This window comes from Ascaphus truei, chromosome 3 (genome assembly GCF_040206685.1).
Source record: "Ascaphus truei isolate aAscTru1 chromosome 3, aAscTru1.hap1, whole genome shotgun sequence".
In the NCBI taxonomy this organism is placed as follows: Eukaryota; Metazoa; Chordata; class Amphibia; order Anura; family Ascaphidae; genus Ascaphus; species Ascaphus truei.
In genome coordinates, this window is record NC_134485.1 from 235896515 (window position 1) to 235968603 (window position 72089).

The following is a 72089-nucleotide window of genomic DNA, read 5'->3' on the forward strand; positions in this document are numbered from 1 at the left end:
TTTGTTTAGCTAGTACCCCGACCGGGGTTAGGATTTTGTTTCATTTCAATTTTAAAGGGACAGTGTACCCATTGTTTAGTTACCGTTTTTGGACAAATAAACCCATCAGCATTATTTCACCGGAAAAGATGTGTTGTCTCCTCACTTACCACGACCATCCTGCCACACGTGGTGTCAGAAGTGGGATGTCGTACACCCTGTAAAAGGGGCGGAGCTACAGATTGCGTCTGATCGAAACTGTCCACGCGGTAGCTGCCACTATGAAGGACGTTGTGAAGGCCTTAGTACACAGCACCGCTGCCCAGCAAGAAGCTAACAAACAGGGACAGGACAGCACGGCTGCACAACGCGAGACGAACCGGTTATTTGCAGCCCAGCTTGATGTTGTTGCAGACACACAGAAGCAGCTGATTGAGCAGCTGGCCCAGATTAAAATGGGCTTGTCAAGTAAGGCCCCGCCGCGGCCCATCCAGGCGAACGAGTACCTACAGAAAATGACGCCGCACGATGACGTCGAGGGATACCTCAGGTCCTTTGAGCGAATCGCTTCCCGGGAAAGGTGGGCCCGCTCCAAATGGGCTGGGATTATCGCACCCTTTCTACTGGGGGAAGCCCAAAAAGCATATCGTGACCTTGACGAAGAAGCCGCAGCAGACTATGACTGTCTGAAAAGCGAAATCCTTGCAAGGATTGGTGTGACTCCCGCAGTTTGTGCACAGAGGTTTCATAAGTGCAAATACCAGGAACAGAAGCCGCCCAGATCCCAGTTATGGGATTTGATTCACCTAGCGTCCAAGTGGCTAAAGCCAGAGGAACATAGCCCGGCATGGATCCTTGAGATGGTGGTGTTGGACCGCTTCATTCGAGCGTTACCCCAGGATCTTCAACAGTGGGTGGGACAGGGAGACCACCTCTCTTGTGATGCCATGGTAGGCGAGGTGGAGCAGTTTATGGCTACCCGTGAACTGTCACGCACCACTCGCACCAACTACAACCCACGTCCCAACACGACCAGTAGAGGCCAGCGCTGGCGCCAGGACCCATGACCGTTCGCACGATTTGAACGGGTGGAAGAAAACCCGGATAGGGACAGAAACTCTAAATTTTGGAAAGGGTTTCAAGAACGAACTGGGCCAATTGTTTGTTTTGAGTGTGGGGAGACGGGGCATATTAAGGCTCACTGCCCACAGTTGTCTGAGCCAATGGAGTGTGCATATGGATCTGTGAAATCTGAATTTTGTGGAGTGGTGGGTATGACCCGCGAGGGAAAACGTACCCACAACTTCCTCACCACGGTGATGTTAAATGGAAAACCGGTCTCCGCACTGGTAGACTCAGTGAGCAATATTAACTTGGTATCCGGGAAGTTGGTTAAGCCTCTCCGGTTACCCCAGGGTGAGTAGTTGCGGGTATTATGTGTACATGGGTGTACGCTTCCGTACACCACGACTCTGATAAAAGTAAAGGTCGAGGGGCAAGTCATTGAAACTATGGCAGCAATTGTACCAAAGTTACCACATTCCCTAGTGTTAGGCTGTAATTTCCCTGGTTTTGACACCCTGATCAGAGGACAGCTCACCTTGAACAATCCTACTCCAGATGAGCTTTTTCCGTTTACAGACCCCGAATTAGTCGCCGAGGTGTCTAAAACCCCTAAGTCAAAACGAGAACGTAGGACCGAAAAAAAAAGAGGTACACCCCCACCCCAGTTAGCACTGGTCACTACTCCTAACGGAGAGAGACCAGAGGGAGAAGAGTTGTCTGAGACAGGGCCTGTTGATGCTCAGGTATATGAGTTACCCGTGGAGGTAACCGACCAAACTCCCGATGAGTAAGGTTTTGGAAATCTAGAACTGTCCCTAACTAACTTTGGTAGAGAACAGGCTAATGATCCCCAGTTGAAAAATGGGTTTAGCCAGGCGGTAGAAGTTAATGGGGTCCCGGTAGAAGGAACCACAAAGGAATCCTATCCATATTTCTATATTAAGAATGATTTGTTATACCATGTGAGCCAAGAGGAGGGCCAAGAAATAGAAAAATTGTTAGTACCCAGTTCATTAGTGAGGAAGGTCCTAGAGCTAGCACACTCTCATTTGTTGGGCGGTCATCAGGGCGTAGAGAAGACACAGCAAAGAATCCTAAAAAGGTTTTACTGGCCAGGGATATATAATGCAGTAAAGAGATTCTGTGCCTCTTGTCCCGAGTGTCAGTTGACAGCCCCCCGACCAAGTTTGAGGGCCCCATTGATCCCTATGCCTATTATTGAGGTCCCATTTGAGAGGATTGCCATGGATATAGTGGGTCCCTTGGAGAAATCTGCCAAGGGTCATCAGTACATTCTGGTGATCCTAGACTATGCCACTCGATATTCAGAGGCACTACCTTTACGTAACACTTCCTCCAAAGCTATAGCTAAAGAATTGTTACAGATATTTTCCCAACTCGGGATACCGAAAGAAATTTTGACAGATCAGGGTACCCGTTTACATCTAAGCTTATGCGAGACTTATGTGTAGAGCTAAAAATACAGTCCCTAGGAACCTCTGTGTACCATCCGCAAACGGACGGACTGGTAGAATGATTTAATAAGACGTTGAAGATGATGTTGAGAAAGGTGGTCGCTAGTGATGGGAAGAACTGGGACACCTTGTTGCCTTATCTCTTGTTTGCTATCCGAGAGGTACCACAGGCCTCTACGGGGTTTTCCCCATTTGAACTCCTGTATGGGAGACGCCCAAGAGGGATTCTGGATAGCCTCAAAAAAGAGTGGGAGCAACAAGCTGTGCCAGGGAAAAATGTCGTCCAATTTGTGGAAGATTTGAAAGACCGTATTGCGCATGTTACCCCCATAGTCAGACAGCATCTAGAAGAGGCACAGAGGGCCCAACGGAACCTTTACAACAGACAGGCTACGGTTCGTAACTTCCGACCAGGGGACCGAGTAATGGTCCTTGTTCCCACGGCCGAAAGCAAGCTGTTATCACATTGGCAGGGGCCATATGAGGTTCTAGAACAGGTCGGCCCGGTGAATTATCAAATTCGACAGCCAGACTGGAGGAAGGTAGAGCAGATCTATCACATAAATCTATTAAAAGCCTGGAAGGATAGAGAGGTATGTCTGTCCATAGTAGCTAACGAATCCAGGAAAGGGGAGGAACCACTTGTTCAAATATCGGCAGAACTTACGCCTGAACAACACAGAGAAGCTGTAGATTTGGTAAAGAGGAACAGAGATGTCTTTTCCAGCGTACCACGGAAAACTAGGATGGTTTCTCATGATATCGTCACCAAGCCTGGGGTAGTCATTAAGATAAGACCTTATAGAATCCCAGAAGCTAGAAGAGGGGCTATTCAGTCAGAGGTAAAAAAAATGCTAGATCTAGGCATAATTGAGGAGTCCCATAGTCAATGGTCCAGCCCTATTGTCTTGGTACCTAAGCCAGATGGGACAATACGGTTCTGTAACGACTTTAGAAAAGTAAACGAAGTCTCGAAGTTTGATGCCTATCCTATGCCACGGGTAGACGAGTTAATTGAGAAGTTGGCGAGGGCACGTTTTCTAACCACTTTAGATCTTACAAAGGGTTATTGGCAAATCCCCTTAACAAGGTCAGCAAAAGAGAAAACGGCCTTCTCCACACCTGATGGTCTATTTCAGTATACTGTTTTACCCTTTGGTCTTCATGGGGCGCCTGCAACCTTCCAAAGGTTGATGAATAAGTTGCTACACCCACACTCGAACTACGCCTCAGCGTACTTAGACGATGTAATAATTCATAGTCCAGATTGGGACTCACATCTAGGAAAGGTTGAAGCAGTGTTAAGAACCTTTCGGGAGGCGGGTCTTACAGCCAATCCAGCTAAATGTTCAGTCGGCCTAGCAGAGGCAAAATATCTTGGCTATGTTGTGGGAAGGGGGACAGTAAAACCCCAGTTCAATAAAGTTGAGGTCATTGAGAGTTGGCCCCGTCCCCTTAAAAAGAAACAGGTTAGGACGTTTCTGGGCATTGTAGGTTACTACAGGCGATTTATACCCCATTTTGCAACCCGGGCTGCACAGCTTTCAGATCTAGTAAAGGCAAAGGCACCTGATGTTGTAAAATGGAACGGTAATGCGGAGACCGCATTTGTAGACCTACGCACAACGCTCTGTAGTCACCCAGTCTTGGTAGCCCCGGATTTTAAAAAGGAGTTTTTTTTGCAAACGGACGCCTCCGAAGTAGGTCTCGGAGCTGTACTGTCCCAGTTTGTAGGAGAAGAGGAACACCCGGTCCTCTATTTAAGTCGCAAATTGTGTCCCCACGAACAAAGATATGCCACAGTGGAAAAAGAGTGTCTGGCCGTAAAGTGTGCAACAGACACAATGAAATATTACCTTTTAGGCAGGTCTTTTACACTCGTAACAGATCACGCACCACTACAGTGGATGCACAGAAATAAAGAAAAGAACTCGAGAGTTACCCGTTGGTTCCTGTCGTTACAACCTTTTAACTTTACGATCCAACATCGGCCAGGCATACTGCACGGTAATGCTGATGCACTCTCTAGGGTGCACAGTCTCGGTGCACGGGCCGCTCCACTCAGTAACGTTACGCTGGGAAGGGGGATATGTGACAGGGTCATTGACTCCGTGTATGTGAATAGGAGATGACAGTATGCATGCTATCCAGTAAACGAGGGGTTAACTCAGCTTGTCAAGCAGACCACAGGTGATTTGAATTAAGCTCCTTCACCTGCTTTAAAAATAGGAAGAGGAAATACCTCTGGGGCGGCAGTCTCTCTCTCTGAGGCATAGAGGGAAGACAGAGGAGTGTTAAGACAGACACAAGCTGCCCAAAGCGATCCTGTCCCAAGAGGGAAGAATAAAGCTCCCAGGTAAGGAGCCAACTGCGTTTGCTGTACTTTATTGGGCTGGAGTAGGTTAGCTAGCCAGCCAGATAGTTAGCCTGCACTTTTGTTTAGCTAGTACCCCGACCGGGGTTAGGATTTTGTTTCGTTTCAATTTTAAAGGGACAGTGTACCCATTGTTTAGTTACCGTTTTTGGACAAATAAACCCATCAGCATTATTTCACCGGAAAAGACGTGTTGTCTCCTCACTTACCATGACCATCCTGCCACTATATATATATATATATATATATATATATATATATATATATATTGTGACAAACGCCCCTCTTTTGTAGTGCTGACGTCTGTCTGGGTTCTTCCCGACACAGTCTTCTAGGGTTAATTATACAACAAACAGGATCATGCAAAGTATTATGCTGCTTAACTCAGGCTTCTGCCTGCTTTATTTTCATCCAAGTAAGGTACTGCAGCTTTAACATGTGTAGGTTAGAGGTACTCAGATACTTTCATTCAGCAGTTCACACATTTCAGTGTTACAATATTTCCCACACTGTTATTTCAAGAAATAAAACCAAAATCATATAAGCAAATCCTATCCCTTTCAGGGATCTAACTACACATCAGAATCAGTCTCTCTAACAGCTGCTGGCCAACTAAACTGGTTCCCCAGCTTAAAACAATGCTCTCTCATTTAGGGTCACTTAGATACAGCACAGTCTTTTAGCAACAGCAGTAATCATTTGTTTTGTCTTATCTGTTCGTGGTGTCCAGGCAAATCCTCTGGTACTGTCATACGTGGAGAGGCCGTCAACCTCGATACTGGATGCAGGAGAGTAGCGACACCCCCAGCCCCCAGGCTCCAAGGAGAGAGAGTGAAATGCAAAACCTCTCTGCTCTAAATACCTGTGCATGTGATTAGAAGAGCAGGTGAGGGAGAACTAGAGCCATTGTAATCTGTGGTCTGGATTTTCCATCCAGCTGCCTGAGGTAATGGGAAGCTGTGGAACGGATCATTTGTAACTATTCCTGCACTTTCTGCTCTAAAATGGGGCAGAAAGCTGCCTAACATCTTTGGACTATGTCACATATCCCCCTCCCCAGCTCACACCTACTGGGGTGAGCGGCCATGGACCTCACTGGGGTGAGCGTCCTACCTGAAATACTTGAGCTAACTCCTCAGTACAACATTAAGTATTCACATGACACGAATATGAACTTCATTATATAATTTACCAACTGAAAGGGCCATCAACCCTGTATATTAATTTGTAGTTTAGCTACATTTTCAACACAGAGAACCAATATAACACTGTACCCTTGACAAAATGCTTATTCTAGAGGCCTAATATACCTTAACTACAATAGCTTATTTGCATAGTTAAGTGTCCGTGACATAGTCCACACGTGTAATAACAAAAAAAATATCGGTCAATTCCCCAAACACATTTTTTTTTTTTTCTTTGACTTCCAGTCCATTACATTTCCTGACTTTATTTCATAGGCCGCTGCAAACTGCAAATGACTGGACTGTTTCTTTAGCTTCTGACGGAACTCTGGGCCCGGATAGTCTTTGTCTTTATATTGTGGCCCAGAGTGGCGAGATCTGGAAAAATTCAAGGCCAGCGTTGACCTTCGTCGCTTTTGATTTGCGACCTTTGAACCTTTATGGTACTTCTTACTGCCATGTATTTTCTCATGACCATCACTCACAGAGATTTGGGATTTTTCCTTTGGGGCAATTATATGGTATTTAGAAGATGAAGCACTGATTACCTGGAGCACCTTCACCTTGATGGGGCTCTCACTAACTCTGGCTGTACCCTGTGGCATTTTACCTTTGCAGCCGGCAGGCATGTAGTCTTGGACCTCTCTTTCCTGAGGTCTACATTTATTCAGGCGGAAGTACCGCTGGATAACCAGTGACGCATTTCTCAGGGTTTGATAGCGAATCCTGTTCTGTGTCATCCTAGTCAGAGACTGGATTTTTATAGTTGCTCCTTTCATAATGAGGAACCTGTTTCGTACCATGCGGGCACGGTAGAATGATTGAAGAACACAGGCTGCTTTATTCCGGTGATTGAACACACAAATTTTCATCCCTCTGTAGGCAGCCTGTAGGATGATAGTTGCGGCGCGTTTACGCTGATAATTTTCTCTTTCCCTTCTTCCTTGGATAAGAGCTTTGCAGTGCTTCTGAATTATTCTAATGCTTTTCTCCTTTTTCAAAATGTTAAGTTCCTCCACGAGAGAATTCTGTTTTGTGCATACATCTCGCAATTCTGTTCTCAGAGCGTCCATTTCTTCCTGGTGCTGGCTCTGAGTGTGCATCAGTGCTTCCTGCACTTCTAATTTTTCCTGAGTCAACTGTTTCTTTATTTTTTCTGCTTGGTCAGTCAAATCTGAATTTTCCAATTTCAGAGTCTCATTTTCTTGCTTTACAGTCTCTAACTCACTTAGGGCAATCTCATGGGTTTGCTTCAACATTCCCAGCTCTGTGTTCAGACCGTGGCCCTCCCGGCGCAAGTGTTGCACCTCTGTGCTGAGCGCATGAACCTCTTGTAGAGCCTTCCCGTATTTCTGTTTTAGGATAGCAATCAATTTGTCAGACTTAATCTGTTTTTTATCCATGGTGACAATTATGGTGTTGGCCTTTTCCAGACTAGTCGTCACCTCTTCCAGCTCACTCCGTAAGAGAGACTCTGTTTTCTTCAAAGCCTCGTGCTCTTGTAAAGCTGGAAGTATACACCTCTGTAACTCGGCGTTCGCTTCTCGCACCTTATTGTTAGATTCTTGCTCCTTCTTCCAACATTCTCGCTCCTTCACCAAATCCTGCCACAGGACTTCATAATTATGGCGGGCAGCTTGGAGTGCAGAAACCAAAGCCTCTTTATCCTGGTTCAAGGATTCAGCTTCCCTTTGCTCCTCCTTTTCCTTTGCCACTGTTCCCGTGACAATTCTGCCGATCACTCCGGTCTGCAGCACATCTCGGCGCCTTTCTGACGCATGTCCTGACAGCGCAGGTTCAAGTGGCTCGGTCACTTCCCCTGTGACTTGAGGGACAGTTTTCTTTTTCTTCTTCTTTCTTTTTGCTTTATTAGCTCCAGAGATATCAGTGGTACTGGGCACACGCTCACTGGTATCAGCTTCCACATCTTGCTTGCACACATAGGGCGTTGCTTGCTTTTGCAGCTGTTTGTCTTTGAAAATTTTGGGGCACACATCTTCCATGTGACCTACTTTATGACAGGCCCAGCATACTAAATTCATCTGTGGGTACGGCTCTCCTCCAGGGGCCACATACGAGTCGTCATCATCATCATCATCATCATCATCGTATGGCCTGAAGGGACACTGTTTTTCATGATTATGTACATTACAAAACAAACATTTCACGTCGGCCATTTTAGAAACCCGGCAGGAACAATTTGCTAGCTGCAATTTCACTCACTTCAGCAACTTGCATACAGCACTTGCTAGCTGCAAATTCACTCACTTCAGCAAAATGCATTAGCTTTACAAACAGCACTTGCTAGATGCAATTTTTTTTTTTTTTTCTTCAGCAAAACATTTTGGTTTTTTGTTTGGGTTCAGGGTGCTATTGCATCCACACTTCGCACATTCTCTGTGTATGCTAGAAGCACAACTGATATACACAGTGGGACAGACTTCACTCATAGCATCTGTACTTTAGTTCAGCTCGGCGGCCATTTTAAACCCCCGCATTTATTTGCAAACCCACAGACTTTTTAGTGTCGACCCGCATTCTCCACCATATGTGACAAACGCCCCTCTTTTGTAGTGCTGACGTCTGTCTGGGTTCTTCCCGACACAGTCTTCTAGGGTTAATTATACAACAAACAGGATCATGCAAAGTATTATGCTGCTTAACTCAGGCTTCTGCCTGCTTTATTTTCATCCAAGTAAGGTACTGCAGCTTTAACATGTGTAGGTTAGAGGTACTCAGATACTTTCATTCAGCAGTTCACACATTTCAGTGTTACAATATTTCCCACACTGTTATTTCAAGAAATAAAACCAAAATCATATAAGCAAATCCTATCCCTTTCAGGGATCTAACTACACATCAGAATCAGTCTCTCTAACAGCTGCTGGCCAACTAAACTGGTTCCCCAGCTTAAAACAATGCTCTCTCATTTAGGGTCACAAGATACAGCACAGTCTTTTAGCAACAGCAGTAATTATTTGTTTTGTCTTATCTGTTCATGGTGTCCAGGCAAATCCTCTGGTACTGTCATACGTGGAGAGGCCGTCAACCTCGATACTGGATGCAGGAGAGTAGCGACACCCCCAGCCCCCAGGCTCCAAGGAGAGAGAGTGAAATGCAAAACCTCTCTGCTCTAAATACCTGTGCATGTGATTAGAAGAGCAGGTGAGGGAGAACTAGAGCCATTGTAATCTGTGGTCTGGATTTTCCATCCAGCTGCCTGAGGTAATGGGAAGCTGTGGAACGGATCATTTGTAACTATTCCTGCACTTTCTGCTCTAAAATGGGGCAGAAAGCTGCCTAACATCTTTGGACTATGTCACAATATATATATAAAACATAATACTGAGTTAAGTTATGGTGAGTAAAAAAAGTGACAAAAACCCTCCACAGGAAAGCTATATATGCAAATATAACTGTATGCTCATCTGCATGTCTTAGGCCGGTCTGCAACCCCGCCTTTCCCCATTATCACCCAGCATACAGCACTTCCACTGCAGCAAGGGATTCTGGGAAATGACATTCAAATGAGCACACAGTGTCACTTTTTGCCTCAATAACCATTTTTAACATGGTTCCCTAAGGGCTTAAGCTTGCTGCATGGTCACAAGTGAGGCAAAAAGTGACACTGTGTGCTCATTTTCATGTCATTTCCCAGAATCCCTTGCTGCAGTGGAAGTGCTGTATGCTGGGTGATAATGGGGAAAGGCGGGGTTGCAGACCTGCCTAAGACATGCAGATGAGCATACAGTTATATTTGCATATATATATATATATATATATATATATATATTTTTATTTTTATTTTTTTTAATTTTAAGTTTAAAAAAAGTTGCTGGCTTAGATTGCTCCTTTAAAAACGTATACTTGGGAGATTGTTGTACACAGCATCTACCTCATTTCCTCATTAATTTGTCAGTTGGCTAAATTTGAATTCATTACACCTAAAACATGATAAGGGCACAGCTACTGTTAATCGTCACCTTAATGGCGCAGTGAAGAGTGAAGTGAAGTTTAGATTAGTCCCTTTCAGTCAGATGATCAAGCATGAGGAGGGGAAGGTCACTTTTCTAATGCAAGTGTGGGATATGAACTGAAAGACCCCCAGTGTTAGCACACAGCCAGACGCCGGAGTTATAATAAGTTAAGCCCATCTCAAATGTCTGGTTACTATTTTTACATACTAACTTTAAATATAATTTAAAAAATGTTTAGAAAGAAAATAAAATGCCCTGCTTTAACTCCTGGAATTTCTTGCATTACCCCATTTAATGAAGGCCCCAAGATTCAGGTACAGTACACGAAGCTCCAGTTTCTGTAACATGTTGTGACTTGTCAGTGCTCACTCATTAGTGCTCTCAGGTGGTGAAATGTTGAACTGCAGCACATGATAATCAGGAAATATTAACAGGTTGATGATTAACTGCAAAAATTGTCCTAATAGGAATAAAAACGCTGTCTTAAATTCTTAATATCGTTATTACAAACACAGCTTTCCCTATGAAGTCATCCACAAAAATTGTTTCAGAGTGCATACACTATCATTCATTTACATATCAAGAGCAACATTTATATTTTGTTATGTCAATGTAGGTCAATTTACAAGCCATTATAATTAAGGTCAGAGACAGAGCACAATTTATGTACATATTTTGCCTTTATCTGCGGAGGGCATCTTATAAAGATTAAGCGGCGTATTCTATAAACTGGGATGAGGAACATGGAGAAAAAGTAGAGCACTGCTAGTAAAATAAGAAAAAGGGCCAGTAGCAAAATGATTATTTATTAGGCATATAAGCCAAAAAAGGGGACAAACACACTAATGTTTAAAAAAACCTTTTTTGGCTTATATGCCTAATAAATAATCATTTTGCTACTGGCCCTTTTTCTTATTTTACTAGCAGTGCTCTACTTTTTCTCCATGTTCCTGATTTTTTACCTTAGTATCGCAGCACGCCGGTATTCGCATTACGGAGCAGCTGCAAACATCAAGAGGATTTCCTCTCCTAGCTGCGGAGACCCTGGGTTCCTGCCAGTGTGTAGCCGATAACCATTCCCCTCACCTGTTCCGGGAAGCAACACCGCGGACGGACATCCTACGAAGGAGTGGATCGTCCTGTCTTCACTGCCAGCAGCCATCACCTACCCCACCGACAGCCACGACCCGGTACTTCGGAGAACATCCATCTGGTACCCGGGGGAGACGTCGGGAGACTCTGCTTACGGGTCTCCATTTCCAGCGGCCAGTCCCCATTCACCGGGCTACCACATTCACGGCTGAGGAGGTTTGCTTACCCCAATCAACATCATTCAGTGGGGACGGGTGTTATCCATCGGCGTGGCGAGACTTTTCCTACAGTATCATACAGGTGAGGTGGGGGTATTCAGGCACACACACACCATCGGCTTACCCACTGGACTCCATACTCCACGCATCATTTATTTGCATTGCATACCGTTTTTTATGGACATATGTTCTTTATTATCTATGGACTTCCTTGTATAGTGAGAGCATCACCGGACGGTTGTTACCCCTATTTTCTACCTATAAACTGGGATGAGGCTGATCTCACCACAATCGGCGGAAAAATTGAACAAGGGACAATTGCTCTGCGATTGACTGCTTTGGACTGTTCGGAGCTCACCGGATAAGTCCACAAAAGTTCTAATGTGGGTGTTCCCTTCTGGAGCTTTAATTGATGAGCAGGATTTTCATTTTTTGGGTGAAAATATGTAACGAAAGAACCTTCTGGAGAAAAGACAATGATACAAAATGTTTAATGATCTTAATCATTTTCAAGTTTGACATATATAGTTTGACATACATTTGACATATAATTTAGAACCAATAAATAATTAACAATGGTGACGTGGGCTTTTCGGTAGCATTGAGGGTGAAAAGACATTCTCCTTTTTCTAGTTTATATAATATCTCATTACAACAATGCTCTTGTTAATATTCTGAAAATTAAACTTTTGGATGATCTTATCAGCAAACTATGGTTCCTATGACTACGTTCTACATCTTCAGCAGGTTGAGTACTGTAGGAATTTGAGAACTTGAGACTATAACTTGTGAGCACATTCACATGTCTCAGCCAGGTCTGTAAACATTTTCACCATTATCTTTTACTATTCAGTGCTTCCACTCAGGGCCGCCGAGATGCAGAGAGAACCAGGACTACCGGCTGGCGCTGGAAGTTGGGCCTGGCCAGAAATCGACCCAAAATCCGCATCCAGCTGCCGGGCCCCAGCTCTGCCCCCTGCACTGGGACTCTCTCCCCTGCTGCAGCTCAGTCTCTAATGAAAGCGCAATAAGTTGGGCCTGCCCAGAAGTCGGGCCCAACTTCTGCGTCCACCCATGAGACCAGTGAAGCAACGGAGGCCTCCCCCCATGGTAGAGGGTGTGTGTGTTGGGGGGGAGGGGTCTTTAGGTATATTGTATATTGGGTTATTGTATTATATTGGGGGAGGGGTATTGTATTGGGGGAGAGAGGTGTGTGTGGGGGAGAGAGAGAGGGGGAGATATGGGAAAAAGGGGGGGTGGTGGAGTGGGAGAAAGAGAGATGGGGGAGCGGGAGAGAGGTGGGGGCATAGAATAGAGAGGTGGGGGCGTGGGAGAGAGAGAGGTAGGGTGTGGGAGAGAGCTTGGGGAATGGGAGAAAAAGAGGTGGGACATTGGAGAGAGTGGTAGGAGATCGAGAGTGGGGATAGGAGAGAGGTAGGGGTGTAAAAGAGAAAGGGAGGTGGCGGAGGGTAAGAGAGAGATGTGGGAGTGTGTTAGAGAGAGGGAGGTAGGGGCATTGGTGAAAGGTGGGGCATGGGAGAGAGAGAGGTGGGGGTGTGGGAGAGAGACATGGGTGTGTGGGAGAGAGACGTGGGGCATGGGAGAGGCAGAGGTGGGACATGGGAGAGAAAGGTGGCAGAGATAGAGATGGGGTTGTGGGAGAGGGGTGGGGCGTGGGAGAGGGAAAGGTTGGGGTGTGGGAGAGAGGGGGAGGTGGTGGCGTGGGAGAGAGAGGTGTGGGCATGGGAGAGAGGCGAGGGAGAGAGAGAGGTGGGCGTGAGGGAGAGGATGGGAGTGTGAGGGGGAAATGGGGGTGAGAAATGGGGGGTCTCGCATGGCCACTGACACAGGAGGGCGGGGCACTGGAAACTCTAGTTCTGGGCCCCGGGAAAGCTGTCTGTGACCTGCTTCCAATGCTGCCAGGGATTCTGGGAATTGACATGCAAATGAGCCCACAGAACTTTAGAAAACATGTGTTTGTTCTGTAGCAGCTTTAACTTTACTAGTCCATGGCACTGAACACCCTAAAAATCCTTGTGTAGCCAGGTCCTCCTTTTGCCCCTTACCTTCACTGAGGGTGCGGGACAGGGAGGAGGCTACTGCCGAGCCGCCAGCACTGCAGGCAGACTCGGCATAGGTGCAAGAAGGCTGGGGTCTGGCAAGGGAGCTGCTCGGCTGGCGATGGCCATCTTTATTTCTCGTGCATGCGCAGTGCGTACTTCATGCATGCGCATTGCTCAGTAGACCGGCGGCCATTGGAAATAGGCTCCACGAGGGACTACAAGTCCCAGCAGCCCCAGAGACTGCTTGACATGTGGGGCCCGACAGCCAATAGGGTTGCTAGAGGCAAACAGATACATTTGGCGCGCTAGGAGCACCATGTCAGTCGGAAGAGAGACCCCAACGGAGCAGGTAGTGTCCAGGGAGCAGTGCTTCCTGGACTAGGCCAGTTTGCCCCGTAGGCCCCAGCTAGACCCCAATCACAAGTAGGCTGTGGCTGCTGTAGGGAAGGCCCATAGCTAGGGACCCTGTCCAGTAGCTGCCATAGTGAGACACTGCATCCGCTCTAGATGCCATACGGTGACTGTGGCCTGCAGTCTGGGACCAGACCCAAGCGCATTGCCAGAGACTATCAAAAGGGACACACTCCAACGGGAGCCCCCTCAGAGGTGGACCGGACGCCTGAGGATCCACGCGCGGCGTGGGACACATTGCGGCCCGGCGGACCTTCAGCAACGACAGCCTGGTCTGGACTAAGACCAGGAAGGTATCTTCCCAACGTGCACCAACGCCCATACACACTGTGGGCAGCAATGTAACACACTTTAGGGTGGGGTTGCTATTGTGGACATCGGGTGATTCGGTGACAAGGGCACCTCATTACTTTGGGGGAACTTCCCAGGTGGTGGGCTTACACTGAGGGAGTATTGTGTGGGTGCGGCCTTGTTATTACCAACGTTATCAGTTATATGCCTTATAATATATAGCCTTATTGTTTGTGTGTGTTATTTTCTGTTACTGGTGGGAGAGGTTATCCTACTGCACTAGGATCTCTCTAAGGCGACGACGAAGCAACATCAGGCTACGGTCGCTGGAAAAATTACATTGAGATGACTTTCAGCGATCGCGACAAAGCTTTCGCTCTGTTGCGCCGTTGCGTTGCTCTTACTATAAGTGCACGCGATGGCGGCAATGCATTTGTTTTGATACGTCGTTGCTGTCGCCATCGCCAGCACTATAAGCGCAGCCTTAAGTGGAGGCACTCCATACCAACAAAAGTGATCACCCCAGGCTCTCAGTGGTGGAGGATCAGGCCTCCTGTATGCCTCACAGGTAATCAGCATGCGTAGTCCCTTTAACCACAGGGAAAGAGGGCTACATCTGGAGGCGCTGCTGAGATTCAGACCTGGATTGCCCAATCTAAATTTAAGACAGTTAGAATTAAAAGAGAACATGTTCCTACCATCCCATCAGTGTCCACAAGTGGGCACTACGACACCATGCGTCGTCCTGCCACGTGGTCGCCATCAGCCAGTTTCTGGTATCCCTACCATTGCCTGACATGCGCGCCTTCCTGAGACAGAGATCGGGGTTCACTAAAGCCAACATCATAGATATAAAATTTGATGCATTCAATCTGTGTAGTACAGTGCTAATTGTCTGCCATGGGGATATCCCAAAGGACAGTGCACCACAATTTCTACTGCTCCCTGAAGCACCGCCTGGGGGAAGCCCACTCATCTACCCCAAATGCAGCACACGAACAGAGGCCCTTAGTGTCTTCCCTGGCATGGCAGTGTGATGGGTGTACCCAACTGTCTCTCCCTCAGGGAGCCCTAGCCGGAGTGAAGCTGGCAGTCAATGGTCCAGACAGAGCCACTGCAGTATCAGCAGTTCGAACGGAGCTCAGCAACTCGCTGGAGTACTACAGCAGCTGACCGAGAAGATAAGTCAACTGTCTCTGGTGCAACCCTACTGCAAACTCAAAGCCTTCTCTGGGATGACTCCTATCCCCGTCGTCGAGGAAGAGTTTGGACCCTGGAAGGAACATACATTACATGTGCTCAATGAATGGTCCTGTTCCTAGGCTGTAAAGAGCCAGCGAATAGTCGAAAGTCTACAGCCCCCAGCCGCTCAACTGGTACAAATGCACTGTGAGACTGTGGGAGAAGTCACCGCCCAAGAGCTAGTTGAACTCCTAACTCAGGCCTACACTGCCGAGTAGGACGAGGATGAACTCTTGGCTCAATTCCGCGCTCTCCGCCAGAAACAAGGGGAAGAACTGTCCGCGTTTACTCGATACTTGCAAATGTCCTTCTGGGGATTGCTCTCCAAGAAAATTATCCCTGCCGCTGTAGTAAATGAGTACAAATTCAAACAGCTCATGAAAGGATCTCTACCCTCACACCTGGTAGCCTTCATGATGTGAGATGCCCCTCGGGCTGCAACACCCCCCAGCTTCATGGAACTGATGAACCATTTAAGGAAGCAGGAGGTTCAGTTACACTTCCACGCTCCTAAGAAGTTTAAGGAGCCCTGAAAGGAAGAGACAAAGGGGGCATCAATTCAGAAACCGGCAGAGACAGAAAGTGCCAAGGACACTCCTTCTTCAGTGGCGCTGATACCCACACCCAGGGTGCCTAGAAGACAGACTCTTACGCTGACCACGACGTCGACCACGGTATACGCTGCTACCATTTCAGCCGAAATGGTAATTTCTCTAAAGACTGTACCAAGCCCTGAAGACCCACCACTGGGGCCTTGTCCTTCACTGTGCAGACAATGCAATCGCTTCCAGAGAGCGTGCCGGAGCCCAGTCCCGACGAAGCATCCCAACCGGACACCTACAGTCGAGTGGGACCGGCTGTAATCATAAGAGTCCTATAGGAAGGTATCTAATCCTTGGCCTTCCTGGATACCGGGTCCCTAGTGACTATTATCTACCGGCTGTTCTATGGCCAGCACCTGAAATACCTGCCCTTGCAGTCGGCCGAGAGGATGAAGCTCTGGAATCTCAGCAACGAGGACTACCCCATCGATGTTGTGGTACAAGTACAGGTAAATATACCACAACTAAATACCAACAAGACTCATCCCATGGAGGTGAGGCCCTGATCTGTCCTGAGATGCGGGAACAACCAAGTTCCCCAATCATATTGGGGACAAACGCCGCGGGCAGTGATCCAGGCATATCTTCACGAGGCAGGTGAACTACCCCTATCCTCTCTACGGATCCATCCAGTGCTCAAAGAAGCGTGCTATAGGGTTGCGGCACAAGAGAAATATGGTGAGATCTTCAATCACGAGATGGGTTTGATCAAGATTCCACCAGGGGGAGTGAGACACATGACAGTAGTGGTCAACTACCTAGGATGTGACAAAGCTGATCGATACTTCTCTCTAGAAGCCACACCCACGGAAGACCTCAATAGAGGGTACAAGATGGTTCCAGAGATACGGGAGTAGGGATCCTCCATTCCCGAGAAAACGGAAATTACGGTAACCATCCAAAACATCTCACCTCACACTGTACCATTCGACGTCGGACAGAGACTGGGTCGGATATACCCAGTTAACACCATAGAAATTATGGCGCACGTAACCGCCTCTACCGTGCAAGAAGAGCCTGCCGGGTTGCAGTTTGATTTCGGGAAATCGACCCTGTCAGAAGCCTGGAAGAGACGGCTAAGTACTAAGCTGGAGGAACGCCGGCAAATGTTCTCCACTAGTGAGATGGACGTAGGCTGCAGCAAGAGCACCCAGCACATGATCCGTCTGAATGATATCACACCATTCCAAGCGCGTTCAAGACGTATCGCTTCCAGAGATGTGGAGGATGTGAGAGACGTCCTAAAGGAGATGGAGACAGCGGGCATCGTCACTGAATCCCGTAGCCCCTACGCCTATCCGATTGTTGTGGTATGCAAGAAAAATGGGTCAGTTTGCCTCTGCGTAGACTATCGGACCCTGAACAGGCATACTGTACCCTACCAGTACACTCTGCCGTGAATAGAAGAGATCCTCAATGCGTTGACAGGGAGCCAGTGGTTCAGCGTGCTGCACCTGAGATCTAGGTGCTACCAGGTAGCCATGAGCTCTGAGGACCAAAAGAAGATGGTGTTTGTCTGCCCCTTCAGCTTCTATCAGTTTACCCGAATGCCCCAAGGCATTTGCCCCGGCAACCTTCCAGCGATTGATGGAGAAGACCATTGGGGATATGAATCCTTGAGTGTCTAGTCTACCTCAATGACATCATTGTCTTCACAAGAACTCTCGAAGAACACGAAAAATGCCTCCTGAAGGTGTTGAATAGACTGGGCAAGGAGGGCATGAAGTTGTCCCTGGACAAGTGCCGGTTCTGTCGCACGTCAGTCACCTACGTGGGGCACAGTGTCTGCCGACGGAGTGCCTACCGAACCCGCCAAGGTCGAAGCTGTGGTGATCTAGCCGAGACCCGACAACGTGATGGAGCTGCGCCGCTTCGTAATGGGATACTCTAGTAAAGCCAAGGCCCTCAACAACTTACTGAAGATCTACCCAGAGGAACCTCGACAGAAGGCTGCTTCTCCATAAGCAACCTTCGGCAACAAGTGGACGTCTGCCTGCATAAAGGCCTTCACAGGACTCAAGAAAAGCCTGACGGAATCCCCGGCCCTGGCCTACGCCGATTCGGAGAAACCCTACGTCCTGCATGTGGATGCTAGTTTCAACTGGCTGGGAGCTGTACTACACCAGAAGTATCCTGCGGGCCTTCGCCCAGTGGCGTACGTGAGCCGAAGTCTGACTCCAAGTGAACAGAACTATCCAGTTTATAAGCTTGAGTTCCTTGCCCACCACTGGGCAGTAGTGGAGAAACTCCACGATTATCTGTACAGTGTTCCCTTCGAAGTACGCACGGACAACAATCCGTTGACGTATATCCTAACGTCTGCCAAACTGGACGCCACCGGCCACAGGTGGTTAGCGGCCCTCTCCAATTATCAATTCACCTTGAAATACAACCCAGGGCCTCTAAGCATAGGGACCGATGCTCTATCCAGGAGACCAGGACTGAGTACGACGCAGGATGATGGCCCCTGGGAAGAAATCCCTGGACCTGTGGGCGATGTGTTCCACTGCTGCCATCATAGAAGACCAAGTTACGTTCTCCAAGCTGCGTGTAGCCGATTCCTTGGGATGCCGACCCAAGGCATTCCCCACTGCCTACTGCCACCCCGACAGCATGGCCATCACCCAGGACACCATCCTAGATTGGAAGGAGATACTCCAGACCCATATACAGTACGTGATCCAGTGGCCAATGCTATACGCGAGGCTTTAGACCCTCCTTGGTGAAACGTGCACCCACCGACACTGTCGCAATCCTCATGAGAGAATGGGACAAATTCCAAATAGAGCGCAGCCTCCTCTACTGGATCGTCCCCTACCACAATCATCCTGACAGACGACAGCTGGTTCTCCCCAAAGCCTGCAGTACCATGACTTATGATCCCTGTACGACAACCATGGTCACCTGGGGGTGAATAAGATCTTCGGGTTAGTGAGAGACCGATCTGGCCCACAATGCGGGAGTCCATAGAACAGCATTGCCGGAAATGCCTAAGGTGTATCTAGCGAAAGACACTGCCAACCCATGCAGCCCCAATGGGCTATTTGAAAAGCTCTGGTCCCAAGGACCTCATCTGCATGGACTTCTTGTGTATCGAGCCTGATTCAAGAGGCATCGGAACGTCCTGATAGTAACAGACCACTACACTCTCTACTCTCAAGCGTTCCCGACAAAGGACCAGAAAGCTCTCACAGTAGCCAAAGTACTGTGGGAAAAGTATTTCATACATTACGGTCTGCCGAATCGGATTCACTCCGATCAGGGAAGGGACTTTCGAGAGCAAGCTCATCAAGGAGCTTCTCAACCAGCTCAATATCAAGAAGTCCAGGACCACTCCATATCATCCAGAGGGAGATGCTCTGCCGGAGAGGTTCAACCGAACATTGCTAGACATGGTAGGCACCCTAAAGTGCTCTCAAAAGGCCAAATGGAGCAAGCACGTTGAAGCACTGGTGCACGAGTACAACTGCACCAGGCATGAATCTACGGGGGAACACACCATACTTCATGATATTCAGGCGAGAGGCACGACTGCCTGTGGACATCCGGTTCCGGGTATCTACCAATGGGGTACCCTATATGGCTCACTACAGATATGTGAAGCGACTTCAGGATAGCCTGCACCATGCCTATCAGCTAGCGAAAAAGGTCATGGCCCATCTAAACGCCTGTAACATGCGACAGTATGACCACAAGGTCCTATATCGGGAACTTTGTCCTGGAGATGTGGTTCTCCTATGCAATTTAGGGATCCCCGGCAAACACACGCTGGACGACCGCTGGTGTGACAGGGTCTTCAAAGTAGAGTCCCAAATGCCAGGCCTCCCGGTCTACCGTATATTTGAGACATGGATGGCCGGGTAAAGGTGTGGCACTGAAACCACTTGCTACCCATCCCGCAAGTGGGAGAACGTGACCCCGAACCAGAGACAATAGTAACGGCCAGTGAGCCAGTCAGAAGAGAACTCGCTTCGGAAACAGAGACAACCCAAGACCCTTTGGAAAGAACTTCCACCAATTTCAATGGAGACTGGTGAGCACCTCCTGAAGGAGCAATGGGAAACGCTTCATGTATTCTCACCAGTGGCTTCAACAAGCCATCCACTTAACACACGAAGCCCGAGCTTTGTTCCATTAAGAGATAATTCAGAGACTGGTTCACCCTTTATGAGAGGGTCTGAGCCTCAAGCCCATGACAGCCTCTCCCATGAAGAAGACATTGATGAGACTTGCCGAATTCAGCAAGTGAGGTGCCCTCCCACTAGAGGGGCATACGATTCGTTAGGTGCACGCCACTATCAGTCTCAGCAGATAGCTCAGAGCAGGCTAGTGTCTGTAATAGCCATGCTCACAGAGCTATGTAACATTGTTTAAACTATGCATCAGTTAAGTTATATATTTGTTATGCATTTTTATTATATAAACTTGTGCAGTATTATGTTGTTCCAAGCAGGGCCGTTAGAGTATCCACCAGGGGGAGGATGTAGCCAGGTCCCCCTTTTGCCCCATACCTTTACTGCGGGTGTGGGACAGGGAGGAGGCTACTGCTGAGCCGCCAGTGCTACAGGTGGACTCAGCATAGTGCGAGGAGGCTGCGGTCCAGCAAGGGAGCTGCTCGGGGGTGGCGAATATCTTTATTTCTCACGCATGTGCAGTGAGTACTTCATGCATGCGCATTGCTCAGTAGAGCAGCAGCCATTGGAAATAGGCTCTGCGAGGGACTATTTGACACGTGGGGCCCGACAGCCAATAGGGCTTCTAGAGGCAAACAGATACATTTGGCAAACAGATACATTCCATGCCAGTCGGAAGAGGGACCCCAATGAAGCAGGTACTGTCCAGGGAGCAGTGCTTCCCTGGACTAGGCCAGATTGGCCCGTAGGCCCCAGCTAGACCCCGATCACAAGTAGTTTGTGGCTGCTGTAGGGAAGGCCCATAGCTAGGGACCCTTTCCCTGTAGCTGCCATAGTGAGATGCTGCATCAGCGCTAGGTGCCACACGGTGACTGCGGCCTGCGGTCTGGGACCAGACCCAGGCACATTGCCAGAGACTATCAAAAGGGACACACTTTAATGGAAGCCCCCTTAGAGGTGGACCAGATGCCTGAGGATACATGCATGGCATGGGACACATTGCGGCCTGGTGGATTTTCAGCAATAACGGTCTGGTATCGGACTAAGACCAGGAAGGTATCGTCCCAACGTTCACCAACGCCCATACACACTGTGGGCAGCGCTGTCACACACTTTGGGGTGGGGTTGCTATTGTGGACATCGGGAGGTTCGGTGCCCAGGGCACCTCATTACTTTGGGGGAACTTTCCAGGTGGGAGTGTTGCGTGGGTGCAGCCTTGTATGGCCTTGTTATTACCAACGTTACACGTTATATGCCAGTAAATGTAAGTTAGCCATGCTGTGTGTGTTATTATCTGTTACTGGTGGGTTCCTGGGAGAGGTTATCGTACAGCGTTAGGATCTCTCTTAAGTGAAGGCGCTGCATACCAACGAACGTGATCACCCCAGGCTCCCAGTGGCGGAGAATCAGGCCACCTGTACGCCTCACAGGTAATCAGCACGCATAGTCTCTTTAGTCACGGGGAAAGAGGGCTATACATGTATAGTATATTTTCTCTGTATTTTAAAGTCACTACATAAAAATAAAATTTAGAAATTACAGCTCTATAAATGTTACTGCAAATGACCATCAGGTGGCAGAGTAGAGCTTCTGTTTACAACAATTGAATGATGTACTTTACTTAACTTTCTTTAATTCCAAAAGTGAGCGGTCTTTGAAGAGACAAGCTGCTGAACCAAGAGAGCTACACGCATATTGGCTAACATTTGACAGCTTCTTTCAAGAAAATATGTGATAAAATGCTGGAGATTTATAAAACTCAAAATGGTGACGAAGGGATTATATTTAGGGAAATGGCATAAAAATAATACATTTGGTACACAGCACTGTACATACGATACAACTTTATAGACAGTCCCTGATTATCTTACAATCCTAAATTTGTTGCGTGAGGCTCAGGGAGATACAATGACTTGTCCAAGGAGCTGACACCGCAATTTGAACCAGGCTTCTCTGCTCGTAAAATCAGTGACTCTGCTTTCAGGGTCAATTTTTACTCACTGAGCCACTCCGTCAGCTCTAATTCACTGGTCCTTAGAGAGAAAAGATTGTCCTCCTCTGCGCTGTTCTTCCTCAATCGGTACTCAGTGTAAGACTATAGTCTCAAGACTATAGTCTGTTTTTGAGTTCTGGTCTACTGTCATTCTGATTTTATAATCGGTAGGGTATTTACCCAAGGAAAACATTGAACAAGCACAAAGTGTGTCACTATACACTGTTTTCTTTTCCTTTGTTTTTTTTATATATTTCACTGAGCACCGACTGAGGAAGAACAGCGCCGAGGAGGACAATCTTTTCTCTCTAAGGACCAACAAAGGATCTGGACAATCCTGGCTGCAGGTCTTCCAAATCTTTAGAGGTGGTCATTTATCACTCCAATATTTACGTAAGTATTATTATTTGTGTTTGTATTACTCCTACATCACCATTATTGTATTTCATGCACGTGTGTATCACATTATTAGGGATATAGCGCTGAGGTTGTGTCTTTTTCCCATCTCATTCACAGGTGTGTTTTGGAATACATCTTTTATATCACAAATGAATTAAGCCAAACCTATCCCAATAACCATAAAGGTCCATATTTCTAAGCAGTGCTATCCCATTAGACACCTTCCAGTGTCAGAAGACACCTTATGACTCATTCCATTAAATGGACCAGAAGGTTTCTTTTGTAATAGCACCACTTAGTAGATGTGTGTCAAAGTCACTTCTCAAATGTAATCCTTAGTTCATATCACTATACATTGTATTGGTTTAACCTGATCTCTGCCAGAAGGGTAGGTGTTGTAATGTAATGGTTTGCTTTTCTTGGCAGGGAAGTGGCTCTTTTGATGAACATTTCTTGAAAAAATGTTTAGTCTCAATATTTTTCCAACCACCAGTGTAAGGTTCACTTGGTAAATATTTGCAATGCTGATATGAGTCCCTTGTGTCATTTTATTATGGGGAACACCTAGCTGTTTTGAGCGGTTATAAAGGGTGTTCTTATCTTGTCAACATTTCCTCACGTGAGTTGAGGAACTGCTAATTAGTACAATAACAAGGTATGAGAGAAAAAGCTAAATAGTAATTGTTATTCTATATTGTAACCTATGGCATGTGCACCTCTCTGCACCCAGTGGAGAGAGAAGTGAAAAGATTACTAAAAAATATATGATACAATAATATTTATTGGGGACACAAAACCTAGAACAGCTTCTTCCGCATTTGTATTGCTGCAAATTAGTAATTTGAGGTCATGGTAAACAGAGTGGAACGTTCAATAAAAGGCACCATTATGCCGCCAGTCAGTTTAATCATATCGTGGCCAAGTCAAATATGGAAAGAAATAACAATACTAATGTACCTACTGTATATATCATCTTACGTGGAGAGTTTATGATGGGCGTTCATGGTAATGCCATTATTTGTGTTCCGTTTCTACAGTGTGTGTCAACATTAGTAATGATAATAAAAATGGTAAGATTTTCTGTGAAGAGGCCCCAGCCTTCCTGTATGGGTGATAGGTGCTGCATGGCCAATGGCAGCACATTTTTCATAGGTAAAGCTGTGAAATATTGAATTGAATTCATTAGCTGCCCGAGGGGCCTGCAAACCAATGATTTTAAGAGGTTGCAGACCACTGTTGCAGAGAAGGTAACATAGGTCAATTATTTGCCATTTACTGTACAATGAATTCAGCATATGATTAAGAGGACCACTTAGAATATTGATTCAATGTAAACACACACTATCCTTCCAGCAATAGCTTTTAGTGACAGGACACAGGTGGTTTAGTGAATTAATGGAGCTTACATGCATTGATTTCATAATGTTTGACAGATGTTATAAAATGACAATGATTTGTAAGGAATGTTTTCCTACAGTATATACTATACACATATGCTATACTGTACATTTCCTATATTACAATACACATTAAATGCAGCTGGTACTGTATATACAGTATCCAGGAGTTGAAGAATTAGTGCAATCCCTTGTCAAAAAGACCTATTGTGAAACACTGGCCTAAAATGCACAATAATAATAATAATTATTATTATATTATTACTTCATTACTTTGTGTAGGGACAGGACACTTCTAGTGCTAAAGGTTCAGCAAGAACCCTAAAGTTGAATATTTTTTCACCTGAATTTAAATAAATAAATTAATAAAACGATATCCCTATGCAGAGTGCATTCTGCACATTCATTTAATCAGATACAGTACCTATTGAGAACATTAATTATTCCCATACATGTTATGTCTTGTCTATTAAAATAGATGTTTCCACTAACAGTATATTTGTCTGAACAAAATTAAACCAATGCATCAAAACAGGATATACGGGTAAGACTTATTGGTTTAGAGAGCATAGTTGAAGTCAGGCACTTCGCGATTGCTAATGGAGAAGCTTTACATTTTATAGTGAGAAATGAAAAACCATTATTATAAGAGATCATCAATGATGCATGTACATCATATTTACGAAAGAAAAGAAAGTGTTACATTGTGAAAGATCATTATCCATCTCTGTAATATATATTTTCCTTGCAGTGATTCCTTATCGGGAACAATGCAGCTGGAATTTTGGCTCAGTATAAGCATTCCCCTTTATTCCTCATGATAAAGGGAAAATGTAACTCAGAGCAGTACTGGGGAGATTCATTTAGTGCTGATGCAGGGTATCGCACTCCGATCCGGCATTAACGATCATCTAAGTCAGGGGTGTGCAAATTGGGGGGGCGTGCCCCCGGAGAATTTTCAGCGGGGGCGTGGAGGTTGCAGAGGTCACGCGCTCTTCCCCAAGGCATTTAAGAGAAATGCCGGGGGATCGCGTGAGGCCTATGTAACTTCACTTACCTCGTCTCTGGTGACATGCTGCCATGGCAACGCGACATCCCATGACCACACGGTGTCATTTGATGCCGGAGACATGGTAAGGAGGTGGGCACGAGCAGGGGGGCAGTGCAGACCGGGGGTAACAGGGGGAAAAGTTTGCGCACCCGGATCTAAGTTTAGTTTGGTTACAATGCTCCATTGGGCTGAGTGAATCCAGGCCTGAGTATTTCTAAGTAGAATACTATGCATACAACCATTTTTAGTGTGTGGCAGGGATGACGTGTTGAATAGCAAACTTTTGTAGTCAATGAGGGTTATTTATTAAAGTCTCCCAGCTTCAAACCTGGGGCTGTTGGCCTTTACAGGTTGATGTGACACTTGCTAACCAATTGTAATCTTTGCGTATTCATACACCAGATTTATCAAGCAAAATAATTTTCGTTGAAACCAATGGCATTGTCTTGATTCATAAATCCTGTATTGTGCAGTGTCTGTGCCTGTGGTTAGTTGAAGTGCTAGGAAACCAGGGCCGGCTTGTACTTTTGCGGGGCTCGGTGCAGGAGCTTTCACTGGGCCTCTTACCCTTTCCAGCACAGCATCTCCTCAGTGGATGCGGCGTAATGATGTCACGACCTCACGGCGTCACATTGTTATGGTAACACTGCATCATGTGATGTCGTTATGCCATGTGATGACGTCATGGCAACGCAACAACATTTGATGTTGCGGTGTTATGATAACGGGATGCTGAAAGAGGAGATGCCACCAGACAGGTAAGAGACAGTCACAAAGGCCCTGGGCTCTCCCACGGAAATCTGTTTAATTGTTATGGGTAAGAGCGCAGGGCCTCTGTAACCGCAGGGTTCAGGGCAGAGGCACCGATGGCACTGCTATCAAGCCGGCCTTGTTTAAATGGGAACACATGAAGTCATGGAGAACGTCCCTCGCGCTCGCACACCTACGCGCCGGCATCGCATCACCAGGGGCACGCAAGGGGTTAATGCATACTCCAATTACCCCACACCTGCGGTACACTCCGCCCGTTTACCAGTGGACAGAATATGTCTAATGATTCATTATTCACAGCCTGGTGCAGCCCTGCTATTGGCTGTCACTCCTTTATATGCTCAGCCAGCCCTCCTCCAAGTTGGCTGAGCATAACCATAGTTTTGTAACTAGTGCTTGCATCAAAGCATCCTGATGCCTTGTTTTGTTTCCTGAGTGCTGCCTTTAAAGATACTGACCTTTTCTTGTACCTGGACCCTTTATCCTTCTCTGACCCTTGACCTCGACTTGTATTTGGACTCCCACCTTCTGTATTCCTGGACCCCGGCTACGCACTACGACCATCTGACTTCTCCAACCCCAGACCACGGTGAGTTTCACGACCATTCTAACCTTTCCTACCCTGACCCAGCTACACGACGACTCTGCAATCCGGACGCGGTTATGTGGTTATGTGGTTGTTGGTCGGTGTATTCTAACATCCCCACCTCAGACTCGCGGTCCCGTCCTGTTTGTGGTGAGCACTCGTTACAGCATGGACTCAGGTTGGAGGAGCATGTACTTCAAAAGCAGAGACATTGTTCATCTCCAACTCTGAGACATCAATCTCTGCGAGAAATATCAGGCTGAAACTGGCAACTGAGGCCTGGGTACTAGCCCCGCCGACTCGATGCCCATTGGCCGTCCTTAAGAACCATCACCTCCCACTGCGCCAATTGGTCCATCTCAGGCAAGCCCTCGCTCTTTAGTTGACCAGCAAAGACAAACTGATCACTGATTGGCCGCACTAGGTCTTCCATGTTTTCAGATGGGGGCCGGGAAAGTAGAGTATATAAGCAAATGCCGACAGAGCTCCACAGTTCTTACAGATTATTCTGGATATTCTAAGGTTCATAGCTAGTTTCTGTATCAGAGACTAGCGGAAGATTTGAACCTGAAAGTGAGTGGCTATTATCCCAAGGTACTGGGATACCCTGAGACAGAAGGATAGTGGAAGACATCCTGGGCAAGCTAGCTACGGCATTGCCCAGCACCTAGCAAGCTAGGATTCCCCACATAACCCTCTGTTTGGTGAGTTTAAGATTGTGTTATGCATTGAGAATATCTGGAGAGAAGAGGATAGCTCTGTTTGTTGCACTCTCATATACAGTGAAGATTAGTTGTATGAAATTAATAATTAACTTTGTCAGTAATATTAAAATATAATGCGAGGAGAGAGAAACTGTCCGGTGCCACAGCGAACAGCAAGTCTGATTCCAACTCCGGTGATGATACAAAAAGCTTTATTGAAAAGAACACACACTAAAAACAGCAGGCTGCAACACAGCCTCCTGCTCTACGCGTTTCACGCTGTGATAGCGCTTCGTCTGGGAGTGAGGAAAGTAACTGCAGACCCGACATTTACAATACAAAAGCCCGCTCAATTAAAACAGCATCAGCTGTATATCTCAAATAGAAACATGTATATGACAGCAAACATATAGTTAACTAGCGCTAGCCACCCATATATACATATATAATCTAGGGTATTGCACATATCTAATGAAATTGAATGTGCGGTAATGTATGTCAATAATAAAATGATGTAACACTTTTACTGGGCGTGTGTTGCAATATGAACATGGAACCTAATCTTTGACTGAATGTACTAAAATAAATAAATGGTGACATATTGCACAAGAATAAATAGATCCAAAATCAATATAGTGAAGGAAAGAAAGAAAGGGGAAAAGGAGGGAAGAAAATAGGGAAAGGAAGAGAAAAAAGGGGAAAAGAAAAACATAAGAAAAAAAAGAAAAGAAAAGAAAGAAAAAGAAGAAAAAGAAAAAAAAGGGGAGAAAGAGAAATCAGGAGAAAGCGATAGTCATGACCCCATGAGAATAATTGTAGGTGCACAAAATCAAGTCCCAAAATAAACAATAATAAATTGGAACTGTCAACCTACATCATACATCATACATAATACATATAATCGCAAGGTACATATATTCATAAGAAACATCTTAAATCCCAATCAACATTCAGTCCATTGGGCTGCAGTGTATTTAAAGTAAATATCCAATGTGCTTCTCGTTGATGGAGAATTTTAACCCTGTCTCCACCACAGACAGGCAAAGCAACTTGTTCTAATGCAACACATTGGAGTGACACTGCTGAACCCAAGGGACACGAATTAAAATGTTTAGACAACGGATGGAACATATCTTTATTATGAATCAATCTAAGGTGCTCTAAAATCCTGATCTTGAGCCTCCGACTTGTACTAAACAATATGTCGGTTTAACATCGGCATGTCAATAGATATATCACAAAATCAGATTGACATGAGATATTGGATTGGATCTTAAATCTACGTGTCCCATCTAAATTAGAAAAGTGTGTAGCCTTCACCATGTTGGGACAGATTTTACACCGTCCACATCTATATGAACTAATTAGTTTGGGAAAAAACGACCTCACAGAGTTGATGGGTTTGAGCATACTGGGAAACAATTTATTGCCCAATGTGGGGGCCTTACGAAACACAACTCGTGGACCTGCACTCACAATCTTACACATATTGGGATCTAAAGTCAACGTACCCCAATGTTTGTTAATGATGGATTTAATAGCTAGGGCCTGGTCACTATATCCCGTAATAAAAAAGGGGACATCTGAATCATCAGCTGGTTTATGTTGTCTAGGGTTTTTTGGATTCATGGCAATCAGAGATTCTCTGTCAGTGTGTAAAGCCATTTTAAAAGCCCTATTAGGATCTTCATGCGAATAGCCCCTGGCCAGAAAACGATCTTTCATGTCTTCCACCCTATGAACAAAGGCCTCCACGGAGGAACAGTTCCGGCGTGTCAGGGCGTACTCACCACAAACGAGACGGGACTGCGGTGCTGAGGTGAGATAGGATATAACGCCACCCACAGCCACGAGGGCACGTCTTGAGAGTAGAGTAGTCTGGGAGTCCGGATCGGGGCAGGAGAGGTACGGATGGTAGAGGGTGCTGTATGCAAAGTCCGGGGTAGAGATAAGGACGTAATCGTTTACCGTTTGCCAGGATCGGGATTCCAGAGGTGCGGAGAGTCGTTTTGCCATATGCCGAGTTCGGGATGCCAGAGGTGCGGGTAGACGTAGCGGAAGCCGGTTCGGTACACGAGGAGGACTGCAAAAACATATCAGGACAAGACAGGACAAGGGAAGCAGAGAGTGATGAGAACAACTGGTTCTATGCTCAGCCAACGAGTCAGTGACAATGTCAGGTATATATAGGAGAGCGGGTCCAATGGCAGCGAAGCAAGGTGGGGGGGGGGTGGAAGGGCCAGGCTACGGCAGGGATAGGTCCAGCATGAGTCCCAGGGGAGGAGCCATAAAGCCCAGTAGTCAGACTGCATTGGATTGCAGCAATGGTTTGAGGTGCTGTGCCTTTAAGGGGTTGGTGCGGCTCCGTGTGGCCGCGTCTCTGTGTAGCTGTGCTTGCGGCCGCGTGACCGAGCGTAGCCGCCGGACCGAGAGTAGAAGGGGAGTTTTGGTGTGCGCACGCGCGCCCACGTGGAGTAGTGATCGGCGTTCCGGAGAGAGGCTGCCTGCGTGCCGCGGGAGGACCCGTCGGAGCTGCCGGTGAGTGAGGAGCACGCCGAGGGTGGCGTGACTCCCAGACCCTTACACGGCGTAATCGCAGGAACTGCCCCTGTGGAATACCTTTGATCAGGGGGCGGGAATGGCAACTGTTGGCGTGTAATAGGGAATTCCTAGCATTTTCTTTGCAGAATATGTCCGATTGAATGCATTTGAAATTGTCCACATACAAATTAAGATCTAAAAACTGTATGTGGTGCATATGATGATTGTGTAAACTTCAGATTTAGTTGATTGTCTGACAAATAATTGAAACATTTAAATAACTCGACTTCCCCACCACTCCAGATCATCAACAGGTCATCAATATAGCGTTTATAAAACACTATATTGTGCCTAAAAGGATTATTATCTCCAAACACGTGGGACGACTCCCACCAACCCATAAAAAGGTTGGCATAGGACGGGGCAAAAGATGTTCCCATAGCGGTCCCACGTGTTTGGAGATAAAATTGCTGATTGAATGTGAAATAATTGTGAGTGAGGGAAAAACGGATACTATCCAAAATGAATGTGATATGTGCAGGGGATAGTGTTGAGTGAGATTGCAGAAAAAACCTGGTTGCTGCGATACCGTGTTCAAAATGTATAATGTTGTAGAGAGAGGCTACATCTAAGGTGACCCATAAATAGGATGTATGCCAAGTGAAAGGTGCAAGTAGTGATAAAATGTGTTTGGTGTCCATAACGTAAGAAGGTAAAGCGTGCACAAGTCGTTGAAGAAAGTGATCTATATATTGTGAAAGGTGTTCACCCAGGGAACCAATGCTTGAAATAATGGGTCTACCTGGGGGTGCCGTGAGTGTCTTGTGAATTTTGGGGAGGTGATAAAAAATAGGTATGATAGGGTCTGGAGTGGTGAAAAAGTCCCTCTCGTTGGAAGAGAGAACCTGTAACAGCTCTACTTCAACAAGAAGCTCACGAACTCTCTTTGAAAGGAGTCGGTGGGGTCGCCTGCCAGTGTACTATACGCGTTTGAATCTCCCAGCTGTCTCAGAGCCTCCAAGATATAATAATCTCTAGCTAAGACAACCGTGGCACCTCCCTTATCCCCCTTTTTGATCAAAATCTGACTATTCAGTGATAGTGCTTTAATGGCTTCCCTCTGTGGAGCTGTAAGATTATCCTGCTTATGACTATAGAACCCAGTATCTCTCACTTTGATGTCTTTGGCTAGGAGTAACAGATCATGTTCAACTGCCTTTTGGAAAGTATCGATAAATTGTCCCCTCATGAATGAAGGGTTACATTTCGATTTACTTTTAAAACCTGAATCTTGCCTTCCTAAAAATTCAGAAGGATCATAGGTAGTGCTCTGTGAGGATTCTGGAGTCACGCCGCTCACGGCGTGCTCCTCACTTACCTGCAGCTCCGTCTGGGTCTCCCGCGGCGCACGTGGACTCCGGAGGCAAGCCGCCGACAGCTGTTCCTCCTATGCGCGCGCGCACACGTCTTCCTCTCTCTTCTGCTCTCGGAGCAGGGCGTGGGTCCGCGCACGCAGCCGATGGCACTGATTCACGGAGGCGCGGCCACACGGAGGCGCTCCCGCCTCTTAAAGGCACAACACCTCTTTTGATGGCCATCACCAAATACAGTCAGGCTGCTGGGCTTTATGGCTCCTCCCCTGGGACTCCTTCTGGACCTATACCTGCTGTAAACTGGCCTTTCCACACACCTCCACCTTGCTGCGCTGCTATTGGATCCTCTCTCTTATATATACCTTGCAGAGTCACTGACTCGTTGGCTGAGCATAGAACCAGTTGTTCTCACCTCTCTCTGCCTCCTTAGTCTATTTCGCAGACTTCCTCGTGAACTGAACCGGCTTCCGCTACGTCTTCCTGTACCTCTGGCATCCCGAACTCGGCATACGGCTACACGACTCTCCGCACCTCTGGCATCCCGATCCTGGCTTACGGTAAACGACAACGTCCCTCTCTCTAACCCCGGACTTGGCTAACGGCCTCTCTACCTACCGTACCTCTCCTACCCCGATCCGGAATCCCAGACCACTCTTCAATCAAGACGTGCCCTCGTGGCTGTGGGTGGCGTTATATCCTATCCCACCTCAGCACCGCGGTCCCGTCTCGTTTGTGGTGAGCACATCCTTACATTATGCTCAGCCCAACAAACATGGACCCCGCTGAGGTGGAGCGCACTTTAAACGCCCATACTGCTCTGTTTTCCAGACTAGAGACTTATTTAGACCAAGCAGATAAACGGACGGATACGTTGCAGCAAAGCGTCCATGCCCTTACTCTTCAGGTTCGAGCCCTCACTCAGCAACCTTCACCCGTGGCAGCTCCTGTACCGGCTAGTCCTGCTCCGACACCTCCGTCTGCCCCGGAACCACGAATTCCACCTCCCAGACACTATGCGGGGGATCCCCAAGGATGCCGGGGTTTCATTAACCAATGTCTCGTCCAATTTCGTCTCTCTCCCTCTCGCTTTGTGTCTTCTGTCTCCAGGGTTGGCTACATCTACTCCCTTCTCACCGACCAGGCACTGGCGTGGGCCTCCCCCATTTGGGAACAACAGGGTGCTATCACACAGGACATCGATCTCTTCGTCGAGGAATTCCGAAGAGTCTTCGATACTCCCGCACGGAGGTTAACGGCAGCTTCTGCTCTTCACCACATAACCCAGGGAGATCGTTCGGTTGCCGTGTATGCAGTGGAGTTCCGCACTCTTGCTGCTGAGACAGGTTGGAATAATGAGGCTCTATCTTCTGCATTCTGGCAAGGTCTGTCTGAAACCCTAAAGGATGAGCTTGCCGCGCGAGATCGTCCCACTAACCTGGAGGAGTTGATCGCTCTGTCCATTCGTGTGGATCAGCGTCTGCTGGAGCGGAGATACGAGCGTTCTCATTACCGTCAACGGGTTTCAAGAACTCTTGCTCCCTCCTTCGTGGCTCCGTTACCTCCTTCCGGGGACATTCCAGAACCCATGCAGTTGGGAGGCAACAGGCTGTCTCCTGCTGAGAAACAGCGTCGGCGCAAGGCCGGTCTTTGCATGTACTGTGGCAATTCCGGTCACGCTGTACCCCAGTGTCCTCACAAACCGGGAAACGCCAGCTCCCAATGAGATCCCGGAGAGTTTCGTTGGGAATATTGACACTTTCTCCCATCGTCCAGAGCATCCTTCCCACCAGGATAATCTTGCCCATTACACTTTCTGGAGAGGGGTTTCACACTCAGGCACGAGCGTTCATTGACTCCGGTTCTGCAGGTAATTTCATTGATGAGACTTTTGCTAGACTGAACAATATCCCTTTGATCAACAGGAGGACGCCGGTAGGACTGGAGGCCATTGACGGTCGACCGCTTAAACCAGCATTTATCACGCTACAGACGGTGCCTCTTCTACTGCAGTTCGTCAACGTCCATACGGAGATCATTACCCTCGATGTAATCCACACTCCTTCTGCTGAGCTGATTTTGGGTCTTCCTTGGCTTCAACTTCATAATCCTCGCATCGACTGGACGGATCAGGAACCCATCCAGTGGGCTCCTTCTTGTGCCAAGACATGTACCCAGATTTTCCAGAGGATTGGTGGATTGTCTACCCTATCTGAGAAGATTAACTCCTTACCCTCTGTGTACTGGGAATTCCGTGATGTATTCGACAAGGCACGTTCCGAGGTTCTACCTCCGCACCGGTCTTTTGATTGTCCTATTGACCTACTTCCGGGCGCACCTCTTCCCAGGGCAAGATCCTATCCTCTCTCTCTCCCAGAGACAAGGGCCATGAACACTTACATTGCTGAGAACTTAGAGAGGGGTTTCATCAGAAAATCGTCTTCCCCGGTCGGAGCAGGCTTCTTCTTTGTCAAGAAAAAGGACGGTTCTCTCTGCCCATGCATAGACTACCGGGGTTTGAATAATATCACTCGTAAAAATCGCTACCCTCTGCCTTTGATTCCGGAACTCTTCGACCGTCTCCAGGGAGCAACTATCTTTTCTAAGCTGGATCTAAGAGGTGCCTACAATTTAGTAAGGATATGAGAGGGGGACGAGTGGAAGACTGCTTTTAACACCCATGACGGCCACTACGAATATCTGGTTATGCCGTTCGGTTTGTGCAACGCACCAGCAGTTTTCCAGGATTTTGTCAACGAGATTTTTCGGGACATTCTGAACTCATTTCTTATTGTTTACTTGGATGACATCCTCATTTTTTCTAAATCCACTCAAGAACACATCAAACATGTTCAACAAGTACTGTTACGTCTTCGGGAGAACCATCTTTTTGCGAAGCTGGAGAAATGTCAGTTCCACCTCAAATCAGTGGCATTTTTGGGTTACGTCATCTCGGACTCCGGTTTCAATATGGATCCAGAAAAACTTAAGGCTATTCTGGACTGGCCTCGTCCGACTACTCTTAGAGCCGTGCAACGCTTTTTAGGTTTTGCAAACTATTATCGACGTTTCATCCGCAACTTTTCGTCCACCGTATCTCCCATAACTGCCCTCACCAAGAAGGGTGCAGATCCTTCATCTTGGTCGGAGACCGCCATTAGGGCGTTTGATCTGCTAAAGAGGGCTTTTGTGTCTGCTCCCATCCTCACCCACCCAGATCCTAAACTCCCATTTACCTTGGAGGTGGATGCATCGGACATTGGGGCTGGGGCTGTTCTGTCCCAGAGAACATCTCCCTTAGCCAGACTGCACCCATGTGCGTTTTTCTCGAAGAGATTTTCGTCCGCTGAACGGAATTATGATGTCGGGAATAGAGAGCTTTTGGCGATCAAGTTGGCTTTAGAGGAGTGGAGACATTTCTTAGAGGGTACTGAGACACCCATTACCATTCTGACGGATCATAAGAATCTCCTCTACCTAGAAGGGGCACGGCGTTTGAACGCTCGACAAGCCCGCTGGGCTTTGTTTTTTTCACGATTTAATTTTCTCATCTCCTTCATTCCTGGCTCCAAGAATCTAAAGGCGGACGCCCTATCGCGACAGTTCCTGGCGGAGGACAGGTCCGAAGAGCAACTTGAGTCTATTATTCCTTCTAGTTGTATCCTGTCCGCTAATTCGTTTGATATCATGGGCAAGATTCAATCCGAACAGTCACGGACTCCTGAGGGACTCAAGGTTCCGGAGGGAAGACTCTACACGGCACCTCAACACCGCAAGAAGGTTCTCGAGTGGTGTCATTCCTCTAAATCAGCAGGACACCCAGGGATACGGAAGACCAACGACCTGGTTCAATGTACCTTCTGGTGGCCAGAGAGGGCTAAAGATGTGGAGGAGTTTGTCAAAGCGTGTAGTATTTGCGCTCGCAACAAGGTACCTCGGGTCAGACCTGCTGGGCTTCTGCTACCTTTACCCATTCCAGACCGTCCCTGGAACCATATTTCTATGGACTTCATTGTAGAGCTTCCAGAATCCAAAGGAAAAAATAAGATTCTGGTGGTCATCGATCGTTTTTCCAAACAGTCGCACCTTGTTCCTTTGAGGGGTCTACCGAATTCCTCCAGGCTGGCAGATGTCTTCATTCAGGAGATTTTTCGTCTTCACGGAGTACCTTCTACCATTGTCTCGGATCGTGGGTCTCAATTCGTGTCGAGGTTTTGGCGTGCCTTTTCCCAGAAGTTGGGGATTTCGCTTCAGTTCTCTTCTGGGTACCATCCACAGACCAATGGGCAGACGGAGAGGGTCAACCAAAACCTGGAACAATACCTTCGATGTTTTATAACTGATACACAGGAGGACTGGGTGGATCTGCTTCCATGGGCCGAGTTTGCTCTGAACTCTCTTCGCAATGATTCTACCCAAGAATCTCCATTCTTTATAAATTTTGGATTTCATCCGTCTCGGTCACCTTTCTCTTCTCTCTCCTCAGGGGTGCCAGCAGTGGACAAGCACGTTTCTCGCCTGAAGGTCTTATGGTCCAAGATTCAGGAGAACTTAAGGGTGGCTACAGGGAGACAGAAACTCCAGGCTGATCGACTTCGACGCCAAGTGCTGGAGTTCACCCCAGGAGACAGGGTATGGCTCTCGTCCAGGAATATCCGTTTGAAGGTTCCTACCATGAAGCTCGCTCCCAAGTTCCTCGGTCCCTTTACCATAGTTAGGAGGATTAATCCTGTGGCTTACAAGCTACGTCTTCCACCTTCTATGAAGATACCTTCGGTCTTCCATGTGTCCTTACTTAAACCAGTGTTTCGGAGTCCTCGCTTTTCCAAAAATACTTCTTCTCCACGTCCGATTATGATTCAAGGTCAACAGGAATACGAGGTGCAGTTTGTCCTGGATTCTAGAATTTCCAGAGGAGGAGTACAATACTTGGTTCACTGGAAGGGGTTCGGACCAGAGGAACGTTCATGGATTCCTCACCGGGATCTTCACGCACCTCGTCTTCTACAGGCCTTTCATCGCAAGAATCCCTCCAAGCCTTATCATGGTCGCCCGGAGGTCGCCCCTGAAGGGGGGGGTACTGTGAGGATTCTGGAGTCACGCCGCTCACGGCGTGCTCCTCACTTACCTGCAGCTCCGTCTGGGTCTCCCGCGGCGCACGTGGACTCCGGAGGCAAGCCGCCGACAGCTGTTCCTCCTATGCGCGCGCGCACGTCTTCCTCTCTCTTCTGCTCTCGGAGCAGGGCGTGGGTCCGCGCACGCAGCCGATGGCACTGATTCACGGAGGCGCGGCCACACGGAGGCGCTCCCGCCTCTTAAAGGCACAACACCTCTTTTGATGGCCATCACCAAATACAGTCAGGCTGCTGGGCTTTATGGCTCCTCCCCTGGGACTCCTTCTGGACCTATACCTGCTGTAAACTGGCCTTTCCACACACCTCCACCTTGCTGCGCTGCTATTGGATCCTCTCTCTTATATATACCTTGCAGAGTCACTGACTCGTTGGCTGAGCATAGAACCAGTTGTTCTCACCTCTCTCTGCCTCCTTAGTCTATTTCGCAGACTTCCTCGTGAACTGAACCGGCTTCCGCTACGTCTTCCTGTACCTCTGGCATCCCGAACTCGGCATACGGCTACACGACTCTCCGCACCTCTGGCATCCCGATCCTGGCTTACGGTAAACGACAACGTCCCTCTCTCTAACCCCGGACTTGGCTAACGGCCTCTCTACCTACCGTACCTCTCCTACCCCGATCCGGAATCCCAGACCACTCTTCAATCAAGACGTGCCCTCGTGGCTGTGGGTGGCGTTATTTCCTATCCCACCTCAGCACCGCGGTCCCGTCTCGTTTGTGGTGAGCACATCCTTACATGCTCCAATTCTCATTGAGAAGATCCGATAGATCCTGCTGATAGCACAAATCTAAGAAATCTAGGGAGGGAGGTCCCCTCTATGCTCCGTTTTGTGTTCCCCCACAGCCATGTACACCATAGGTGTTGTATTTATCCAGCGGCTCGCCTGAGCGCATGACAGTGCTATACTCCTAATATTAAAATATAGTTGAGACAGGAACATGAAAAAAGATGATAGCACTGCAAAAAATGGGACTGGAGGTAGTAGTGAAAAAATAAAAATGCTTTATTTAAGTGTGCATAATAGCCAGAGCTGAAAAAAGAAAAGAAAAAAGGCTCCCCTAACGCGTTTCACGCCCGTGTGGCGACTGTCTCTAAAAATATCAAATTTACCCAGCTTCAAAATTTTTGGTCGCAACATCGCCGTCGTGCTTACTATAAGCGCTTGCAACAGAGTCAATTGATTTGTTTCGGAGCGACGTCGCGTCGCCAGGCACTATAAGCACAGGCTACTGTAAGTCACGCGCTACCTCCACATTCCGCGCTCTGGCCCAGAGGGCTCTGTTCAGGAGCTCGTTCCCAGGGATGTCAGAGAGAACAGAACAGTCGCTGCATGTAATCCTGTAAATCGGGAATTTTAGTCAGGCATATGGCTTATCCTCATATTGTTCAGTCTAGACCTGTTATTGTTCAGCTGTCTTTAGTTGAGCTGTTATTTAGGCCTTCATCTGTTCCAGGGAGAGCCCGTTCTGAGCCTTGTTGAGGTCAGCCATTTTGTTTTCTACCTCATCTGCCCTTCGGCTTTGATTTCTTTTAAGGACTTTAGTAGCTCAAGCTGAAAGGTAAGTTTCATATTGTTGTAGAGATCGGCTAGATCTTGTTTTGTGTTGCATTGGGAGCTCGGGTTCTCCTCCATCTCAGAGTCCGATGCAATACCTAGGTCATATCCGCAGTCATGAGAAAAGCAGGGAGGTCCCCGGCGCTTTAGGAAAAAAAAAAAAAAATCAGACGGCTTCTGGGAGACACGTTGTCATGGCAATGTGCCGTCAGAGCACTGGACCCAATGTAAGGGGTGGGGGGGAAGAGATGTCAGGGGGGCGCTGGGGAGAAAGATTGCGCACCCCTGTGTTAAGGGATCATTCCTCCATGGAACACCTCTAGCAGGCGTCCATTTCACTGAGCACCGCACATGTACCCTACCACATTCTTTTTTTTTTAATACTCTGGAGTGTTGTGGTTGGCGACAGATCTACATGCACCTATATGAAACCAGAGACAGAACGTGAAACACAAACAGAGCTCAGTGCACATCCAGTGAAACTTATACACGGTACAGTGCCTAAATATATATATGTATAGATATCTATTAAATAAAAATGGTCTTTTAGTTTAACATTTTGGCCAAAGTGTTGTAAGCCCCTGAGCCACTACACGGCAGACCACATCTCAAGGGTCCCCAACACTAATATAAATTCTTAATAACCTGTGCATTACCAGGAAGAATGATTTATAATAAATCTGTCAAAATTAGTTGCATAGTTCTAAGTCTGATTGAAGCTTTTATTAACCTGTACATTACCAGGAAAAGCACTCTGTATTAGATTTGTCACAATCATACTGCAAGCAAGCAAGTTCCCGTGAGAGTGGGAGATGCTATGGAGTGAGCCTTAAACCACTTAAATGTGGGAGGGGGTGAGCTTCAACAAGATAGGAAGAACCACCCTCCAATCAGCTAAGACCAGCTGAACAAGAATTGTAAAACATACAGGACACCTGCAAGCTCATATTGAACCCCCAAAATAACCACAACATATATGTAAGCGTCACAGAGAAGTGCTACTGAGCACGGCAATATATATTTAAAACCAGAGACAGAACATGAAACACAGTGCTGACTTTAGGCAAGCGAGAGACAGGTAGGGTGGACAGGTGCTAGAACCGTTCCTAATTACGGTCAGAGGTCACAGAAGGAAACTGATCCCTTGCACAAAGGGATATGTGGAATGAAGTCGAGCTGAAGATACCCCCATCCCTCATGTTTGTCGTCCGGTCTTGTGGAGTTGTGAGTCAGTGTGTCCCCCCCTGTCTATTTAGTTGTTCCTGTGAGATATAAAACAGAGTGCTGCGGATGCGGAATTATATGACATTGTGTTGATAGATCTTTGTATGCCTGTACCAAGCACTTAATAAAAATTTTGGTTGGGGAAAATAAAAATGTATTTACTAATGGCGACCAGGTGAAGGAGATATACAACAGTACTGTTGCGGGGAAAAAAATAATCCGTTTGAGCCCAAAAAAACAAAACATGTCCATCCTCAGGCTCAACTTTGCTGCTTTAGCAAAGACCACAACTTCACGCTATCAATCTTTACACTGCATAGGTAATTTGGACTATCTTACTGCACAGACCAGGTGAATGGGCAGCCAGCGCCACTAAGGTACATTTCGTTGTCTTTTATGACTAGCACACAAAAAATTCTGTGTACCGATTATACTGAATTACTTGCTGGGGGGGGGGGGGGGGAGAAATTATGCCTCTGGGAGCTATCATCGGTTAGACACTCCCCTGGGAACAAGGGTTGCCAGATATACCATTGCTCCCTACAACCAACAGCATATTCAGTAGGAATACAGCCATTACAGTGGCATAAGGGTCCATTGCGTATCTCATGCGCTAACAGTCACTGTACACCATAGGGACCGTGCCTATTACACATATGGCACATTAATTGTTCCCATTATTAAACTGACGGGGTCAGCAGGTAGATTCAATATCTTGCAGACGCTGCTGTCCAATCACAGCTATCCACATGGCACATTCTCAAGGACAGCACCCAACAGATGCGGGTGCTAGCTACTAATTCCACTTAGAGCACCTGCCACCATAGGTGTCTTCTGTACTAGACTCAATATGCACTGATCTATTTACCTCGGTCCAGTTAACCATTACCACCACGGTTAGATTGGAAATACTTAGAGTACCCGTCTCCAGGAGGTGTCTTCTGTACTAGACCCAGTTTACACGGTGATCAACTTACCTTGGTCAAGTTAACCATTACCACCACGGCGGGGTTGATTTGGTCCACATGAATTGAGAGTACTTAGGAGAGCACCCATCTCCATAGGTAGACAAAAAAACAGCGCACAACGCAAATAGTGAAGTATGAAAGTAACAAGTGTATATTAAAATAGGGGATAAATATTCTGCGTACATCAAGGTATTAGGACAAACATTGAGTGTGTTAAACACACAAGTTACCACTCGGCGGCCGCTCATACAGGAGTCAGGAGTATGTTTCCCTTGGCAGGCGTCTGGGACAGCAGCTGTGATGCTTTTCCTTCCTAGGAACACCTCTGCATTCAGTCACCGTCTCTGTGGGAAACTCCCCTCTGGTCAGCTGGGCTCCAGACGGATCGAGCAATCTGCAGCCTGCAGACGCACTGGGAGGGTCCCCGGATTGGTCAGTGAGGACCTGGGTGGTTCGCAGAGCTCTCCATTTAGTGCAGCCACAAGCATATCATTGTGTCAGTTATATGGTGAATTCTCTAGTAGCCATTACTTATATTTACCATTAGTGTACATTTATTTTCTTTCCTTGCAGAGAAGCATTGAGTGCATATCATTAGGGGATTTCTGATTCACTGGCCCACTTGTTATTCAGTTGCGCCTGCATATATTCTTTTTAGTTAATGCACATGTATTCACTTTAGTTTCATGTGCTATTTGAGGCCACAAACAAGTGTCAATTCCTCCCACACACCCTTGCAGCGTTTCCGGTATATTTATACAGTCATTAAGTAGCTACTTAAGTCGAAACAAATATAAAATGTGAGTCACTTTAATGTGCGACCACTATATGTTGTATAACTACCAGTCATTGAAGCATTCTTTGACACAAAATTCTGCAGTGGGTCGCATTTCCTGCATGTCTTTGTGGCGTGAATTTTACAATTAATTTAATATGTACTGAAATAAAATCAATAAAACAAACAGTAAATGAATACAGAAAAAAAAGTGGATGAGTGCTTGAAATTTATTGCATCTGGTATAGTGGCATTGATGTTTTAAATATTAACGTGTTACTCTATACTAATTAGTTCAGAGGCACGACTTCAATGTTTTTTTTCAGGAGGGTAACAATTTTAGGATTCATTCTTTTTACCTGCGAGCTGTCCAAAACTAACACCAAATTAAAAACAAACAAAACAAAAAAAAAAAAACAGGATTTCCGTCACGCAATAAATCTCAAAACTGGATTAAACCTTACGACATGAAACACTGTAGTTTGCACCATTTTTATGCCATTTGTTATCAGATTATAGGATATGATAAATTGACATACACAACTTCCAAAAATTGTCGTACATAATCGTATCCTAAATCCCCTTACGCACTCATCATTAGTTCCATGCTCATTAGAGGGGGAGGGGGAAGAAGAGAAAAAAAAACCCCACACCAACCCTAGTTTAAATACACAGTATTTAAAATCCAGGCCTCAGTTCTCATGTTTGCCATATTAAACAAAAAACTTATTTTCCTCCCCTGCATTTAGGACATTAAACACTAATGTAGAGCAGTTGCTTATACTGTAGATTGATCCAAGAATGTTTTTTTTAAGCAATGGCATTTTAAAATTCAAAAATGACAATTAATACTACTATAGGTTAAATAACACGTGAGGGTGACAGCAGGTTCAACAATTGCAGCAGTTACAGTGGATAGTGCCATTGCTACGGAGACTCCAGTGTCATCTAATTACCAAGTGCAAGGTCCTAATTTTTAATCTCAAAATCACTCAAAAGTAAAGTGTTGATTTTTATAACCAAGGAACAAAAAAGGATGTCATTCACATTTCATCTCCAATCGTCAATCCAAGACCGGGGCTAACTGGGTCCCCATTAAAATCATGTAGTACAGCAGTGCATCAGGTATGAGCGAGTCAAGTGCAAATTCCTGCAATCAAGGTGAGAACAAAGGAGAAGACCTTGCAGCAACTACAAAAGTTAATACGATTTGTTCAGTAGAGGAAGGAATTCAGTAGTCATGTTATTCGGTGTTGAGATCACCCCACTGTGTAACAAAAGCATATGTAAACCCACAGTGTGTCTTACACATCACGCAAATAAAAATGTTGGCTCTTTATATCCAAAAAGCTTGAAGTCCCCTTCAAATCGCGCATAAAGGCGTTTGATATCCCTCTTGGATACTTTAGAGAAATAGTGCTCCACCTTGGATTTGTTATACAGCGTGATTCCTGGAGGAATTGTAGGGTATGACACTAACCGATCTATCCCCGCTTCCCTCAGGATGTATGGAGCATCTTCCTCTAAGGTTTCATGATGTCCAATCACATTGTAATGAATTTGGCATGGTGCGCAAAGTTCCACATAAGTCACCCAGTGAATTATATGATCACCAAACTGGAGATCTAGAAACCTGTGGTTAGGGTCCCCCAAATAACGCACAAAGTCTTGAAACAGCAGCCCCCCTCTGGACTCTGTACGATTTTTTCTGTACTTGCGGATGATGACCGGAGCAATATCGTGCTTATACCAGGGCTCAAAACGAGGGTTATGAACAAACTTATCCTTGAAAGCAGAAATTAGCCTTTCAAAAGGATCTCGTACAATGAAGAATTTGAAGTATGAATTCAGTCTGGAAAACAGAAAAAAAAAAAAAAGAAAAAAAAATATATCAATCTGCATAAGAGGAAGAGAACCAACAAACAAACAAAAAAATCCATTAACTGACTATGGATCTCCCAACATACTGCTTTGTAAATTGCTGTAGATAATTCTGGCAGAGCAGTAACATTATTTTGTTTATACAGATAACCCAAACCCTCAGATGCTTTCAGGTTGTTTAGTTTCTACAACAAAATATACATTAACAGAAGTTAGGTTCATAATGTTGGGAATTCCTCTTTATCACCATCGAAGGATCTAATGTAAAAGCCCACACTGTAACTGTTCATACCGTTCTTGTATTTCAGATTCACTATATGAAGAGAGTCTCGGAAGGCCATTCTTTTCATGATCATGCACCACATTTTCTGGTATGTCTTCAATAGAAGGAAATGCACCTGTTAAAAATATAAAATCAGATAGAGTGAACACAGACCGATCTTCACAGTGTTCCAGACGTAGCACGCTTACAGCTCGGTGTTGAGAACCGTCATCATGTTATCAAAAAGATATGTTTAGGCAAAACTTAGAATAGAGAAACTGAAAAGAACATTACTTGTGACACGGTGTTATACATACACAAACCGGTCTATGCTGCTGTTAAAATCTATGTGAAATCTCAAACCTCAGATGAAAACACAGGGTTTTATTCTCAGGGCTTGCTCACATGGTTTTAGATTGATGCAGCCTTCGTGAGTATTGTGAGCACAGAGTGCTTATAGCAGCTGTCATGTACTAAACCAGGGGTGCGCAAAGTTTCTCTTGCGCCCCCCCCCCACCCCGTCTCTCTCCTTCGGCGTCAAATAGCGTTGCGAGCTATGTGACGTCACGTTGCCATGGAGATGCATCGCTGGAACTCCAGTTAAGTGAAAAGTTCGAGAGGCCTTGCGCGATCCCCGGCATTTATTTGTACTGCCTTCGGTGAAGCGCGGGGCCTCTAACAGCCGTGCCCCCCCAGAAAATCACAACCCCACTTTGCGACCCACTGTACTAAACCATCACTGGTTTGAAGTGATCACCATGGGGTTGAGCGTAAGGTAATTTTAGCGCTTTGAATATATATTTGTTTTACATTTCTGTTGGGTTGAATTAAATCCTTAGCAGCACGCTCCTAGAGGGCACCACTATTAGGGTGTGAATAAATGTATTTAGCCAATCCACCTGCAACTGCTTATTGAGCAGCTTGGGGGAGGCCAGTCCCTTCTTTTTCAAGTTATATAATTTCCTAGTAGGGTCCCTGTAAATTCACTTTTCACTCTACTTGCTTACATGTAAGTAAGCAGCTTCACTGGTATATACCAGTTTTACTTCACTAAGTTACATAAGCTTATGCTTAATATATTAACCCCTTCAGGGTATATTTCACAGAACATTTGTATGCATTTAGCATAGGGACCTGCTATTGAGACTTACCTTGACGTTGGTTAGTAGGCTTGGCATTATTTGATCAAAGGATGTAACCAAAAGTCTCCTTTATCTTATAGATTTAGTTTTCACAATGTATATTTATTTCCCCATTTATTGCTATCCCAATGGAAGAAGCGCAGGGGTTCACTTTGTTTTTTCACATATATATGGCCAATCCTTTCACCAGCAGCATTCTCCTTACACCGAGAAACGCAGTGAATATATATTTGAAGTAATTTTATACGGATATATTTCTAGACGACATGCAAAAATTGGCAAAGTTAATGAGGATTGCCAATTGCTTTCAAATATATATATATATATATATATATATATATATATATATATATATATATATATATATATATATATATATATATATATATATACACACACACACACACACACACACACACACACACACACACACTGTATGCTCATCTGCATGTCTTAGGCAGGTCTGCAACCCTGCCTTTCACCATTATCACCCAGCACTTCCACTGCAGCAAGGGATTCTGGGGAATAACATGCAAATGAGCACACAGTGCCACTTTTTGCTTCAAAAACCATTTTTAACATGGTTCCCTATAGGCTTAAGCTTGCTGCATATATAGCAATTAAGTACCGTTTAAAACCATCAGAACTTTTTTCCACTGGGTATTTCCTACTTTTGGAGTCTGACAAAACAGGATCTTGTGCTTATCTGAGACGAAAATTCGGTCCAACACAAACTTGGAGACGACAGTATGCGAGCGGTTACTGATGGATCCATTTCTGCACATGTTTCGGAGTAGCTCCAGGCGCTCATTATGGAGAAGTTCTGTATGTGATGCATCTTTAAGAGGGGATTTAGTGGTCTTGCATAAAAGGAAAAAAAAAAAAAAAACACATTATGAACCCTAAAATATTAATAACTGAATTAAAAAAAACAAAAACAAAAAAACAGAACAGGAAACACTAACCAGGCATTTTAAAGTAAAAACATATTAGCATGCTGATGCAGGGCAGAGATACAGTGCATATCTGCTGCTATTGATTCCATATTAGTACAACAACTGACATTTTAAAGCACTGGAAATTAACATTAAATATCACTGCAGACTCCACAGAGTATAATAAACAAAGAAGGACCGCTTGTGCTGCTTGGAGGGTGTAAAAGTGCATTATGGCAGACAGCTCCTGTAAATAATGGTGCGATTCAAAACTGCTTTGCTTTATTCTCAAAGGCATGAGCCGACGCTTTATTTTCCAGCCATAGCCAGTCACAAGATTTCAAGAACATTTAAACTTGAGCAGCATTCACCCCGCACCCCCCCTAATCTGAATGGTGAGCTCCTCTAGAGCTGTACCGCACTATTCTCCCTGCAGTTCATGAGAACTATACATAAAACTCTGTATTTGCAAAAAAATGCAATGGTTTCTCTTATATTTAGTCTCAACAGAAAGATCCGACCATGCAGTAATACTGCTTACAAATTGCATGCTCCCAGCAATGTTGTGGGCTACGAGACAATTAGCATTTCACATGCAACACAAGTTCGACATTTTAACTTTTGCTGAGGGTCGTTTTTCATTTATAATTCAAGTCGTTCAAATCTTTACTTGTCTACATTTCCACTCCTTTTAAGAAAAAAAAAAAAAAAAAAGTTTAAAATATAATCTGCTACTATTCTTACCACAATCTACAAACCATTAGGAATGCTATTTTAAAATATATATTTTTTTTAATATATCTTTCTCATCACAATCACACATCATGGCCTTTGCAGAGACAAAACCATCTGCCAGAAGATGGAGACCGATTAGGAAACGGTTTAGCTCAAAGAGTCGCCATCATGCATGCATGCTGAAACATATTGCCAAGCCTCTAAAGATTTGTTGCAGTGGTTATCCTCTTATTGATTCAACATGTTTTCTTAAACCAGCTTGTCATCTGTTCATATGTAAACATTCAAATCAATTCTTTTGTAGTTCTACAAATACCCATTACCCGGGAACTTTTTATGTGTAGTACCTAAATGAAAACCAGTCATTAGTTTAAAGCACATTTATTAGTGCACTTGTATGCATGTATATTTTTATAGTACCACCAACCAGGTACGCAGCGCTTTACAATTTTTACAACAACATTACAATAAGGAAATACAGAAATCTAGCATTGGCAGAAAGGAGAGTCTATACTTAAGGGGAGACTAACAAGAATGTATAATCGCGCAGTGTAGTTAGCAGTGGACTATTTAAACGCTTTGATGAACAGGGTTTCAAGAAGGGTCTTAAAGTTAGAAACATTGCTTGGTGAGCTCCTCCAGCGCTAAACCGCAGTAGTCTCCCTGCAGTTCATGATAAATGTACCTCTGTATTTGTGAAAAAACTATATGGTTTCTCTCGAAAATTTCCAGTCTCAACAGAAAGATCCGACCATGCGATAAAACCGGTTCTAAATTGCATGCTCCCAGCAATATCTTGGGCTAAGAGTCGATCAGCATCTCACATGCTACACAATTTCAACGCTAAAGATTTGAACTTCTGCTAGGGGTTGTTTTTCATTTATATATTTCATTACCTACATTTCTCCTCCTTTTGTTTTAAAGAATCTGTTTAACAAATAATCCATTTCTGTTTTTAAAATCACAAATAATCCATAAAGATTTCAAGAATGGTGCCCAAAATGCCATAATAATAATAATAATAATAATAAAAAAGGGAAGGACTGTGTGCTCCCGCTTTAAAGCACAGTACCACTAGTTTTTTCATTAAATTACATTTCAGCCACTGCATATACAGCCACCAAAAAAAATTAATCTGCAATTCAAGTTGGATTTCTTTTACATTTTTTTTTCTGTACATATTTACAATCATGTCATGGCCTTTGCAGAGACCAAACCATCTGGCAGAAGATATGATCGGATTAGGAAATGGGATAGCGAAGAGAAAGAGCTGCCATCATGCATAGGCAGGTCCTTGCTACAGATAGGAACGTAATTCATGTTCTGTTGCCACCTCGACAGCATACTCCTCCAATCCCTGATGCAAAACTCCAAAATTAGTTATTTGTGCAGTTAATTTGTATAAATAATGAAAATCTAGCCGTAGTGCATTTTAGGCGGCTGTATCATGTGCTACTCAAATCCAATAAAGTTGGAGGCCTTGCTGAAACAGATATGCATGGCCAACTCGCATTGTAGCTTTAAAAGCAAAGTTTAATACAGTGTGCCCACTTTTTAAGAGTCAGTTAATTAAACTGCAAGAAGAATATGTTATGAGCCACATTTGTCAGTCTTCACATCTACATTAAAAATAAAAAGGGGAAGTATAGCCAACTACTGTACACCAAGTTTATTAAACTATTTCCTTCCTTCTCTACCTATTACACGAACCAATTACTGTATATTGGCTCTAAATGGTCAGGATATGATGGCTTAATTTTCAAATACTGAATAGACTGAAGTGTATACTGTACATTGCAAGCATGTTGTCCGATGCACATTGTTCAAGATATAGCTACACATGATCTACACCGATCCATTTTATACCACTGCGAGGCAATTATCACTACAGTAAACAGAGTGCACCGTGTAACTGCATACAATACCTGGCTTTCCATCAGCAACTTCTTCACTTCGGTCACGGTCATTTTGTCTATTTCAGGTAAAATAGTTAATGATCCGTGTTTGATTCCATAACCTGAACATTAAAATGGAAAAAAAAAAAAAAAAAAAGTGACATTTTAATAATGAAATGCAATTATACAAAAAGATAAAACCCATTTAGAAGCCGAACCATTCCAATGTCTGTTTGAAGAGGCAACGGTTGGGAAGACAGCACTTCCCGTTCCAAATTATTCAACACGATTAGCTCAACATATAAATGTACATGACACTTTTTGCTCTATTCGTATTATAGAGATGGAATAAGTGTACATGACTAAAATGACAGTGCAATTGATAACTAATCGCTCTACAACACATGGATGCTATCATTGGAAAAAATTTATTAGCAGTCATTGTGGTTCAACAAGTACATGCGATCACATGTTAAGGAATATTATTGCAGCATACACTTTATTCTGCCTGGTTACGCAGGTTACATAATTTAGAAGTGGTTCTAACACTGCCTATATCCATGTCCCAAGACAGGCGTAGTGGGTGTCCAAAAGAAGTGTTATAAGGCGTTATAGGGTTAGCCCACACACACACACACACACACACACACACACACATTTATGTTAAAATTACCTGGTACTGTATTTTTGCAGTTTAGACACAAAACATATGGAAGAAAAGAATGGATTGTATTATAAATGTTATCAATGTTGATATCAACCACCTCAATAAGACATTGATTATGGAAGTGGAAGATGCTACTGTACCTTAAGATCTACACAAAATCAATGTGACTTCGGATTAGCCACTTGACCATGGATTAAAAGGTTTTAAAACAGCAAAACAATTGTTCATAGATCTTCAGGAAACTAGCAGAAGGTATAAAAGAATACTGCTTAAAGAGGATACATGAAACCTACCGTCAGGGTCTTTCATTGTTAAGGTGATAAACTTGCTAGCAACCATCAACATTAAGATAACCCAAAAGCATGCGATAAGCAGCAGCCAGCGATGGTGCATGTTGTCAAACACCAGCCATATATCTTCTACAGTTACCTGTGTAAAAATAAATTAAAAAATTAAATCTCACACACACACACAAATCTAAATCTTGCAGAATCTAACACGCAGATCACCAAATGGTAAACTGATAAAGTCCTTCAGAGGAAACAATACACTTTTGCTTCGTACAATAATGATAAAATCCTAAGAAGCAATAAAAGCTATATTTCCTAATCTATGCAAAGCCATTAGACCTACTGTAAATGGGCCCCAAGGTGTGTTAAGGCTTAGCAGCACTTCGTAAACAGACTTCGATGTCCTTAGACACTTTGCACTGCAATGTTCTACAGCACCTCCAAATCAGAGTATATTTAGTACTAAACCTCACCTTGGGGATATTTCCATTAAAGATTTGTGGACAGACACGAACAGTCCTAATTAGAACGCATTTTTAATTCACTAGTTGAACAATGAAGGTTAAAGTCATGATTATAGGGACTACGACGGCACGTGCTGCGCGAACAAAGTGCAAGGAGCTCTATCGGGCCGGCCATAGTGCGCCATGCTGAAAAGCGACCGCGCCGCATATTTAAAAAAAAAATACAAATGATTGTTTTTTCGCGCACTGGCCGCATCACGTGAGCGGGTCAATGACGACGAACCAGCTGGGTGATGCGTTCGCCACGCCTCCCCAGCGCCTCAGGCACGCGCTGCCATGCGTGCCTATTATAATCTCAGCCTTACAGGTAGAGTAGCTCAGTATGCTCAATAAGGACCAGAAAAGGTCAAAGGAAAATCTAGATATTTTGAAAGTGAAACCTTCCATAAACCAGGGAGTAAGGATGTGGACCTGGAACAGGATGACATTGGTCATGCCACAGTTTAGGAGACAGTCAGTGGCGAAATCCTGACACTCAGGAAATATCGGTGTGCACCAGCCTTGCCTACTGTACATGTGACCTTGGGCAAGCTCCCATTGTCAGAACCAATATTAATTTACAGTGTGTGATCTTGGGCAAGCTGTGTCAAAAGAAAGAAAAGGAGAAAGGTTGTCTGCATGCTCCCTGCAGTGATTTCATGCAAAAGTTCTATTATGTACAACACTTTTTTCAAATAAAGTTCAACAGAAACAGAGTTGCTTAAATACAGTATCAGCCATTGTGAAACAGATGGCCAAATATGTTTTAAGCAATAATGGTATAAACAAAGAAAGGTAGCACTAAACGGGTTAGTTTGATCTGTTAGTAAATCTGCCTCAAAAAAAAAAAAATTGTTTTGTTGCTCCTCTTTAGACTCGTGCTGACCGACCACTTAGTTTTCTCTCCTTATTGAGTTTGTCAAGAGCTTTTTCTATATATTTTTAAGGCCATAAAAGGATCTCTGAAGTGGTGCCTGTTTAGGCGAGTGCATTGGACCTGGGCATGGACACATTCATTTTTACTTCTTTAAAGGCAGCTTTAAAACAACAGTACCTGTTGCACTTGGAGATATAGATATCTTCATCTATATACTGTAACACATTGGACTTTAAAGTAGCACATTACTTTCTTTGTTGTTAACAGTAGATTAAAGCACCAATAAACCCCAACTACGGAGCGGTACCACACTATTTTCAGCTGCTCTTAAACTTATTAAAGATATTTAATAGTGAAGTTATCCGTATTACTTCATGGTTTTAAAGGGGATTTAAATGGCTGCCCAATAGGAAGCTGCAATTAATGTTGCGGCTGGCTTCCTATTGGCAGCTATGTTGTTCCCCCTGCAGAGAGATTTAACCCTTTGAGTGCCAGAGGGGCCGCAGCACCAATGTTCTTTCCGTTCCAATTTAAATAAATATTATAATAATAATATACAAAACAATCAAAGCAAATGACTTATTCCTTCTCGTATAATGATGTTATCATTTCCAGGGCCCCAAACAAAATATTTCTAAAATTTTTAGTGTGCAAACACTGGGGGGGGGGGGGGGGGGGGGGAAACAAACAAAAAAAAAACCACAACAACTGTTGGACAACCACTTAAAAGATTTAAAATAATGTTATTTTATCCTCAAATTAGTCATAACATACAATTCCATAAAACAGTTAATCTGCAAGGAAGACAGCGCTTTATAGCTATATTTAGAACTAGGTGATATGCAGAGTTGTAAACCTATTTAAACACAGATGTTATCAATTTTATAGAGATCATTACATAATTTACACAAGAGTCGCTTGCCCTCATTCCATTCTAGAAAATAAAAAAGCAGTCTTCTCTTGGAAACGACATGTAATTGAGCGCAATGTCACCTTTTGATTCCGGACCATTTCAACATGGGACCCTATAAACTTATGCCTGCCGCATTACACCGCACCCTGGGTTAAAGAAGTATGAGAGTCTTAAAATGCGACAATACTTTGGTATGTATTTATGTCAAAAGTGGTACAGTTGTAAGGGAGGGGGGTCAGAGGGGGAGAAGAAGTTTAATTGCTTTTTAACTAGCTATTTCTTATGTTTTGGTCTGCTCAAGACCTGCTTCAGTTTTACCTTATTACAAAGACCTCTTCAAATCCAGATGATATTTTTTTAAATACTCTTCATATTAGTTGATTTTGCAGGCCTTTTTTTTTTTTTTTTTTTTTTTTAAACAAACAAGTCCTGCAAAATCAACTAATTATGAAGGGTGTTTAAAAAAAAAAAAAAAAAAAAAAACAAGTAAGAGTCTGCAGTGGTCACAGTCCACTACATTTTAAAGAATAAATAGGCACTTCCCATCTGCAGTAAATACTTCCTACCATGAAATAATCCAAATTCCTTACACCCATGCAAAGAGACCAGACATTCATCCCAACTGAACGTTAAATGTATGAGAGGTGCACTATGATATTAAATGGCACCAACAAAGATCTTGAATACATTCTATTGAAGAAATGCACATCTTTATAATGGACCATGAATGGGCCAGTCTCACAAAAGAAGACAAAAACGAAAAACAGAATTGGCTTCCCCACAAAAAACATTGAATCCCCTTTTAAAACGAAAATATCCCATTTCTGTAGGTTTACAAAAAAGTACCTCTTCAGCAACACTGTAAATTGCCCTCCCATCGAAACATGATTACAGCAATAACAGACATCCTCCTTCATAAAATAGAAACAACATATCATTATATCAACTAATGTTTAACCCTTTAAATTGCAGGGAGACCAGCAGCACCTGGGTAGCACTGGCAGCCCTTATAACGGGCACACTCAAAAGGGTCAAACAATTTCCCCCGCTTCATCAACGCAATTGAAACATACCTCAATTTAAGCAGCAAAGGGATTGCATCCTAAATGTAAACAAGGGGCATGTCCATTCCATGTGCAGATTCCCATACAGTGACTCATTTAGGGCATCACACAAATACTTATCGGGACAGCGCATCACAACCAGTAGGAGGAGTCCAGGGATATTAAAGGTAACCCGATGGGTACTCAACAGGGGGGCCACGTTTCCAACCTGCCGGGGCCTTTCTTCAAGCCCATTACCACAAAGCAACTCATGTGGTACTTCCCTCTATCTCCCTTGTGGTGTCATAAGCGGACTGCGTGCCCCTGTGCTGCACGCAAAGCCGCCCTTGCCCGGGGTCCCTCCATGTGACCCTGCCCGGGGTCCCTCCACGTGACCCTGCACTGGGGCTTCTCATGCAATAATCCGCTTCTTATGGCCTGTGTGCGTGTGACATCATCAATTAAAGTCAGTGCTACGGAAAGCCACAGTGTACACTTCGTTTCCATAGCAATGATGCTATTTCAATGTAGCAATGCCCCCTTGAGCTGACAGAGCAATCTGCCAACACGTACAGTATCAACTCAACCAGAGAGAAAACATAGTGAACTAATCTAAATCCGTATGTATATACATATATGTATATACATATATACATACATACAACACACACACACACACACAGATACCGTACATATATTAATATATATAAATGGAAATATTACTGTATGCTCATTTGCATGTCTTAGACAGGTCTGCAACCCCGCCTTTCACCATTATCACCCAGCACACAGCACTTCCACTGCATCAAGTGATTCTGGGAAATGACATGCAAATGAGCACACAGTGCTACCTTTTGCTTTAAAACCATTTAACATGGTCGCATTTAAGCTTAACCTTGCTGCATGGTCACAGCTTTGAGCACAGCCTGGGTTAAGATGCATAGCCAGTAAACCCACCCACAGACAGAATGTTTCGACCTTAATGGGTCTCCTCAGTGTGGGGTTGGTTATACTGGCTTTGCAAAATGAAGCAGGGATAGGTTTCACCACACTTGGTTAAGTTATGGTGGGTAAAAAAAAGTGACAAAAATCCTTTACATTAAAGCATATCCCTTGCTTTAGTGGAAGTGCTGGGTGCTGGGTGATAATGGGGAAGGGCAGGGTCGCAGACCTGTCTAAGACATGCATATTTATTTCTAACACCTACTCCACATTGGGAGAACTTACCAAGCCCTATCTATCAGGCTGGCTGGCTATATCCAGTTCCCAACCTTTTAACATATAACACAACAGTCAGGAAACAGTATTAACGTTCTTACTGTTTTTTTAGAGAGAGAGTTGGAAATCCATCTGACTAGCAGCTTGCATAGGACAGCTCTGCAGTCTGAGACAGCCACCTTCCACAAGCATTACATTCCTTATCAAGGGTGGCTGTCAGCTGTCTCCGCTTACTTCCCGATTGCCCAACCATTCTTCCTGGGTTTACCTTCCGAGTGCTGGTTGAAGGACTAAGATGTATGTTTCCCAGGCATAACACTCAGTACTTGACTTCACCCTGTCACAGGGGGGTACAGGAGAAATTGTCCCTATAGTTCCAGTAGTCCCTGTGGCTACGGAACTTGCTAACTCTGAACTCACAGCACTTCTTGCCTCATGGGGGGAAGGAGCCACAGCAGACGAGAGAATTCGGATGCTGGCAGCTCTACACGGACTAGTGTCCCCTCACTCTCACTTGATCAACGGAGAGCAGGCTGTCTCACAAGTCAATCATAACAGTTTTAACAAGGTTGTCTGTGGCACTGACAAAATCGATGGGTTCCTCTCAGACTTTGAAACTCAGTGTCTGAGATACCGGGTGCCACAATGGGACTGGGTGCTGCGCATGCACCCCTTGTTACCTGGACTGGGTAAACAGACCCTGCAGTCTATCCCACGTGAAGATCGGGATGACTACGAGCATGTTAAAGCTTTGCTGCTGTTGCAGTATGCCCTCACCCCAGAAGCGTATCGTGGAAAGTTCAGGACAGAGGAACGTTATCCCAAGGAGTCCTATGGGAACTATGGTGCCCGCATGGCACGGCAAGGTACTCAGTGGGTAGAGGGTTGTGGCGCTACAAAATACCCCACTTTGCTGGACGTGCTCTTCCATGAGGAGTTGCTCCAGCAGTGTCCCTCGGACGTGAGGGCATGGGTCTTTGACCGTAAACCTAAGTCCCATGTGGAAGCTGCCAGGATGCCGGACGAGTATGTGTGCAGTCGCCTCCTGATGGATGAGACAGGAGCTCCCAAGAAATTGGCTGTGCCAGCCAGGGGAGCTAAGCAGACCCCTCAGTGGGTACACAAGCCTGCAGCAGGGAACAGTGTTGCAAAGGATACAGAGTTCAAGCATGAAAGGAGATGCTACCTCTGTAATAAAGTTGGTCACATCAGACCTGACTGTCCGGTCTGGACTCTGGTGTCACCGTTACCCTGGTCTGACCTGATATGGTCTGACCAGAGGATTTGCTCCCGGGCACCGGGATGCAAGTGACCATGCCAGATGGAGGACCGCGGTCACTCCAGGTTGCATGGGTCTTTTTGGATTGGGATGCTGAACGTGGCATGAGGAAGGTGGGGGTATTGCCTGGGTTGGATGCCGAAGTTTTACTCGGTAATGACCTGGGGCATGTAACCTGTGTGTTCACAGCAGAGCTGGCTCCTGTTGCAGCGATTACTAGGAGCCAGTCATCAAGGATCACAGCAGATTCATCCCCTGTCCCCCTGCATCTGGGACCAACAGTTCCAGCGGTCTCTTTGGAGACCAGACAGGTAAGCCAGACTGAGTCGCAACCAGAGACTGACTTACCTTCCCCTTTACCTGTTCTTGTGCCCCCTGACTTAGAGACTAAGGATGGGTGGCCAGTGTTAGGGACAGAAATTAGGGATGCAGTGAAAGCTGACCCCAGCTTAGAAGGTATGAGGCTTCGGGTGTCCGAGTCTCGGGAAAGTGAGGGGTCAGACCACTTTCTGTGGCACTGCAGGCTTTTGTATAGCGAGCAAGGTTCTACTGGGGGGGAGATGGCCTGGACTGGTAGAAGACAGCTAGTGGTACCCATGGAGTATAGGCAGCAATTATTGCAGGTAGCCCACTCTATTCCACTAGCGTGGCATCAGGAGGTCACTCACCCGAGAGCCCAGCTGTTGCAGCATTACTACTGGCCGGGGACAACAGGTGCAATGGCAGAGTTCTGCCGCTCCTGTGATGCCTGCCAGTGAGTAGGTAGGGCGGGTGATCGTGTGAAGGCACCACTGAACCAGTTACCGGTAATAGGAGAACCTTTCCAGAGGGTAGCTATGGACATAGTAGGTCCCCTTATGGTCCCCAGCTGGTCGAGAAAGCTCAACATTCTCACGGTGGTGGACTTTGCCACCCGGTACCCTGAGGCTGTAGCGCTTGCGAATATAGATGCTAAGGCAGTGGCAAAGGCATTGTTAGTTATCTTTACTAGGGTAGGTTTCCCTAGCGAGATCCTAACTGATCATGGGTCGCAATTCATGAGGGAATTGCTACAGTGTCTCTGGGAGCCGTGCAGGGTGAAGCACCAGCGCATGGCCCCTTATCATCCCCAAACGAACGGATTATGTGAGAGGTTTAATGGTACCCTGAAGCAGATGCTGCAAACCTTTATAGAGGCAGTGGGGAAAGACTAGGAGATTCACCTGCAGCGCTTGCTGTTTGCATACCGAGAGGTACCACAAGAATCTACAGGCTTTTCTCCCTTTGAGCTACTATATGGTCGCAGGGTACGGGGACCTCTCAACCTATTCCGTGAGGGATGGGAAGGGGAGAGTACCAATACTGATGCTTCTGTGCTTCAGTACGTGGTAACTCTCAGAGATCGGTTAGAGATGCTCATGGCGTTGGCTCTGGACAACCTCAGGGATGCTCAGACCAAGCAGAAAACTTGGTATGATCAGAATGCCCGTAGTAGGTCATTCATCCCAGGACAGCAAGTCTTTGTTCTAAAGCCCACTCAGGAGAACAAAGTAATGGCTGCCTGGTCTGGATCGTACACGGTTCTCAGAAAGATGAATGAGTGCAACTATGTTGTACAGTTAGACAGTGAGACAGGCAGAACTAGAACATATCATATCAATATGCTCAAGGAGTACTTTTCACCAAGTGAGGCTTCAGTGCTGGCTATCTGTAGCCCACTGATGGGGGACCCGGCGAACAATGCTCTGCCTGACCTCCTATGGGAGACTAGGCAGGGGGTACAGTGGTGCAGGTAGAGGTAGGGTCCCATTTGAGTACGCAGCAGAGAGCAGAGGCTAGGCAGATGTTAGAGCAGTATAGGGTTCTGTTCTCGAACAAGCCGCGCAAAACACAAATTACAGATCATCCTGTGCTCACAGGAGATCTGCTTCCTCTGCATAAGCATATCTACCGAGTATCTGCAGAGGTGAAGGGCAGTATAGAGAGGGAAGTGGAGGAGATGCTGGCCCTAGAGGTAATTGTACCGTCCCAGAGCCCTTGGGCTTGTCCGGTAGCCCTCGTTCCTAAGAAGGATGGGTCCATCCGCTTCTGTGTGAACTACCGGCAGCTCAATGCAGGGACGGTTTCAGATGCTTATCCCATGCCCCGCATGGAGTTACTAGATGAACTCACGGGGGGAAAATATCTGACTACAATGGATTTGAGTAAAAAGTACTGGCAAATCCCCCGACCCAGGAGGCTAGGGAGATGTCAACCTTCACTCCAAGTGGCCTCTATGAATTTCTAGTGATGCCTTTCGGGATGGCTGAAGTGTTTTGTAGGGATGGTGAGGTGTTGTACCTAGGGCACAGGTTGGGTGGATGGCATCTGAAGCCTGAACCAGATAAGGTTGAGGCAATAGTGCTGTGGCCCGTCCCCAAAGACAAAGAAGCAGGATATGGCTTTCCTAGGCACCGCTGGCTATTATAGGAAGTTTGTGCCCCAGTACAGTGCTGTGGCTAAACCCCTGACAGATTTGACACGGAAGCGACCCTCAGTTCTGGTTGTCTGGTCTCCAGCCTGTGAAAATGCATTTCAGGCTTTGAAGACCACCCTGGCCAGTGCTCCTATCTTAGCAGCACCAGACTATTCTAAAAAGTGTTTTGGTTCAGACCGATGCCTCTGACTTTGGTATCGGTGTTGTGCGCAGTGGGGGAGGAGGGAGGAGAGCATCCTGTGGTGTACCTGAGCCGCGAACTGTTGCCCAGGGAAGTGGCTTATGCCACAATAGAGAAAGAGTGTTTGGCGATTGTATGGGCGCTTCGCAAGCTGCAGCCCTATCTATACAGTAGTTCATTCACAGTAATCACTGACCATAACCCCCTAAGTTGGTTGCATCGTGTGTCCGGGGAAAATGCCAAGCTGCTGCGCTGGAGTCTTGCCCTGCAAGAATTTGATTTTACTATCCAGGCACAAGAAAGGCAGCGAGCACAGTAATGCAGACGGATTATCCCGCAAGGACAGTCCCATTGATACAGTAACCTCAAGGGCTGTACGGTCAGTCAAACCGGCGGATGGGGCGGTCATGCCAGCGCCGACACTTTGAGGTGGGGAGGTGTGACGGTGAGGGGGTACCCAGGCCAATAAATAAAGGTATTATGCCCGGCTGGGTGCGCCTGAGCCATATCGGGGAATTATAGAGTGCTAGCTCTGCACCCCAATAGTGGCTGCAACACTGTAAATGTATTATAAATGGCTGTGTGTGTCCCGCTAGGTATAAGGGGACGATATCAATATCATAAGTTACAATGTATGTGTTATTGTATCCAGGTTTCCCTGTAACCGCGCAAAGTAAAAAAAGGTTTTAAAATGCAGCAGTTTGCAGCATAGCGTATAGCTAACTTTGGCCAGGAACGTGCTAGCGCGCTGAATTTTGCTGTGAGCACTGCTAGGGTAAAACCATTAAAAAGGTTATGCCGCAATTTTTATTAAGTTTTATAGAAATTGATGAATGAAAGTCCCCTACTTCTTATTGTAGACAGGGAATAGTTCCGTGGGCGCCTATAAAATGTTACCACTATAAAGGATATACGAAAACCAAGCCTGTTGGTTGTGAAGATTGTTGATCCTCACGGTGGGCTTGAAAACAAAGAGAAAGCACAACACATAGCGTAATACTGTTGAAACATTAAACAAACAACATATAAGACAACATATAACAGCTGAATACTGAAATGGTATTTTTAGGACAATAAAATCATTTAATAACAATTAATATTTAATATAATGCACAATTTGCATGGACATATAGATTTAAGCAATTAAAAATCTGAATAGGTGGTTCAACTGCTCCGTAGCATCAATGTTGATGATAGCAATGCCTACTCACCAGATGGAATAGGTTTGCAGGCAGTGGATATTTTAGAGAGTATCCCCTCTCATCTGTGTGCTGCTCTCTGCTTAGCTGGCGTCTCTGTCGGCTCGTGGGTGCAGCTCATCAACGGGGACTCCTGCAGCTCCAGGAAGCACGTCTGAGCAGATGGAACTCAGCTGCAGCTGATTCAGCACGATGTCAGCCACGGACCACCGTGAGCTCGTCTATCTGCTGCTCACTGCTAGCTGGCGTCTCTATCCGCTCGTGGACGCAACTTGTCAGCAGGTACTCCTGCAGGGCGCCAAGCAGGGCGCTTGAATAATGGGAAACCGCAACAGCTGGTTCAACTCGTCGGCGGCTATAAGAGATGGTTAGCTGGCAGCTCACGTTGATTCACCGATGTACGGGGGGTACTACACCAATGTGTGCGGGGCTTGAACCTCCACCCTACGCGTTTCAAGAGCGATCTGCTCTCTTCCTCAGGGGTACTTCTAATTGTACTAACATTATAGGAGGGGTGGGGGGTCATTCAGGCAGCCAGAACAGGGGAAACACTCAATTATAAGTACCGTACTTTAAGGATGCATAGCAGGGAATTCCTCTGAGTGAGTCATGCATAATTTAGCCCCAGACTTGTAAGGTATCATGCTGGCATGGTTCCAGGATGTCTGAAAAAGTCCGGAGTTAAAAAGGTTCCGTCTATTAAAGGTGTTAAGCTGGACGAAGGAAAAATAAGTGATGTCCGGGTGTAGTAGACTACCCGGCGCCAGGGAAGGGGGCTTGGCCTGGTATGCTAAGCGGCGAAGGTGCAAAGTTTGCTCATGTCCTTAGCATACTATGAAGCCCCTGCCCAGTGCTCGGCGTTACTGGCAAGACCTGGGGATAGGTGGGTTGTTTAGTTCCCAAGCAACGATTGGCTGCAGAGCCTAGAGATGTTTTTTTTTACAGTTTAAAGATCCCTGCAGCCGATCGGGAGATTAAATTCATTGTGCGGTACAAAAATTATAACATCGTAAGCAAGATTTGTATCCAGCTCAAGAGTTCGTAAGAACTAACGATTTCCAAACCAATTCTACGGGGGTAGAACGAATCAAGCAGTACCCGCGGAGAAATCGGGGTTGCGAGCGGCGCCCCTATCCAAAGACTGTTTTTGCGGCTTTGGGGTTGCACAACTCCCGCTCCTGGGAGATTGTGCTTAGAGACTCTATTTCTAAAGATTTCGTTCTGGAAGTAGAATATTTCGTTTTACCCCGTCCCAGTAAGTGTATTTTCGTAATATTTTGTAAATCAAGATGTGTATGTTCATTGTGTAAATAAATGACAATTTATTTAATCTCTTGCTTTGCTCAATCAAAGGGTATGGGGTAATTTTGGTGTTAAAAGTTCTGGTCTCCCATGACAACCATGACCGAACTCTTCCCTTTCGTTAGGTCGACAGAGGGGCTGAGAGGGTGGAAAAGTCTGGTATAAAGCGACGGTAGTAACCGCCAAGCCGAGGAAGGTGTTAACCTGTTGTGTCGGTGAAGGGGTTAACCAGACTCATCAATAAAGGTTAAGCCTACTTGGTTAACCCTGACCCGTGTGGTGGTGTCTTAGAGTGTCAGCTCTGGGACCCAAATGTTGAGAATGTATTACTGGGACGGTATACTAATTTTGCGACATTAAAGATTTATGTCTTTTGCCTTTACTGGGGTACTGAGATCGGGAGATTTCTATGCTGTAAGTTACAGTGTGGGTTTGTCGGAGAAAGACTTTACAGAATGTGTCTATGTATCGGGGTTCCAACATTATGGGATACCCCAAAAGTTATATCCGGGAATTGAGTGAGATACAGCCAAGCACATTACTCCGCCAAACTCTGACCCCGAGAACGTTCTTGCAGCTCACCGCCAGGATCCGTGCTGCAGCATCAGCCAGACAAGGTAAATGGGTATGAAGGGGTTAAAACATATCTGCAGCTATACACAGAGTCCCTAGTGTAGCAGGGGTTTCCCAATATAGCAGATACCCAGATACATACCTAAGTACACTGAACCTAGAGTAGGGGTTCAGGGGATGCTCCAGCGAAGTTATAAAGCTGAGCATGATCACAGTGTCTAAAAGTTTTAAAAGTCATTTTTCTAATGTGTGCCAAGAATAAGGCCGAGTCCATAGACGGACAGGCCGTGCTGAGGCGTGCGGACGCTCCGTGCTGAGCCCCTGCATCCTCAATGAGGATGCCTTGAGAGGGGGCTCACGCGAGCCTCCGCAGGCGTGCTGACGAGTTGGAGGTTTCAGCCGAGCGACAAGCTTTTTTTTCAGCGCGCTGTCGGCTGAAAACCTCCAATCACAGCACAGCAGCGTCAACGTCACGGCGTGATTGGCTGGCAGGAGAATTCCCACGCTCTGATAGGCTGCCCAGGTTAGTGAATGAAAGCCTGAAAGTCTTAAGAGAGCTTGCAGCCAATCAGGACCATAGATTCCAAGCTCCAAACCAACAGCGGCAAATTCAAAGATGCTCTGGACTGAATAGATGCGAGCCGACTTCAAAGATTTTGAACTCAGAAAAGTTTCTATGTCCCACTTTTTAGAACATAGCGGTCGCGTCTGGCATGCCGAAAACAGTTCCAGGACTTTTGTGAGTAACTACCGGTCATTGGAAAGTGCTCTAAAAAGGCAATCTTGATGAATTTCGTTTCAGAAATGAATTTATTCGTTAGCCCCATTCCCAGTAAGTGTGTTAACATTGTAAATTGTGTTACATTGTGTGTCTGTCTTTTCGTGAAATAAATTACCATTTATTTTACCACCTTGTTTTGCTCAATCAATGATCCCGGTAATAAAAAGGTCATATTGTCATATTGGATGTAACATTGGGCTTCTCTGTTGCTTGTTGTATATGTTATTCACAACAATAGCATAGATAGAAGAAACAGGCTGTAATATAAGTACACAATGACTCAGGACGGCAGAATACACATACAAAAAGACTAAATATATTTATCTTGATTACACTTGAGCTTATATGTAACAAACATTTATTTAATCTGTTACAATTTATTGTCATTTTGACATAACATCAATATGTGAATGTCATTTGATTGATCAGATAGATACCTGTACATGTGAAACAACACTGCAATACTCAATACAAATACATTAGTACAGCTCAACCCCGTTATAGCGCGATCCGCTATAATGCGGTTTGAGCGTGGACCCGAATATTAAAAAAAAAAACTTTTTTTGCACACACTCACAACACACTGCACACACTCACAGCACATTGCACACACTCACAGCACACACAGCACACACTCACAGCACATTGCACACACTCACTGCACACACTCACTGCACACACACATTTTTTTTTTTAAATTAGCGCGACCCCGGTTATAGCGCGGTCGGATCGGGGCGCTTCCGAGGACCGCGCTATAACGGGGTTGAGCTGCATTATACTAATAAAGAGAGGCAGCGAAACAAGAATGAGCCCTTGAAGCTGTCTTTGTTTACATCTGTGGTTGCAATATCTTCAGAGAGCTATACAAATATAAGGCTTCTCTGCAGGTTATATTGCAAAAGACGGAATATTGCATCACATCTATTTGTTCCAGCACACACTGATTGATAGAGAAAACGAAAGAGTCACGGAATAAGCCAAAATTTAATAGCGGTAATAATAGAACAATAGGTATCACAAAATATGGAAATGCTAAACGACTATTAATGCAGAATATATGGTTCTTAAAAAGCCCAAGAGTAGGGGGGAGAGACACAGGGAAGGGGAGTGGGGGGAAAAACACTAAAGGAAAAACTGCAAACAAATAAACATATACAAAGACAATGAGGGAGGGTAAGAGGGGCAAAGTTTTGGGGTGACGACCCCTTCCTCAGGCCTGTTCCCTTGGGTCCAACGGAACCACAAGGTATTTCCCTTAACCCTAACCCCCCTACAAGACACAAAGTAGCCAAATAAGAATAGGCTCAGAATCAAGTCCTGGTCAAAAGTCCACAGTATATGCAAGAGTGTATTCAAACTCAAACCGTCCTTTCAGTGGGACAGGCTTCTGTCCTCTCTTTCTCTCTTCAAATTCAAAGGTGGCTGACTGAACACCCCATGGAGCCTGATATATAAAAGGTACTTCCTGGATGATGTCAGAGGTCACATGCAGCGCAGAGTCTAGCCCATAATGTCTAATTCTCCTCAGCTGTGAATAAGAGAGGTCTCCTCCTATTGCTCCGAAGTGTGCGCATGCGTTCTTGCAGATGCGCGGCAGCCGCTCCAATGAAAGTAAACATAGCAGGGAATTAGCTGAAAGGAAACAGTGCAGGGACGCAACAGTCTCTCCCTGAACAGCCGCTCCAATGCCCATGCGCAGTCAGCCTCTTAGAGCATGGAGAGAGTAAACACAGCAGGAATGTGCTGAACGCTGTCAGCATTGCGATTATGCAGACAGGCAGGAGTGGATAATGGAGTACCACAGGATCAATGTGCCTTGGTAGACTAGTGGGAGAGAAACAAAACAAGACATAAAAGGTTTAATAAACAAGTATACACAGAACACATCAATAAAAAGGAAGCAAAGACCTCACATGTCCAACACAGTGAGTCTAGAAATCATCCCTAGTGCAATCTAATCCAAATGTGGTCATCTAACTGTGCTGTAGCCCCTGAGTAGGGGTAGAGGTGGGATGAGACACTCATAGCCAAAGGGTAGATCTCCACACTACGGCTGCCTCTAGTGACCAGAGCACCAACCACTACACATGTCATGGTTAGGGGCAACCAGCAGGACTGAGCCAATGGTGCTTATAGATTGGTTCCAGGGATAATACGTGACTATAGTAGGAATAGCAAACAGTGCCCGTGAGACTACAACAAGGTACTTGTTTATTAAACATTTTCTGTCTTGTTTTGTTTCTCTTCCACTAGTCTACCAAGGCATTGGTAAACTAGTTTGGCTACTTTGTGTCTTGTAGGGGTGGTTAGGGTTAAGGGCAGAAGAAATGGAGGCTCCTGCAACCGAGAATGCTGACAGTGAATCACATCTAAAATGACGACTCCTGACAAGTCAAAATGGCGCACGTGCTGCTGACTGCCAGGCTGTACTAAACTGTTTTGCAAAAACCTGTCCGGGTTTGGCGTGAAAACCAGAGCCCCACCCCCGCGATGGGAGTGGCTCAGCACAGAGCCAGAAACACTCCTTGAAAGAGTGTGCCATCCCACCCTTTAAATTCCACCAGGGGGAGTGAGCACATTGAGAAGCAATCAGCTTGATCCCTATCCTATGATCCCTATCAGCAACCAACCGGGATTTTGGTGGTACAAGTGGAAGGGAAGAAGTGTCTCAAATGTCCATGTTCCAAATTTGATTTCCAGGTTGCGAATTAATCTGGGGACATTACTGTTTCGGCTGCGGAGCACAGTTCCTGGAGCCAGTGCTGCTGCGGACTCCAGAACCCGCCAGGACAGAAGTGATCGGCTTCAATACTGGGCCGGTCAATGCAGGTAATCAACCTACCTCAACCACGGAAGTTTCGGAGGGCTCGTGCTCTCTAACCGCGGTTCCAGATCCGGTTCCAGAGCCGACTCCAGAGCCGGAACCCACTGAGAAAGGTGCGATTGGCCTCTCCACCGGGTGATCAATGCTGTTATCCCCTCTACCGCAACCACGGAGGTTTCGGAGTCCCCGTGTGCACTAACCACGGTTCCAGACTCTGCTCTAGAACCGGAAGATTTTCAAACTACCTTGATCAAAATGGACAGCTGCGACGCTGGGTTGCACCGAGTCAGTATGCTATAACAGATGTTCCAGTGGGTCCGTGCACCCCGGTTCTAGACTCGGTTCCACACTCAGGACCGCAGATTCCAGAACCGCAGATTCCGGAATCACAGGGTAAGGTGTTTCTACCCACATCCTATCTTAGTGATTCCAACGACCAACAACTCCTGGTGATGCGCCAGCCAGCGGACCACTCGAGTGAAGTTGAAGTTAAAGAGCCAAGTACCTCATCTACTGCGGAGCAAGACTGCTTACTGCTGATAGCCAACGGCGAACACCCAGATGCTGTTCCCCTGTGAAAGAGTCTCTTCTCCCTCCTATCACTTACACTGATCAACCATCATTGGTGATGCGCCAACTGGCGGACCACTCCTGCAAAGACCAAGAGCCAACTATCTCTGCGGATATCGACCCTGCTGTGGGCCCGAGGTGGGATTGCTCATGACCTGATGGTGGGCCCGTGTGTTGCCATAAGTATTACTGCGACTGAACTAAGTGTGAGTCTGTGCGCTTCAACCAAACTGACCCCAGAAGTGTCAACAGCAGGTCCACAGGAGATTGAGGGGTGTGCTATGCCCACTAGCCAGGATGCGGTGTTTCCCACAGATGATCGCTACCAGGTGGTACAGGATCAACAGTGTGTACCGGCCATCTGCCAAGTGGAGGGGCAATTCAACTCTACCCTGATGTCCAATGCAGTTGAGGTGGTAACAGTCAGCGTTCCTGATGACCTACTGGCCACCGTGAATCAATGCAGTGGTAAGGTATCAACCCTGTTCCCCCTGCAGGATGTGACCGAGACTTTGAGTACAGATACATTGCTAATCGCTCGCTTTCCCGTGGAAGCCTCTGAAGTGCTTATGGGCAAAGACTGTGTTGTGAATGCCCCATTGAAATTAGCCTCCTTTAAGTGCAGAAAGGAGCGCCCCATTCACCCTGTGGTGGACTGCGGAAAAGGTCAAGACCTCCTGGCCTACCGCATCCATGCCACGGATGGCCGGGTAAGGGTCTGGCACAGAGACCTCGTACTATTCCTTCCTCCAGGGGGAGTAGGTGGTTTGGAACTAGAGACTGTAGCGCCCGATCATGATTTCCAAGAGACTCACAGGAGTCAAAGTGAGGAACCCTCACTCGATCAGTTAGGGGTACCCCACTATGAGTCTCAGCTGGTCTCTTTATCCCTGTGATTATTGAGTTATGTAACATTGATGATAAAGTGTATGTGATTCGTTGTATATACTATGCAATGCATTTTTATTATATAACTCTCTGCTGTATGACACTGTCCCAAGCGAGTCAATTGGGATTTCACCAGGGGGAGAGTGTAGCGGGGTTCCCCCTGGCCCCCCTCGCCCCAATGCTAAAGAGGTCCTGAGTGGACTACAACTCCCAGCAGCCTCTGGAGACTGTCCTTTCACCCAGATCACATGCTGCATTCAAGCCACTAGGGCTTACAGATTCCCCTGGCTGACAGGATATAGTCATCAGGCAGAGACCATGCTAGTTAGTTGGAGCTGGGATAAGGTAGGGGGAGGTAGTGGGTGTAGGGAGTTAGTGGCTCCTACACTAGGCCAGGTAACCCCTAGGCCCAACTCACTGTTAGATTGTGTTGCTGTAGGGAAGGCCCTCTGCAGTTAGGGACTTTGCCCTTTAGCAGTTAGCTTAGTTCAGGGACACAGCTGCAGTGCTGCGTGCTCTGACAAGGAGGGAGCAGTGTGACAAGTGTGTCTGTGATCAGACCTGCCTCACTCAAGATAGAGACTATCTGTGAGGGTGAATGTAAGAGACGTGTGCAGAGGTACGCAATGGAGACTGTTTAAAGTGAAACTTAAATGAGGCTTTATTGCGCCTGTCGCTTTAAACACAGCAAACATGTGAAAAATCCATAAACAAAATCTGCTCCACTTTGGGTATATTTACACTTGCATCCCGTCCTCTTTAACTGTGTGGTTAGCCCAACGATTCACCAGCCCAAATCATAGAGACATTTTTATATATATATATATATATATATATATATATATAGATATATAGATATATATAGATATATATAGATAGATATAGATAACAGTCATAAGAAAAGTCTTATCTGTCTCTTGTAGTTGTAGGGGAAGGCTTCTCTGTTCTCCTGGTGTCCGCACTCTTGTGTGCTAAGGTACTGTCAGGATCCAGGTTTAGATTCTTGTCCCCTTTGTCTTGTTGTCAGCTTGCAGCTTGTCACGCCTGTATGCCCGCAGACCTGGCAAGACCCCAATACTGAGGTGGGAAGGGTATTACCACGCACCCACAACAGTGAGGGCATGCCCGGAATGTTGTATGGCGTTGCCGGGCCTGTTGAGAGATGGTTAGATATACTTGCAACGCCTTGGGAGTACAGAGTAAGAGTAGTGGTGTCCGTGCGCCAGAGTCCAGGGATACAGAAGTCAGAGTAGTCAAGTTCATAAGCCAAAGTCCAGGGGTCACAGAGGTCAGCAAGGTAGAGTTCATAGGCAGGGTTCAAGGGCAACAGAGAGCAGAGTAGTCCAGGACGAGCAGAGGTCAAACCAGGGAAATCCAGGGGCGAGCAGGAACAAAACTGGAACACAGAGGACAGCCAAGCATAGGACTGCACAAACAGAGGTAACAAGAGCTATGCAGAGCAATGAGAGAAAGGACATACAGGGGTTATAAAGGAGGGAACACCAATAGGAGAGAGAAGAGGAGCAGAAGGTGAAGTGGGAGACAGCAGGGATAGGTGAGGAGGAGAAGAGGAGGAGACAGTGAGAGAGATCGCCTGCAGGGCATGAGAGGAGGAGCCAGGAGGCTGAGAAAACCTAGAAGAGGCACGTGTGCGCACGCCCTCTGTAATTTGAGAGTGCGCGCGCACAGGCTGTGTCACGAGACGCGCGGAGCGCCGCACCGTGGGAACACCTGCAGAGGATGAGGGAGGAACAGAGGGGAAAGCCGCCGGAGGTAAGGGGACAGGAGTAGAGACAGAGGGGGGCTGAGAGCAGGGAACGCCGCAGCAAAAGGCCAGGGACCGAACGGGTGCGCGAGCCTTGTGGGGAGCGCGCACTGGCGCCGGGATAGCGTCAGAAGCTGTGGGAGAAGGACAGGTGTGGGTAAAGGAAGGGAGGCTAGCAGGGGAAGGATCAGAGGAGGTAGACAAGCGTGGGACGTCAGGGACACATGAAGTGGGAGGAATCTCCAGAACCGTCACAGTATCCCTCTTGAGGATCGATCTCCGAGCGATCCAGCCACGGTTTCTGGGGAAATTTTAGATGAAATTGTTGAAGACGTTTCGGAGCATGAATGTGACGTGCCGGCACCCATGTACGCTCCTCCAGACCATAGCCCTTCCAGTGGACGAGGAACTGGAGCTTGTTCATAGACTAGCGCGAGTCGATGAGATATTGGACCTCGTACTCTTGTTGTCCTAGGGTGGACACTGGGTTGGGTTTACGGGAAGGGTCCGGAAAATGCGAGCCCTGGACAAACGGCTTAAGTAGGGAGACATGAAATACGGAAGGAATCCTCATGGTGTTGGGTAGAGCAAGGCGGTAAGCGACTGGGTTGACTCTTTCTATGATTTTGAATGGGCCCAGAAATCTTGGTGACAGTTTGGGAGATGGAGTTTTAAGCCTGATGTTCTTCGAGGACAACCACACTCTGTCACCAGGCTTCAATGAGGGACCTGGTTGGCGACGACGATCCGCCTTGGTTTTTTGTTTAGCGACAGCAGATTGTAGGGACTTGAGGATCCTTTTCCAAGAGTTCTGCAGGGTCGTAACATGGGAGTCGGCTTCAGGAACGCCAGAAGGGGGAGAAGAGAGAGGAAGACTACTGGGGTGAAAGCCGAAATTAATGAAAAAAGGGGATTCTTGGGTAGACTCATTCTTGAGAGAGTTGATTGCAAATTCGCCCCATGGTAACAGGACCACCCAGTTGTCCTGTGAGTCCGATATGAAACATCTAAGATATTGCTCTAGGGTTTGATTCAACCTTTCGGTCTGACCATTGGTCTGAGGATGGTATCCAGAAGAAAAAAGGAGAGAAATTCCGAGTCTCTCGGAAAACACCTGCCAGAATTTAGAGATGAATTGGGACCCTCTGTCAGAGACAATAGAAATGGGAACGCCATGTAATCTGAAAATTTCCTTGGAAAAAATATCAGCCAGAGTAGCAGAATTAGGAAGACCCTTGAGGGGAATAAAGTGTGAATGTTTAGAAAATCTGTCTACTACAACAAGAATGGTATTCATTCCTTTGGAATTGGGAAGTTCGACAATGAAATCCATCGAGATGTGTTTCCAGGGTTGCTCCGGAATGGGAAGAGGCATGAGGAGGCCAGAAGGTTTGTGATGGGGCGTGTTACTCTGGGCATATACAGGACAAGCACTAGTAAAGTAAAAAATGTCTTTGTTCATTTTCGGCCACCAAAATGTCTGTTTAATAAGGTCCGCTATCCTCTTGAAGCCTGGATGACCGGAAGATCTAGAGGAATGTCCCCAAAGTAGAATCTTGTGGCGAAACCGTGGAGCTGCATATAAGTGCCCTTCTGGTACCCTGAACCTGCTGGGAATGTGGGCCTGGGCTTTGTTGATTTCGTCCAACACATCAAAATTATTAGCAAAGATTATGCATTTGGCAGGAAGAATGGGTTCCGTGGCTTAATTAGATTCGTTTTCCGTGGCGAACTGGCGAGAGAGAGCGTCCGCTTTGACATTTTTGGTACCAGGAATGTACGAAATGGTATAGTTAAAGCGGGAGAAGCAGAGAGACCACCGAGCTTGGCGAGATCCCAACCGTCGGGCCCCCTCGATATACAGCACATTTTGTGGTCGGTGAGGATGGCAACATGTTCCTTGGTGCCTTCTAAAAGATGCCTCCATTCTTGAAGAGCCAGTTTAATGGCCAAAAGTTCACGATTACCAACATCATAATTTCTTTCGGCAGACGAACATTTCCGCGAAAAAAACCCACAGGGATGGAGTCTTTCTTGGGGAGAAGACCTCTGAGACAGAACTGCACCAGCTCCTACGTCTGAAGCGTTGATTTCCAATGTGAAGGGGAAATAGGTATCTGGGTGGCGTAGGATGGGTGCGGACACAAAGGCTTTTTTTAGAACCTCGAATGCAACAATGGCTTCAGGAGACCAGGAGGTGGGATCGGCGCCTTTTTTGGTCAAGGCGGTGATGGGAAGAGCAATAGAAGAATTTTTTTTCATGAATTTCCTGTAATAATTGGCAAAGCCAAGCAAACGTTGCACAGCCTTGAGCGAGTTAGGCAGCGGCCAGTCGAGAACAGATTTTAATTTTTCTGGATCCATAGAAAAACCTTGGTTAGAGATAATGTAGCCTAGGAAGGCAGTAGAAGTCTGGTGGAACAAACATTTCTCCATCTTGGCGTATAGGCGGTTAGAACGGAGCCTAGACAGCACCAGTTTGGTATGTTGAATGTGTTCCTCCAGGTTTTTAGAAAAAATGAGAATGTCATCCAGATATACTATGACAAATGTCCCCAACACATCCCGGAAGATGTCGTTCATGAAGTCTTGAAAGATGGCAGGAGCATTGCATAAGCCAAAAGGCAAAACTAGATACTCATAATGTCCAGATCGCGTATTAAACGTGGTTTTCCATTCGTCCCCCTCCCTTATGCGAATGAGATTATAGGCCCCTCTTAAATCGAACTTGGAGAAGATAGAGGCCCCCTGAAGACGATCGAACAGTTCAGAGATTAAGGGCAGGGGATACCGATTCTTTACCGTGATCTTATTGAGTCCGCGAAAGTCTATACATGGCCTGAGTGATCCAGCAGGGGAGGTAGAGTTGCGGATGAATCCCTTTTCCAAATTTTCTTGAATGTAGGACGTCATGGCCTCCGTTTCAGGAACGGACAAAGGATACGATTTTGACTTCGGAAGGATGGTCCCAGGAATCAAAGCGATAGGGCAATCGTACGGATGATGGGGAGGCAGAACCTCAGCTTGTACCTTGTTGAACACATCCAAGTACTCATGATACACGGTTGGTAGAATCGATATATTGGAAGGAACGGAATCCAGGCCGGCAAGCACTGCAACATCCCAAGTCAGCAACCCCCACGCCCCCAAGTCAGCATCCCATGTCAGCAGCCCCCCCCAAAGCCCCCCGCATGAATGAACTATCCCTCCCATGCCTACCTGATGTTAGCATCAGCGTCGGCTGCAACAGAGTCGGCGGCGGCAACAGAGGAGGGAGGTGGTGGGTGGTTGGTGGCGGCTGCAACTAAAACTAATGTAGCAGGGTGAAGCATGGAGGAAGTGTGCTCTAGCAGCAGACCCAGAAGTTCCGGGTCGTGCTACACTGCTGGAGCGCGTCGTCCCCCTGCTGGAGCAGGCTGAGGGGGAAGGGGGGTTAGGGGGATTAGGAGAGAGTGCGCATTCACACAGATTGCTGGAGCGCGCTCCTTCTTTCCCTACCAGGGAAGGGAGAAGGGAAGGGGGGGGTTTGAAGGGGGTCTGTCGCGGGCCGCATGGGGTGCCCCGGTGGGCCACATGCGGCCTGCGGGCCGTATGTTGTGCAGGCCTGAACTATACCAACAATGAACGCTGCACAAACAAATAATAACTTTTATCTCTGTCCGGCCTCCCAATCATGGTGTACTGGCATGTAGATCATGGTGTGCTAACACAATCGTTGGAGCTCGTAAACTGTGTGTGTTGCAGGCCTGGTGCTTCACAAGGATCAAACTGTGATGCAATATAACTGCAGTTTATATCCTTTGTGGGTTAGCTCACCCACTCCAACCTGGTGTAATTCCTGCATAGCTGGACTCCCTAATCTCTCTCTGTAGTAGCCACTGTCAGGTCCTGCTCTCTGCTGGGCCCTGCTGCATGCACTGGTCCAGTGAGGCAACGCTCTCTCTGCAGTTCCCTCTCTCTTAGGGGTCCTGCATGGACTCTCTGGGCAGGATGGGCCTGCACACCCTCACTCCCTCAGATCCATTTCCAACTCTCATCAACTGTTTGTCCACTGGCTACGCACAGTCACATGGTCCAGTGGAATGTAATTCTTAAAGAGGCCATATCCTGTGCAGATAGCAGACACAGGGGGGTTACAATTATTAAAAGACATATTTTATTATTTAATAAACATGCTGGTAAATGGAATAATGAGACGATGCCCAGACAATAAATGAGAACCCAGACGATAAAAAAATAGATGAAGTACTGAACGTATCACTTTGCAGTTTGAATATGTATCTGCATTATTAAACACTTGCTGATATTTCCATAGAAGATGCTTACTGCTACTTCAGTATCAGACTGTTGTTCTTTAGTTGGTCTTGGTGTTTGTCTATCTATGTATATAAATGTCTCTATGATTTGGGCTGGTGAATTGCTGGGCTAACCACGCAGTTAAAGAGAACTGGATCACAAGTGTATATATACTCCAGAGTGGAGTGGATTTTGTTTGCTGATTTACATGTTTGCTGTGTTTAAAGCAACAGGCGCAATAAAGCCTTACTTTAATTTCACCTTAAAACAGTCTCCATTGCGTACCTCTGAATACGTCTCTTACATGTACATCTTCAAATTGCAAAGGGATATACTTACTAAACAGTTTTCTGCCATAAGACTCTTTCTGGCACTGGAAGATACATTACAGCCCATTGACTTGTTATGCAGAAGACTTCTTAGTAAATCTGGTCCATTAACCCTTTGGGTGCCCCAAGACTGAGTCACTACGTCATGGGGTCTGGCAACGTCATGCCCAAGGAAAGCCTTTCTTTCAGTTTAGATCGTGTCTTGTGTTCCCATGGAGCACAGGACACAATCTGCATGAAAGGAAATGGAAGAGGAGGACTCCTCCTCTTCTGTCTCTGAGTTAAGAGCAGTCACGTGACCGCGCTATATCGTAGGGGCCGCTGCACTCTGGTGCTGCAGCACCTACGGCACTCAAAGGGTCAAATTTGGTTAGTGAAGTTGCCTAGAAAGGGGGGAATGGTAAACAAAAATGTGTACCTCATCTCATCCTCATAACTGTAAGCTTAAAATAAAATACATACTCCAAACGAAACAAGCAGATCATTAAAGAGAATACACATAGAATAAATAAATGTGAAAAATCTGCACATTTTCTTTCCATTTCTTTGTACCTATTCCATAATTTGCAAGCTCCAGTAATTTCAGGCCCACTATTCCTGATAGTGTGTGTCAGATACTTCAACACTGTTCCTGCTTTGTTCTGACACTTAGCCGGTGGTTAAAGATGACATCTCTTGATAGCTGTGCAACTCACTCCTAGCAGGGATT

The 72089-nt window shown here is 46.0% G+C and overlaps 1 protein-coding gene across 2 annotated transcripts; it reads right to left on the reverse strand.

Annotated features, from left to right (window-relative positions):
* Nucleotides 1-40789: 40789 nt before the first annotated feature.
* On the reverse strand, nt 40790-52168 carry CHST10 (carbohydrate sulfotransferase 10). 2 transcript variants are annotated; one of them, XM_075590378.1, is made up of 7 exons: nt 51751-52168; nt 51524-51588; nt 48388-48523; nt 47458-47549; nt 44491-44722; nt 42751-42856; nt 40790-42429 (listed from the first exon to the last, which is right to left on the reverse strand). In XM_075590378.1, exons 3-7 carry the CDS (start codon nt 48485-48487, stop codon nt 41889-41891), a joined length of 1071 nt encoding a protein of 356 aa, XP_075446493.1. In that variant the 5' UTR covers nt 48488-48523; nt 51524-51588; nt 51751-52168; the 3' UTR covers nt 40790-41888. The 2 variants fall into 2 exon arrangements, with proteins under 2 accessions (XP_075446493.1, XP_075446492.1); XM_075590377.1 differs by lacking the exon at nt 51524-51588 and having other exon boundaries at nt 51751-52167.
* Nucleotides 52169-72089: the final 19921 nt, after the last annotated feature.

What these genes read in the sequence shown, in the direction of transcription:
- CHST10 (XM_075590378.1), bottom strand. Translation starts at nt 48,487, where the DNA reads ATGCACCATCGCTGGCTGCTGCTTATCGCATGCTTTTGGGTTATCTTA. An exon ending in AACAATGAAAGACCCTGACG is followed by an intron (nt 47,550 to 48,387) that starts GTAGGTTTCATG and finishes TTTAATGTTCAG; the next exon opens with GTTATGGAATCAAACACGGA. An exon ending in AGTTGCTGATGGAAAGCCAG is followed by an intron (nt 44,723 to 47,457) that starts GTATTGTATGCA and finishes CTTTTATGCAAG; the next exon opens with ACCACTAAATCCCCTCTTAA.